This window comes from Megalops cyprinoides, chromosome 9 (assembly GCF_013368585.1).
Source record: "Megalops cyprinoides isolate fMegCyp1 chromosome 9, fMegCyp1.pri, whole genome shotgun sequence".
NCBI classification, from domain to species: domain Eukaryota; kingdom Metazoa; phylum Chordata; class Actinopteri; order Elopiformes; family Megalopidae; genus Megalops; species Megalops cyprinoides.
In genome coordinates, this window is record NC_050591.1 from 16,502,222 (window position 1) to 16,573,543 (window position 71,322).

At 44.7% G+C, this 71,322-nt stretch overlaps 3 protein-coding genes and 1 non-coding gene across 4 annotated transcripts; 3 read left to right on the forward strand and 1 right to left on the reverse strand.

Annotated features, from left to right (window-relative positions):
- Window positions 1-3,670: 3,670 nt before the first annotated feature.
- LOC118783367 (retinol-binding protein 2-like) lies at window positions 3,671-5,326 on the forward strand. Its single transcript, XM_036537200.1, has 4 exons — window positions 3,671-3,768; window positions 4,493-4,671; window positions 4,923-5,024; window positions 5,273-5,326. Exons 1-4 carry the CDS (start codon window positions 3,696-3,698, stop codon window positions 5,324-5,326), a joined length of 408 nt encoding a protein of 135 aa, XP_036393093.1. The 5' UTR covers window positions 3,671-3,695.
- Window positions 5,327-8,949: 3,623 nt separating this feature from the next.
- LOC118782995 (coatomer subunit beta'-like) lies at window positions 8,950-24,784 on the forward strand. The gene is made up of 22 exons (XM_036536636.1): window positions 8,950-9,041; window positions 9,830-9,967; window positions 10,167-10,253; window positions 10,613-10,739; window positions 11,116-11,264; window positions 12,002-12,148; window positions 12,618-12,717; window positions 14,797-14,939; window positions 15,569-15,768; window positions 16,723-16,833; window positions 16,972-17,060; window positions 17,153-17,259; window positions 17,367-17,510; window positions 17,771-17,901; window positions 18,009-18,216; window positions 18,631-18,741; window positions 19,124-19,338; window positions 19,606-19,698; window positions 19,975-20,152; window positions 20,966-21,037; window positions 22,830-24,140; window positions 24,417-24,784. The coding sequence occupies exons 1-22, from the start codon at window positions 9,039-9,041 to the stop codon at window positions 24,510-24,512; spliced, it is 3,960 nt and encodes a 1,319-aa protein (XP_036392529.1). The 5' UTR covers window positions 8,950-9,038; the 3' UTR covers window positions 24,513-24,784.
- A 105-nt stretch (window positions 24,785-24,889) lies between these two features.
- mrps22 (mitochondrial ribosomal protein S22) lies at window positions 24,890-28,896 on the reverse strand. Its single transcript, XM_036537229.1, has 8 exons — window positions 28,761-28,896; window positions 28,399-28,556; window positions 27,781-27,945; window positions 27,019-27,162; window positions 26,765-26,848; window positions 26,337-26,482; window positions 25,547-25,655; window positions 24,890-25,331 (listed from the first exon to the last, which is right to left on the reverse strand). Exons 1-8 carry the CDS (start codon window positions 28,885-28,887, stop codon window positions 25,242-25,244), a joined length of 1,023 nt encoding a protein of 340 aa, XP_036393122.1. The 5' UTR covers window positions 28,888-28,896; the 3' UTR covers window positions 24,890-25,241.
- Window positions 28,897-52,238: 23,342 nt separating this feature from the next.
- trnae-uuc lies at window positions 52,239-52,310 on the forward strand. Its single transcript has one exon. It is a non-coding gene; the product is annotated as a tRNA-Glu (tRNA).
- Window positions 52,311-71,322: the final 19,012 nt, after the last annotated feature.

The following is a 71,322-nucleotide window of genomic DNA, read 5'->3' on the forward strand; positions in this document are numbered from 1 at the left end:
AGTGTCTTTTCGTCACAGTGACTTTCTCCTCCCTTCAGCTGGATGGTTTTTTTACAGACGGCACAATGGGGTACCGCTGAACACGCACTTCCAATGCACCATCCACCTCAGATGTGTCTGGACCATTTTCACTCATCTTGTTTCTAATTGACACATGGGTGTTTTCTTAATAATAACATACCATATGCTATGTAAAGTGAATAGTGGTAAAATAAAAAAAAAACATTCGGCAACATATTCAGGTGTGAATTAGGAAGGATCATAGCAGCAACAGATGTTGAACATCGGTTAAAAAGTGACCCCCCCGGGGTCATGTGAAACATAACAGAACTACAGTGCCCCCTTGTGGTAAACTCACTGACTGCAGTCATTCCTTACATTTGTAATCGCAACCGAACCTTATCGTCTCACAGCAATTCCGTCGGGGTTGCAAGAATCCCATGAATAAAGTTATGGGGCATACCCCATACCTAGAGTTATGCCTTTTTTGGGGGGGGGGCTCTCTTTTCAAACATTTGATTTGATACAATGCATATAATCTCTTTTGAATACACCGAATTGAGAGACAACTTCTTATGGCTGAAAAAAAAAGACTGAATTTAGTTAATTTTGTATTCTCTTCATTATCTTGTTCATCTGCTTTTTACAGTCTCTCATTCTGGGGTCAAGGTGTGTAGGAAATTATCATCTTGATCTCTGATAAGGCTATCGTGCCACACTCCAAGGGAAGAAACAGCATGTGTCCAACACAGCATATTTTATTTGAGGTGAAGTGGACAGGAAAAATACTTCAATCTTTTTGGTGTGCTCTTCCTCATATGGACACCTCAAGGACACACTGTCTATAATTCTGTGTCTCCCACTGTCTCCCAAAGGGTGCAAGAATATATTTTGATGGTTATTGTTTTTCAGCAATAGGAAGAGAGCGTTCTCCTGAGCCAAAAATAAGATTAGTATATAATCCTATGCACAAGAGGAAACTTTGTAACAGGATGAGATTAGAAGGCAAAGACAAGGGACAAGCAGGTTGTCAAGCCATTAGATCGTGTACACAGCATCGATGACGCTGTGCATGATAACTGATCACCCTCTGAAGAAGCAGCATCCCCATTTACCTCATCTTCACAGACATCAGGAAAGGTCTTGACAGGCTGGACACAATGGGAAGATGCTGCAACACTATCATGTTCAAAATGAGTTTACTGTGGTGATCCAAAGTCATTGCAAACAGATGTCCCGCCATGTCATTCACAACATGGACCACTGTCAGCACCACTGTCAGCACCACTGTCAGACATTAGTACATAAGGTCCTCCCAAGAAGCCTTCTCAATGATTAATTGTTGGTGACGCAGTAGACTCAAGTTAGAGGACCACACCAATGACATTAGACTGCTGATTCACACCCTTCAAAATATGCCTGCAAAAATGAGGAGCCTCCAAACCATAGCCCGGTACATCAGTTTGGAAACCAATGCCAGCAAAATCAAAGAGCCAGCGCAAACCAAGAGGAAGCTATTGTACATTCTTGGAGGAATGTCCTATTGAGCATGTTGCCATATTTGTGTATCCTAATCCTAATCAAAATAGGAGGCACTGACAAGAACTGGCAAGGGAACCGCACACCTTTGCCATCCTTAAGTCAGTTTGGAGAGATGGAAACATCCTTTTAAAAATCCACCAGGGAGTTTTTAACTGTTAATAAAATGGTGTTGTATAGGGTAGGGATATGGAAAAACATAAAAAACCCGGAGGTATAAGATACATGTTTTCATCAACACCTGTTTGCATGAAATACTACACTTCAGATGTTACCACCCATAAAAACAGCAAACATGCACAATTAAAACTATCCAATCTGATAATGGAATAGATCTGGATAAGATGGTAAGTGGAAGTTGAAGATCCTAAAAGAAAATATTCCACATTCATTACTACACTTATGTTATTGTGCAAATAAAGTAATTTTACTGATACCATCAACACATTTTTAAGGTTGCAATATTAGCATTAGGTTACAATGTCCCTGATATGAGAAGGCTCATCCAAGCTATGGACTTGTACTGCCAAGCAGATTTGTCTACACTTTTAAATTCATTCAAACATTCATATAAATGTCCTCATTTGTGGCAAAACTCTTACAGTTGGCAAGATCCTACTTGTCTGTGAATTCTGCACTTCCACAGTCCATCCCGGAGCCAAGCCCTTGTCATGTGAAAGCTAGAGGCAAGGCAGTGTGGAAGGATGCAACCCTTCTGAATCACACCCAACCCTCCAAGCTCAGATAAGTATGCTGCAGTGCGAACAGCCTTCAGGGCCCAGTTTCAGGCCCTGAAGAGCTGTAATCATGTGGAGATGGTTATCCACTCCCTGATAGAGCCTGGCACACATCCTGTGACCTTCAGCCTTGCTCACATCACCAGGAAAACTGCCTCCACGGCACTTTCTGTGGGCAATTATAAACTGATTTCTCCGATGTTACGCAAGCTATGGAGACGACAGGCTGCATGCAGCAGGCCCTGGCTCGCTCCTGTGGAACCGAGGACAGAAATGACCCTTTCAGTGGTGCATCATTGTGGACAAATAAGCCTGTCTCATATTTGCTTCCAAACTGGCCAGGTTTTAGCTCCCAGGACTGTGGATTTGAGGCTGTACACAGAAAGTGATGTACTGGCTACTGGAAGACGCAAGGAGACTACTGTGGACAAGTCAGTGCTTCTCTTCATGCCTGTACAAAAAACACTGAAGGATCACTGAAGGATGAATTGTTATTAAATAGCCACAGATTATCAATAAAATGCATTTAACCGGCTACATATAATGTAATGAGCTTTCATGACTGAAGGTCAAGCGTGTGCATAAACTGTGCTCATTGTAAATGATCTTGACTTGCATAGTCTATTGCTGAGTGTCAGTCTGTTTCAGCAAATCTGCCCCGCTTATCTCTTTATCTGTCTGACTCCTTCCCTATTGTCTTGAAGGACCTTTTGAATGTGAATGCACAATGGGGTCAATACAGACTTCCCAACTGATCAATGGGATGGCACTGGAGTGCAGCCTGAGCATTCAATAATAAACCGGGCAAAAAAAAAGGCGAACTCAGGTGATTTCCCCTGATGAATGAAGCACAGGAGGGACCAGGCAAGACCTTTCTGTGTTCATATGTGCATACAAGTTTCAATAACACATCAACATTCCTATTCAGCTGCAGGGGAAAAGTACCGAGGTATCGATTGGTGTAAGTGGAGCACTGTCTACAAAAGGCCACCGTATTACTGCAAATCTTTAAATCTGTCATGCTGCTTAGACTCTTAAATCTGGGAGCCATTTTAATGGTCAGCCTCAGAATATCAGAGCCCTTTCTCAAAAGAGAAATTGATTTTTACATGCTGGATTGTTTTCAGATTGTTTTCTTGTATGAGCATGCATCCATTTTAACATTACCCATTGCAAATGAATGAATAATTGATCCGGTCGTCTTGCTAACCCTTACCACAGAAGTTAAAAGCTTGAAAGCAGAGCTGCCACTAAGCACTCAAATGCAATAAATACTCTTATCAAGTGAACTCTACCCCCAGTCTCCTCTGATGGATTCTGCTCTGGTATAAAAAGAGCAGGAACATGCTGCACTCTCCCCGTTCCTAAGCGTTCCTGTGTGCTCTGAGTCTAAATCCACTTGACCCTCACAGTCCCACCATGCCTGCCGATTACAATGGAAGATGGGAGATGGAGAGCAATGGGAATTTTGAGGATTACATGAAAGCCCTCGGTAAGTGTACGCTTATAGTGAGCGCGCACAAAAAACCCCCCGCAAAAAAAATAAATTCAGGGAGAGTGAGAGCAAGCAAAAAAGGGAAAGTGAGAAGTGTCAGTGTTGCTTCATTTACGTATTGAGCGTCTGTCAGAGCAGCTTAACCTTCAGCATGCGAACGGCTGGTACTAGTTACGTGGCGGAATAAATATTGATTCACTTTTTTCTCAGCATTTTCTTCCCTCTGAGGAAAATTAGGTCTGGCTTTGCATGTCATGCTAATGGAAAGTCCAGCTGATTCCCAGCTCCAAGCTGCATTGATTATAATCCAGTCTTTCATTATTTAGCTGTTTATCCGCAATTCTTACAGTCCTGTTCGCCAGCAAAATTCAAAAAGTTTCATTTCAGCACATTCATTTCCATGAGGTGATGGTAAATTAGACTGAGATGGTAATGGAAAAAAAAGTAATTCAAAAGGGCTGTAAAATTTAGGATATAAATTGAATTTTCACTTCTGGAAAATACAATATGAATATCAACATGTTTTTTTCAGGACCACTATTAAACGTATAAATGAGAAGGCTATATGTACTGTTAAACGTATATATAATATTTTTCTTCTATACAGTTTAAGAGTATATGTCAATGTTAATGCAGGACTGCACAAATGTTGCACCATATAAGGATCTGTTCCATTGAAGTCATTTCTTAACGCTGTGCTTCTTTTGCTTGTTTACTGCAGACATTGATTTTGCCACCCGTAAAATTGCTCTCCATCTGACTCAAACTAAGGTGTTTGTTCAGAACGGGGACAAGTTTGAGACTAAGACGCTGAGCACATTCAGGAACTACGACCTGAACTTCACAGTGGGGGAAGAGTTTGAGGAGCACACCAAGGGGCTGGACAACAGGATGGTTAAGGTGAGGCAAATCACTTTGCAGACATCTGACTGAAATCTTCCCTCTGTTTCCCTCATCAATCTGTTTATCTCTTTCCCTTGCCTCCAAATTATCCTCTCTAGTTTCTGACTCTTTCTTCCACTTCAATCTGGTTTCCTTTCAGTTCTTCAAAGCCTTTCTTCCCCGCTTCTCTAATGCATTATCTGTCCTGATTCTCTGCAAATGATCCTCTATAATAGCAAATAAAACGCTTCTGGAATGTATGCTTGCAGACACTGGTGGTCTGGGATGGTGACAAGCTGGTGTGTACCCAGAAGGGCGAGAAACCCAACCGTGGGTGGAAGCACTGGATCGAAGGAGACAAACTGCACTTGGTAAGAAACTGTCATTTCATTTGTGCAGTGTACAAGTGAGGAACATAGCTGAATCAAGTCTGTAGGAACTTAAGGCTTAAAACATCCTCATAGATAGGAGATGTAGTCATCTGCCAGAGATGGGCGGAGGTAAAGTTAAACTGCTTAACTGGAGAGAAAACATAGCACCAGTCACCTCTTTATGACAGTGTACGCTGTTCTGTTTCCTGTTCCTACAAAATCTCACATTTCTGTCTTCGGATTTTCAGGAGCTGACCTGCGGAGACATAGTATGCCATCAGGTGTTCAAGAAAAAACAATAAATGAATTCTGATCTTGTTTTCAAAACCTTGTGCTGTTTCATATTTTCATGTACACATTTCTCTGAAATCATCATTTTAATCAACGTGCAAATTAAGCCAAGCATAATTTTCAATTGAATGTTTAAAAAACCCCAGCTGTTGCACGGACACTGGATTATTATGAGGTATGGAAATGTGAGCCGAGAACTTGTCTATAGAGTTCTGTAGACCACATCTGCAAACCGTATTTAGCGCTGCTTTCTGAAACTTAGCAGGCAGCTAAACTTTTGTTAGTGCAACATAATACCTGGCTTCAGACATCCAGCAAACTGAAAGAATTTAACTCTGGAAGTTAGGTAAGCGCAATTCTGATATAATAAGTACTATGAAAATACATGATTTAGGTCTCAGGCCAGAAAGATTATCTATTGCAATTCACATACAAGAAGTGACTTTCAAAATTCAAAATTCAAAAAGCAGAATTTATTGCTCTCCTCCATTGTTTGGTTATGTAATTGGTAGTTCTCTTCTTCCATATTTTTCCATAGTCATTCATTTATGGCTAAATAGTAAAGGTGTTGAAGAGACCCGAGTGGGAAAAACAAGAAAAACAAAAGATCTCCCACTTTCTCTGTGAACGAGAAGCCTTTACTGGTGTGGATTTTTTTACCTACCCCTGAAATTCACCACTTTGTTTGTAGTAACATATGTTTTATATTGTGAATCATGTTCATATGAAATGTACGCATGATCACGTATCAGCCGTTTACCACATTGCCAATATTTGATCCAGTTCCATCAACTTCATTTAAAACTGGTTAATTATTTGGCTGTTGAGAATATGTGTCTGTTGGGCCAGCCATTGGCTAACAAGTCTCCCCTTCCTGATGGGAAGCATATTAATTGTAATTATGTGGCTGGGGCACTGTTGTGTTTGGCTGTAGTGCTGACTAAGGCTGGTTTCTGTACTTTCTGTTTGATTTATAAGCTGCATCATTTGTTTTGTGCATTTTTTGTTTTCCCTGCTGTTCTGTGTGCTGCTTCCTCACATTCTCCCACACAGCAATGAATATCTCCATCAGGCTGGACATGTTCAGCATCACCTTAATTGCAGGAAGTAACATGACATTTACTTGACATTTTGCCAGTCTATGTTCTCTTATATCACTTAAATAACAATACATGCCATACATATCACAACCATGCCCTGGTCACATAAAACACTGGGTAGGTTAATGTACCTGGATCTACCCACTTTCTTACCTTTTCTCTCACCTCACCTACATCTGGCTTTAAGTATAAACAACATTTATTGTTACAGTTATGTTTAAGTTCGCCTGGACACACGTGAGCAGAATGGAGGCATTAGAAAACCTATTAGTCATCCTGGATGTAGTTATAGTTTTGCATTCAGTAAAACTGTGCTTTCGAGGCAGCACAAAACAGTAAAAAGAGAGCAGCCATCAGATAGAAAGCGATCAGCACATTCCTGCTGTTTCACGTCGTAACAGAATTATGCATTCAGTCAACCAAGTCAACATAATTGCTTAAAACTATGACATCGCTTGCAGTGTTATGCTCAGATTTCATCAGAAGGCATGTTCTAATGTGACAGTGGAGGAACACAGATTTAAGTACGCCTTTTAACTGTTTCAGTGCTATACCTGCACTTAGAACAAAGCCATTTGGAAGTAAACCACTTCATACATTTAAAATACAGAAAGATATTTGCCACATGTCAATGTTCGTCAATGTAAATAGTGTACCTAATATCTGGTAATTGTAAAGGCACAGCAATCATTGCTATTTATATTAGCTATGCACAATATGTAACAATTTTTACAATGTGCACCTTTTTGATTCCGTTTTGAAATGCACAAAACAGATAGTGAAATACATGGACACATACCCCGGATACACGTTCTTATAAGAAGTTTAAAGTTCATAAGCATATCTACAGGCCTGGCCATGTTATCAAAGTCTCTCAGAGTGTAATTGACCTTTATTCCGAAAGCTATCAGCAGTTCATCTCTGTGAATGCTCAGAACTTGTGCAGGTTTGGCTTCTCAGTTTTTCCTGTCTGAGTAAATCCAGAATACTACGTAGACATTGAGTAACTCAATGTGTTACTCAATGTCAACTCACTGTGATTACAGTGCTGAACAAACTATTGGTCAAATCATTCATATCCTGGAACATAAAGTATTTTAAAATATCATCTGGAAAATCTACCTATAGTATATGCTGCATGTTACCTTTTATACAATCCTTTCATGCATTTGGTGACTGGATATGATTACGTGCACACTGTTATTTTATGACACAGAATCCAGCTGTGGGGTGGGAAAGAGGGCAAGCAAAAGAGCAGCAGTAAATTATAAGGTTGTTTCACTTGTTGTGTTGTCTAATTTTAGTTTGTTGCTTAAGCTCAGTGAAATTGCGAGGCAGAGTTGAAGTAAAAACCTGATGACAGAGATTTGTGTCCCACTGCTCTCCAGGTTCTATCATTCCCCAACCATCACAAACAGTGCGTGCTACAATATGCAGTGCATTGGGATGAGTGTATTTCATTGCATAGCTATTTATATAGCATTCTGTTTTTCGAATATTTGATGTGCCCCGATGTTTATCTAGCCTTTTGGTGAAAATATTTACAGCCCTGAGTGAAATAAGATTCATTTCTCAGTGATTCGGTTTATGATGGGTTTTCCTGGAGTGTAATGTGGCATCAAAGTGGAGACCACCTTTAGTATCAACAAACTGTTGAATTATCATTTAAATTGCATACCGGGGAATCACTTCATGAAGTTCCTCTGTGTGTCACAAAACCATACACTTGTGATTGTCTTGAATTCCATGCATTAATTTGTGTTAACATTTTGTGTAAATAATTATATAAGATGGAGAGAGAAATTATCAAGTGTCGTGGGTGGTGAGCTTGAAAAAGAAATTAAGACATTATGCTATCAACACTTGGTATTAACACTTCTCATTAAAGTAATAAATATTTTAATATGTAAATCTCTATATCACTAAGTGTCTGAATGTGTTTTTCACGGATTGGTTGAGGACTTGCACTGACTTAGGTGCAAGTCAGGCTTTGGAAAGGAAGACAATTTGTACAATGAACCCCAGCATCATTTGAATGGTTAACAGGAAAAAACCATATGAACAATGCTCAGACAATTCTACAAATCATGTCAGAAATCAATGTGAGATGAATGAAGAACTTTCCAAATAGTCTTCTTTACTGACAGGTAACCTATTTTCTAGTAAATATCCGATCAGCTATACATTATTATATATTATATTATTGGGTGTTTTGCAATAAATGATAAATGATAAATGTTTTACAACAGCTAAAACAAAATAAGGTCAGATAAAGCAGATCAAAGGTGTGCAAATACACCACATTGTCATTACAGAAGTGCCTCATTCAACACAATACACACGATCTGCCTTTTCGCAGTAAAGTCGTGCTAAATTCGTCTAAATGGAAGCGTGGTCGCTTGCATTCTATCATAAGCCCTTCAGATCATTACCATCAACCTGTCACAAAAGCTTGAGGTGGGCTAAATTGTGGGTTGAGATCTCGCCATGTTACGCAATCACGCCCCTGATCTCGTGAGAAGCAGCCACGGGAAGCTCCACGTCGTCAGAGAGGTCCACTTTTGCTGATTATTGTCTGTGGACGCGGTTACATTAAAGGGAACCTACTGGCATCGAAAAAAACATGGTAAAGATATCTAAACGCACGAAGCAATATACTGACATGCAGGCTTCTCCGGTTATTTTTGCAGGGTTGGTTAACGCGGCTGCCATGTCTTCATGTGGGCGAGGTCTGGTGTACAGTCAGTTTGTAATACATTGAGGCCCTGCAGTAAATAATAACAACTGTAATCTCATCGAAACTTTTCGCGCATGTGTTTAGTCTGTTAATGGCAGGTACGCTTTATTGGAAGCGCAAATTTGTGTACTGATAATTTGAATCAGGAGCACAGAATTTGTCATCTGTTACCTTACTAGTTCGCTAGCTAGCTCCACAACTCGTCGCGTGGCAATTTTGATGCAGGAAAAAAAATCAAACTTATGTAACTTACCATTAGTTAGCAAATGGTAACCATGGGTAACTTGCAAGCACTCTAACTCTAACGAATTTAGAAAAGTGTGCACGATAGTTCGGTAGATGTTTGTGGATATTTTCATTTCTTTTTTGTGTTTCATTTACCTAACTTAACCATATGTATACGGAGATGAGATTAATTAATCACAGTTTGCGAGTGATTGTTCTTTGAGTTACATGAAGTTGTCTTTTTTAATGTTTATTGATTTGCACTGTTTGCTATTGGCTAAATTACTATCATTTGGGATCCAAGTGAATCTGATCTCGCCTTTGAATAATACGTTTTCACCGAAATTAGTAAACTTCACTCGCTGTTTGGCGAAGAGACATGCAAAATACTCTAGTAAGAATGAACGGCGTTGTTCGATGTTTACCGATCCGATGTCGTTACACATGCACAGCCTCTCAGACTGGATATCAAGCGAAAGCTGACGGCTCGCTCGGACCGTGTAAAAAGCGTGGACCTGCATCCAACTGAGCCATGGATGCTTGCCAGCCTGTACAATGGCAGCGTCTGCGTGTGGAACCACGAGACACAGGTGAGGACAGACATAGTGCAAGCGCTACCTGAGATACAGGTATAATACTGGGTAACCGTGCACACTGTGTACATCTTGCATCTTTATGTATGACCTGCAGCTTGAGTACCTTGGATACATGGGTAATAGTCTGAATTGCATGTATATACTTTGTTTAATGTTTCTAACAAGCATGATCTATAATAATATTTTTTCACAGACCCTTGTTAAGACCTTTGAGGTGTGTGACCTTCCAGTGAGAACCTCTAAGTTTGTCGCCAGGAAGAACTGGGTCCTCGCTGGAGCAGTGAGTCTTCCGTCTCACGTCCTCTTAAGAAGCTCAGGGTTCTTGCTTGGTTTGACTGCTTCCTCATGCAGTCACTCTCTCTCATCCTCGTTCAATACCACCCTGCTTTGTGCAATCCGCTTTTCTCTCATACATAGTAATGCAAGTTCAGTTACAATTTTACGGAATTTCTGGGGTGTCATGTCTCGGGTAGACATTGAACAGTACACTGCGACAAAATTGAATGAATGAATTTGCTTTGACTGATTGGTTGATTTACTAATGAAGGCACCCTAAATTAACCTGTTCAGATCAGGTGCCTCTCGTGCTATGCCATGCATACACTATCATTTCCCCCTTTGTCCTTTTGTGTGAAATAGGATGACATGCAGATTCGCGTGTTCAACTACAACACCCTGGAGCGTGTGCACATGTTCGAAGCACACTCAGACTACATCCGCTGCATCGCTGTGCATCCCACGCAGCCATACATCCTCACCAGCAGTGGTACGACCCGCAGTCTGTAGCCAGATCCCATAGGATAGGTGGCTTCTGTTTGAAGGGCATTGAGGTTTACAGTTTCAAACTGTCCATATGTTTCTATTTCTATTGTTTATTTTGCGCCAACAATCACTTTGCAATCCTTGGGACTTCAGAGTGATGACAGTCAGTGGGTTTTCCCTCATATCCTTCTGCTTGCTGCTTTTCTAAAGGAGTGGGGATGTTGATACTAGTGTGTGGTGGAGGATGTGTTACTTTTCGTAATGGAGAGCCAGAAACCTAGAATTGAAAGACTAAACTGCATAAAGTAGTGTAAATGCACCATGTCAGAACTGTATTTGTGCTGTTCTGTATTCACTTGCGCATATTTGTGTGTGTTCAGATGACATGCTGATCAAGCTCTGGGACTGGGAGAAGAAGTGGTCCTGCAGCCAGGTCTTTGAGGGACACACACACTACGTCATGCAGATCGTCATCAACCCCAAAGACAATAACCAGTTTGCCAGCGCTTCCCTTGATAGGACTATCAAGGTAAGCTACCTACGCAAATGGAGTCTTTTAATGTTCCACAGTGCTCCACAGGCATCCACAGTGGGTTTGTAATTGTCTGTGTGTAATTGTGTAATTATTTTAAAACGAACTGCATTTTTTGAGCAAGCATTACGGGGCAACAGTGGCTCAGGAGTTAGAGCAGTCGACTGGGGATTGGAAGGTCCCTGGTTCGAATCTGGCTCCTCTTGGCAGAATGTCCAGTGTCCTTGAGCAAGACACTGAACCCCAAACTGCTCGCAGTTGGCTTGTTGGTACCTTGTATGGCAGCCTCTGCCACTGGTAGGTAGATATGAGGCATACAACTGTAAAGTGCTTTGAGTACTCATTTTGGGTAGAAAAGCGCTATACAAATGAAGTCCATTTACCATTATATTATTGTCATTTAGCAGACACTGTTATCCAGAGTGACTTACATAGGTTACAGTTTTTTTACAGCTGGTTATTTACTGAGGCAATTGTGGGTTAACTACCTTGCCATAGTGTACAACAGCAGTGCCTTTGTAGGGAATCAAACCAGTGACCTTTTGGTTACAAGCCCTGCTCCTCACCCGCTATGCTACCCTGCTGCATTGCCTGCAAACAAACATTGCATTAGAACTCTCCGGATACGACTGCACTGTCAGGTGTGGTGTTAGTTGCTTTATCTGAGTGAACACAGTGGAAGAGGGATCGTGTTTGATATGATATTGCTCTGATGCATCTGGGTGCCTTTGCAGGTGTGGCAGCTGGGTTCCTCCTCCCCAAACTTCACGCTGGAGGGCCATGAGAAAGGAGTCAACTGCATTGACTACTACAGTGGGGGGGACAAACCCTACCTCATCTCCGGGGCCGACGACCGGCTGGTGAAGATCTGGGACTACCAGGTACAGGCATCAGTGGAGAACAGTGGGTGGAGCATGTGTGATAATATCCCTCATAGCCAAATTATAATGATAGTGTTAAAGTTGATCCAGTTCAAATGTAACTTGAGTTGCAGTAAATCATTTTGGCTGGTGAAAAATCAGACTGGCTGATGAATTTTTTCATCTACTGGAAAATCTGGGTGTTGGACCAAAATGCTCATTTTGGATCCTGAGTGATTACTGGATTTTGAAAGTATAATACAAATTAAAAAAGGATTTATTTTCATAGGGAGACATGTGTCACAATGCCAAATTTTGGGTGACAAAATGACAGATGATTATTTTCCTTGCTATTTCTATCAGATATTGGATAGTGGCTTTTAATTCCACAGTCCTGAGAATAATTCATAATTCATGTTTAAGTGCAAATCTGTGCACCTTATAATGCTGCATTGTGGGATGACAGAAAGTCTTTGTGTGTCCCCTGCAGAATAAGACATGTGTGCAGACGCTGGAGGGCCACGCCCAGAACGTCTCGTGTGTCAGCTTCCACCCGGAGCTGCCCATTGTCATCACTGGCTCAGAGGATGGTGTGTACCATATAGATCTTCAATGAAAACTTATTTTTGTGTTCCTGTTTCTGATGCTGCTGCAAACTTCTGTTCACTTTGATTTTGAGTCTGACTCAGAAAAGGAGCTAATGATGCATACATTTGTGGCAAACCAAAAGTGTAAAAGGAATACAGTTAGCTAATGGTTCCATCCAGGCTGTATGTGTACACACCAGAATTGATTTTAAAACTAATTTGAGATTTCTCAGGACTGCAGCTGAAATAATTGTGCTCCACCATTGCTAGTTTCGTACAATAGTTGACACTATTCAAGCAGTCTGTGAATTGGTGTGGTTAATAAGAATGTCTAATCCGTGGTTAGTAAGTGTTCGATTTTGGCAGTAACAATAATAATATACTGTAATTCTGTATTATATAAGGAAACATAAGGCTTTCTGACCTGACATATTTTGAATTTTGATGGTAATATAACGAAGGCATTTACATACAACTAATGCTGAGCTTACATTATATGAAGGGCCATTTTTGGGTTGTGGAACCTGTCACATTTGAGAAGGTCTATAAACTGAGTGGCATAGTCTTGCTTTCTTAATGATTCCAGCTAGATTCAGAGTGGCAATGAAATGAAAGGATTTGAAAAGGATTTTTAGGCTTGTGGATACAGTTCCACCCTGTGTGCATTTCGGACAGGCATCCTGTGTTGATAAAAACAAGTTGTCAACAGTTATAAAGGGAGAGCCATTGAACTCAATTCTTGTTTGTGAACAAGTATTTCTAAAATTGTGTTATTTGATTGCACACCTGCACATGTTCATACGTGCAGGTGAAAATCCTCATCCACCATAAAAAAACACTCATTTGACACAATAACAGAACGAGGGCCCAGACCTAATTTTTAATGTATTTGTAATATTGCCTTTCACAAAAGGTAAACAGCTCCCTTTTGTATGCTTATGATGCACATGCACCTGATACCATGTGCTCACACTCTCTTTCTCACATGGACGGCAGAACTGGCAGCGTGTGACTGACAGATGCTTTGCGTTTTGTCCTGTACAAAGCAAACACAAGTGTAAATTGGGGAAATACAAAAACCTTAACACGTCACACTGAGCCATCACGTGCTCTACATGTAGTATTAACTGTGCTAATTGCTGTTAGCGCAGCCTGTTAGTGCCTGTTGTTCACTAAACAGGCAGCAGAGGTTCATGAGCAATTCCTCTCCAGCTCCGTTCTTCCTTTGTACAGTCAGGATGTGGCTCAACAGCATTGATGTCGCACAGGTAATGGCACCCCTGCCATGACTCAGCAAGGTTCCCTGTATCGACCATTATTGTCTGTGTCGCTTATGCCGCCATGTGTCTTGAGTTTTTATTGGCTATTTGAAGTGCTAGCCAGGCGGTCACCTCACAGGGCCTTCATGTTCATGCAGCGGACGGGGGAGTTTTGTACTTGCGATAATTTCATCGGATCAACCTAGACTGGTCAGAAGCTTGCGGTGGCAGTGACTGTGACGTCCTCGACCATCTCACACTGACCGTTCCGAGACATCCCGACGTCCTGAGCTGCAGCCTCAACATTTCATCCAGATCTTGAAAAACAGTCGGCAGGTGATACGGTGAGGTAAAATCGCGGCAAAGCATACAGTGGGAGCTTGGCATGAGTTTATTTGCAGCCCTCCACGTGGCTGTTCAGCCATGACGGTATTCATCATCTCAGCCAATTCCTTAAAGTAGCGCTCAGGTTTTAGTAAGCGCCACCCGAGATGTGTTTTCTAAGTGTTGAGCTCTGTGTTGAGCGTCCAAAGAAAAATACACCCAGTGCTTATGACTCTCGCTTTTTGCCCGCATTGGCATGGTGCATAATGTATGACCAGTGGGAGGTAATTTTTTTCTTCTGCACTCTGAAAGTTGATACCCAGAGCAGAAACTGGATGCAATATGTTTTCTCTTAATCACTGGTCTCTTCCTGAGGTGCGCTGCCTTAAGAGTAGCAGTCTGGAGTAAACACTGCAATGTGACCCCCTGTCTTACTCCGTATTGTAGACTTGGTTTCGGCTGCTCTGCCTCACCCCCCTCCTGTGCTCCCTGTCCTCAGGTACTGTGCGTATCTGGCACGCGAGCACGTATCGGCTGGAGAGCACGCTGAACTACGGCATGGAAAGGGTGTGGTGCGTGTGCAGCATGCGGGGCTCCAACAGTGTGGCGCTGGGCTACGACGAGGGGAGCATCATCATAAAGGTACTGTTTCCGGAGCACTGCTCTGGACTTCATTTCCCAGCATCCTTTGAGCACCCCTCTCCACTGTCTGCCTACCTCATCCGCTACAGATACTTCAGAGCCAAGCTGCATGGCATGCATGGAAGTAGTGGGCTTGGTAGTGGTAGTCTGTTCATTTATCCCTGGGCTACAATGATTCTTCCACCTCAAGTCTGCAATGTCTTTTGGTGTCACAGGAAAATTACATGCAGTTCACAGGTGCTTTCAAGAAACGCTGAGACCAGAACAATTCCAGCTTTCATGGGTGGAGATTTATACCCAAAATAGTTGGACCGCTGAGACAGGTGGCTTGTATGTTAAAGGTAGTTGGGGACACTGTATGTAGTGCTCCCTGAAAAACCCTGATTTTTGTCACATTCAGTTAAGCACCTCAAGTCTCCCTTACATTTTTGTAATTACTTCGCCCTGCCTCATATCGCTGCTGCACCTGATGCTTTTTGTGTGGTCTTTTTTTGTTACTTGAACCGCATATAATGTTACATCTGATGATACATTTTCCAGAATAACCGATTTTATACTGTGTGAAAAAGAGTTGTGTGGTGTGAACTCAGCGGAGGTGAAGAGCTCTCCTCGCTCTCCCTCCCTCTCAGCTTGGACGGGAGGAGCCAGCCATGTCCATGGACAGCAATGGGAAGATCATCTGGGCCAAGCACTCTGAGGTCCAGCAGGCCAACCTGAAGGCCATGGGCGACGCCGAGATCAAGGACGGGGAGCGGCTGCCCCTGGCAGTTAAAGACATGGGCAGCTGCGAGATCTATCCGCAGACCATCCAGCACAACCCTAATGGCAGGTGAGCCTGTCAACAAGAATCTATCCAGACTGATTCTAATACAATCCCAAAACAACCAGACTGATTCTAATACAGTCCCAACACAACCAGACTGATTCTAATACAGACCCAACACACCCACAGTGATTTTCATACAGACCGAACACAGCTAGACTTGAGTCTAGTACAAACCCCACACAGCTATACTGATTCTGTTACAGACCAGACACAGGTCCTGTTAGGGAGCAAAGTTAAATCAGCTCAAATGAACACAGTGCAATGGGATAGTGTGATATCCTCTGCTGATTGAAGAAGAACCACTGAAACAATGATATAAAGATTTATACCTATACAGCAGTCAGTAGTCCTTCTTGCTATAGCATTGGAGTAAATGATTAGCACAATTTAAAGCCAGTGAGCACCAGACAGAAGAATCCTGACATTAAAGGGAGCAAAGATTCTCAAAGAAGGAGCAGACTGCTACAGTGGGTGACTATCCGTTTAATGTATATATAATTTTTGAAAAAATTGGATCCTGCAACCCACTCTGATCCAGGACAGGCTGAAGTTAGTATCTTTAAAATTGTACTGCTCTCGATGCCTCAGAATTCAAAGACAAGAAGCGATTGAAGTTCCCTTTGAAGTAAACATGCTTATGTGAACACATCCCAACACAAACTAACAGCATTTAAGACATTTTAGGCCAGTTAAACAAGTCCACCACGGCCAGTGGGACTCATTAGAGGGATTTAGCTCATTCATCTTAAGGTTTTTTCTGGTGCACTGTGACAGTGTAGGAAATGAAGATGTTAATTATTCTCTGATGTAAGGACTGGGTTTGCGGTTGCTGTAGACCCTGCGGAGATGTAACTCTGTGTGTGTGTGTGTGTGTGTGTGTGTGTGTGTGTGTGTGTGTGTGTGTGTGTGTGTGTGTTTGTGTGTGTGTGTGTGTGTGTGTGTGTGTGTCCGGTGCAGGTTTGTGGTGGTGTGTGGAGATGGAGAGTACATCATCTACACAGCCATGGCGCTGAGGAACAAGAGCTTTGGTTCAGCGCAGGAGTTCGCCTGGGCCCATGACTCCTCCGAGTAAGACTAACTTTCTGAGGTTTTGCACATTCATATAACCATGTTATTCCAGCCACTGTCTGTGGCCTTATCAGCCTGATCTGACTGAGCAGTAAATTCGGACGTAAATTCCCTGTCCATTTTTCTGGTATGTTTCAGGTACGCCACCCGGGAAAGTAACAACGTGGTGAAAATCTTCAAGAACTTTAAGGAGAAGAAGTCTTTCAAACCAGACCTTGGAGCAGAAGGTTTGCCTTGCTCAGCTGGTATTCAGCACCTTGGCCTGAGCTTAAATTGGTTTCGAACGTCTCCCTGTATACTCTGTGTGCATTTTTTCCAGGTATATACGGCGGGTACCTGCTGGGAGTTAGGTCAGTGAGCGGGTTGGCGTTTTATGACTGGGAGAACACCCAGCTGATCCGACGCATTGAGATACAGCCCAGGCATGTGAGTTTGCTCACTGCAACTGAGTTTCAGCCGTTAGCGTTCCTGTAAAATTTTAAGTCACACTCAGGCTCCGGTGATGCAGCCTTTTGGAACGTTCCTTTCCGCAGATTTTCTGGTCAGACTCTGGTGAGCTGGTGTGCATCGCCACCGAGGAGTCTTTTTTCATCCTCAAGTACCTGTCTGACAAGGTGGCGGCCGCACAGGAATGCAGTGAGGGTGTGACAGATGACGGCATCGAGGACGCTTTTGAAGTAGGAACATTCTCTCTTTGGGAGATTGTTTCATTGTGCTCAATGAAGTCTGAAGTACAGTGCATCAAACCAAAAAAAGAACCCAGCAAAGTTGATGAGTTTCTGACTAAAGGGACTGCAGTGTTTGAGCACCACACTTGTTTCTTGCATGCTTTTGTAATGTTGCCTCATGATGCTTCAATGATGCAGCAACTTTCTCAGAAACTTTAGCTCCTTGTCTCACAAGTATTATGTGGGTTCTGTGTCTGTCTTTGCTGTAGGTCCTTGGTGAGATTCAGGAAGTAGTGAAGACAGGACTCTGGGTGGGAGACTGTTTCATCTACACGAGCTCAGTCAACAGACTCAACTACTTTGTGGGTGGAGAAATCGTTACCATTGCTCACCTGGACAGGTACTGCCTCCCCTGATGATTTTTTTTTATGCAGCAGATCTGATGATTGACATCCATTTCTCTTGATTAATTGATAATATTGGTGATATAATTTATTTCTGTCACAGGACCATGTATCTGCTGGGCTACATCCCCAAGGATGACCGCCTCTACCTTGGAGACAAGGAACTAAACATTGTGAGTTACTCGCTGCTGGTGTCTGTGTTGGAGTACCAGACAGCGGTCATGCGCAGGGACTTTGCTATGGCCGACAAGGTACTGCCCACCATCCCCAAGGAACAAAGGACCCGGGTGGCCCATTTCCTGGAGAAACAGGTGAGTCCACCTGGGCTTTGGTCTGCTACTCAGGACAAACGGGAAGATTGTCTGAGCTCCGCTCTCATTGGCACAGCATATATGGTTGTTCTTGTTACGAGTAGTCCTGCTCTTTTTCTGGGTGCTTTGCTTCTCTTTTATGGACAGGCAATGTGAGTCACTGGATCAATGTAGTTATCCAGGGTGAATTTCTGATTCAAGTCAACACTTTATGCACTTATAAAAGAATGGAGAGTTCTGTTATTTGGTATTTACCAAAGTGGCAGTAAAAATGCTTTAGGGGGAAAAATCTGACATTGTATTTTGCCTGATCCAGTATAGTTAGAATGTTATATATAAATAAACATGGCGAAGCACTGAGAAAAATTCTAGAGGTGCTGTTGTACAGCTTGTCTTCATGTTTCTTTGCCACAGGGCTTCAAACAGCAGGCGCTGGCAGTGTCTATGGACCCAGAGCACCGCTTTGAGTTAGCACTGCAGCTGGGGGAGCTCAAGATCGCCTACCAGCTCGCTGTGGAAGCAGAGGTGAGCGCTTCATCTACAATAACGTGCACATCACAGTGAGAAGGTTTTACCGACAGATGGCCCAGATTTACCAGGACAGCAAGGTTATTAAGCGTTATTAAGCACTAAAGATGTCACAATGCAAAGATTCTAGATTTCCTTTAAAAATGTCAGTTTTGTGCCAGTATGGGTTCGTTGCATTTCTGTTTGGGCCTTTATGTAGGTTCATTTCCATTCCGTCAGTTTTATTCTAGTCAGTGTACAACAAAAGGGTTGGTACTACTGTATATTGAAAGCAGTTACATTTCCAGGAATTGTATGTACTGTATAGTAATATGCCTCATTTTCTATACAACATTTCTGTGTAAACCTGCTTAGACCCATTTCTCTCTCTGGTACAAAGTCTGAACAGAAGTGGAAGCAGCTGGCTGAGCTGGCCATCGGCAAGAGCCAGTTTGGGCTGGCGCAGGAGTGCCTCCACCAAGCCCAGGACTACGGCGGACTGCTGCTGCTGGCCACAGCCTCTGGCAATGCCACCATGGTGGCCAAGCTGGCACAGGGCGCAGAGCGTGACGGCAAGAACAACGTGGCCTTTTTGACCTACTTCCTGCAGGGGAAGTGAGTACCTGGATGGGATGTGGTGAAGAGGTTTAGGGTGTTGCAAGGTGAATGGGGGAGAGGTGGTGGGTTTAAAGCAAAGAGGCCTGGAAGGTTCAGCCTGTGATGAGTGTATGGGAAGTTCTTTTTGTGTGCTCCTATTATGTATGTTTGGATTAGTTTGTGAACGCCTCTATGCCATCTACTAGAGTGTATAAATACCACCACAAGTGGTAACAGTGTTACAGGTTACTGACTGTTAAAGTGAGTTCTGATCCATCTCTTTAGACTGACCAACTGTCTGGAGATCCTGATCCGGACAAACCGCCTGCCAGAGGCCGCTTTCCTGGCTCGCACGTACCTGCCCAGCCAGGTTTCCAGGTACTGTATACAAATTGCCCTTGTATGACACTTTCTGGATTGCGACACTCGTTGCAATCTGCTTGAGCTTGCTTTTTAGTGCTGTTAAATTGGAAAAATTGGGTAATTGCATGACATCACTGCAGTAGTCTGACAAATGAACATGCAAATGTGGCATTTGAAAAGTTAGTGGGATTCAAAGTTTTATTTAGACTGGTATTTATATTACTATCCATTACTTGGTCTGTGTGACCATGTTTCAAAGGCCCCCCTGTGTGTCTCTCTCTTCTCTGACAGAGTGGTGAAGCTGTGGCGAGAGAGCCTGTCCAAGGTGAACCAGAAGGCAGCCGAGTCATTGGCTGACCCCTCCAACTACGAGAATCTGTTCCCTGGGCTGAGGGAGGCCTACGTGGCTGAGCAGTTCCTGAAAGAGACTGCAAAGGCGCGGCCAGCAGCAGACTACCCCCTCGTCACAGTGAGTGATGGTGCCCTGTCATGTGTGTCATCATTATGGGTAGCATGATGATGGATACCGCATTAACCTTGAATAAATCTGCTGTGTCAGTTGGAGCGCATCGTCTATTCAGGTATTAAATTAATGGTGCAGCTCTTTCAGACGTTATGCAGCAGAGGTATGTTCAGTTGTGCAAACATGCGTGGCACTGTGTTATCTTCAGACAGTGGTATTTGAAGAACTCAAATTAGCTGAACAAGCTAAGGAAGAGATGTGGGTGGGGGTGAGGTGAGGAGGTGGCTTTTAACAAGTTGGCTCACTAGGTGGTACATTACTGCCAGGTTGTTTTAAATGGGCCCACGCACACTAAGCTAGCTTGTACACTAGCTAGCTGTAATTGGGGAAGAGGAACATAAACAGTGATACAAACTGTATAAATAGCTGGCAGGTGGACAGCTATATCTTACCATAGCGACCATTATTCATGATAAGCAATAGCAGGTTAATGGCATGTGCTAACTGTGCTCATTTGTCCATCTCTTTGGCACTTTACTGGTCTCTGAAGCAGTTGTCATGAACACTGTGGTACGTCAACAGCAAAGATGCACCCAGGGGAGGGGGTGGGGGTGCATTGTTGACCAGCCTGGCACATTTCCATGGAATGCAGTTGAATAGACAGAGCAGCAAAGTTAGATGGTAACAAGAGTACTGCTCCTAAAGGCCCTCCACCTCCCCTGACCAAAAAAAAAGTTCTATCACTTCAATTAAGACAATGCTCTGTCTCTCTTCCCTCTCACACACACCTTTCTGGAAATGAACCATGCTCTGCTCCAGCCTAATGAGGAGAGGACTGTCCTGGAAGAGGCCAGAGGCTACGAGCCCAAAGGAGTCCCTACAGCAACAGAAGTAAGGGCTTACCAGACAGACCATAAATGTGTATTTCATACCACAGGAGTGGTTATGTTCCTTCTTGTCAATACAGGAGACCCTTGCCTTTCATGGGGCATACCCGCAAATACTGTAATGAACTATAAGACTGTTTCGCCAAGGGAGATTTGTTTCCACAGCAGAAACACATTATAATATACTAATGCCATAAAGAAGTGAATAAGATGTCCGTTAATGTAATAGTAATCATTAATAAAGTAATAAAGTCATTGCTTTAAGTGGTGGAGTGCGGCTTTAGCTCAGGCATTTACATTTGAATTGAGAAAAATCATAAACTGGTTTGCAGGGTGGAACTGCTAGAGTTGGAATGTATGTGATGTGTTCTGTCAAAATTAATCAGATGTTGCACAGGCAAATTATCAGATAATGGCAATTTTCATCAAGAAATTGCACTTTATTTGGGAATTTTAAATGAGTTATGAGTTAAAAACATGTTTTCTGCCATGGTTGATTGTTGAAATTATTATCAAAGTACACTTTTAAAGCCATGATAGTATATGTAGTATTTGTAGGACATTTTGGTGTTGTTTGGAAGCTTGAAATGTAAACTCTCCATCCCCAAGTGTTTCAGATGACCTCACCACAACCAATAAGACAGCATTTTACAAGCTGCAGTCGTTCTGCAGCAGACAGAGTGTAGCCTGTCACTTCCTGGAAAGCCGTCAACGTCAGCTGGAGCAACTCTAATTTAGAGTTTATTTCCATTCATTACACATAAGTCATACACCATTGTTGATGTTTTTGATCACTGCCATCACTAGGTTATAACCGCAATTGCAATGATAATGTTGTGTTTTTGCTATGCATGGCATGCACACCATGTATATTACAGCTAATTTCCAGTTTTCCATGGTGTCGGCCTCCAAAATCTTCTACTGAAGACACCTGTAGGTGACCCTCAGTTAGGAATCAAATGTTATGTGCAGCACAATTTACGAGATCAAATTCAATTCATATGAAAATTAATGCAGGCAGATTTCAGTGTACCACAATCATTGATCACATCTGAAGTCACGAAGCAACTTTGCAGGTACAGATTCCACTTTGATGAAAAGCTGAATTTAAGAATCATTTTAAGTCTTAGAAATTCTTCAGCACATGACCAAAATGAGCATGGAAAACAACAAGGGTTTCTAAAGGCAGTCTCACGGTCTTTTGTACTTTTTCTTTATGCATTTTCTCCTTATTTAATCCCTTTTTGGAATTGCCAATTGCACATTAGACTCACCTCACCGTGACAACCTGTGCTCTTGTGCAGGAGTTAAGTGCATGACAAATGCATTCCCATGCCAGCAGTAACCATTTTCACACTAGGAATCCACAGTGTGCCACATTGAAGTAAGAATTGATTGGAGGATAAGCACATTATCCAGCATCATCTAAGCAGCTCATAGGCACCCAACAAGTGCCTTTGAATAGAGAGATGTGGAAACCCTCTCAAAAAACCCACCCCAGCCCAAACGCAGGCCGTAGAGCTCAGCCTGTGGTCAGAGTAAGCTCCCTTTCCAACCGGGCCTCTGAGGAACCTTCACATAGAATTTTTAATCTTTTATTATTTAATCATTCATTAATTACATTTTTGCAAAATAGAAATGTTTTCATTCCAGTTCAGAGGTAGTATGTAGTCAGTTTTTGACTGGCTGGGTAGGACCTCTGATGCTCTGGTTTGCATTGAATACAAGTTATGAACCTGCACCTGGATGGCAGTACTGTAGGACGTTTATGAGCTAACCGTGCTGTTTGTTTGTAGGTGGCTGAGGTCAGTGAGGAGGCCACTGTAGTAGCAGCAGCAGCAGCAGCAGCTGTTGACCTTGTAACCGCAGAAGCGGATGCCCCAGCTGTCGCAGAGGTGGAAGCTCCTGCTGCAGAAGTGGAAGCTGCTGTCGGGGAAGTGGAAGCTCCCGCTGTCACGGAGTTGGAAGCTTACGCTGTCGCAGACGTGGAAGTGGAAGCTCCTGTCATTGCGGAAGTGGAGGTGGAGGTTCCCATTGTTGCCAAACCTCCGGTCATCACAGAGCCAGAAGCTCCCATTGTCGCAGAATTGGAAGCTCCCATTGTCACAGAAGTGGAAGCACCACTTGTGGAAGTGGAAGCTCCTGTCATTGCGGAAGTTCCTGTCATTGCAGAATCGGAAGCTCCAGTTGTGGAAGTGGAAGCTCCCGTCATTGCAGAATTGGAACATGCTGTTGTCACAGAAGTAGAAGCACCTGTTGCAGAAGTGGAAGTTCCTCTTGTTGTGGAAGCTCCTGTCGCAGAAGTGGAAGTTCCTGTTGCAGAAGTGGAAGCACCTGTTGCAGAAGTGGAAGTTCCTGTTGTTGCGGAAGCTCCTGTTGCAGAAGTGGAAGTTCCTGTTGCAGAAGTGGAAGTTCCTGTTGCAGAAGTGGAAGTTCCTGTTGCAGAAGTGGAAGGTCCTGTTGTTGCGGAAGCTCCTGCCATCACTGAATCGGAAGCTGCTGTTGTGGAAGTGGAAGTTCCCGTCATTGCTGAAGAGGAAGCTCCTGTTGTCGCAGAGTTGGAGCCTCTTGCCAAGGAAGTGGAACCTCATGCCATGGAAATGGAAGCTCCTGTAACCACAGACATAGAAGCTCCTGTTGTGGAAGTGGAATCTCCTGGCATCATGGAAGTGGAAGTTCCTGTTGTGGAAGCGGATGCTCCCATTCTCACAGAAGTAGAAGCTCCCGTTGTTGCAGAAGCGGAAGCTCCCGTTGTTGCAGAAGCGGAAGCTCCCGTTGTAACAGAAGCAGAAGTTCCAGTCATTGCAGGAGTGGAAGCCCCCCTTTCTGTGGAAGTTCCTGACGTCGCAGAAGTGGATGTCCCCCCTCCTGAGGAAGTGCCTGTCGTCGCGGAAGTAGGAGCTACTAGCGTCACTGAAATAGAAGTTCCTGACCCTTTGGAGGTGATTACCCACTCTGTTGCACCTGCCACAGCACTGGCCGCACCAGAACATACCCTTGTAGTGCCAGAGATGCCAGCTGCTCTGGCACCGGAACCAGTGGAAGAAATAAGTGAAGCACACAAAGACCCATCAGTTGAGGGATCTGCGCTCCAGCCTAAAGACGAGGTAAGGTGCTTACCTGACCTGCTTCAGTCCTGCTCTTTTCATACATTTCCTTATAAAACCATCCATGTAAATGGACAATTACAAAGTCATGCTGACTGGATATAATTCCGCTACGTGCAAACAAGAGTGACCACTCCATTCAGTAATGTAGATCCATGGTTTCATTGAACGGCATATGAGACGCCCCAAAAGGTTATGTCCATGCTAACAGTCAGATGTTCCAGCTGTGAACATGCCCCACAGTGCTACTCAGATCTTCTGGTTGTGTTTCCTCAGGCCCTCTTCGACCTGGATGATGATTTGGATGACTTTGATCTGGAGGGTATCGACACATCAGATGTCAACCTGGATGACGACTTCCTGGATGTCTAAAATCCTCACAGAGCATCAACATTACGAGACCAAACTCTTTATATTTATACTTCTGTCATTTTCACTTTGAAAGGGAAGGGTACAGGGAAGGGAGAGGGGCATAGTTGGTAGATTAGTGGTACCATGAAGTGCCAATACCTCATTTTTCAATACGCTGCATTTTTGTACTTTAAATGGGAACCCTGGGACTTGCACACTATTGATGTGCATTAAGGTGCATTCTGTTCTGCGCACATGTGCAGGATACTGTAGAACACAATTACCTCTAAATAAACCGCTGTCTTTATCTTAATATTGTGATTGTGCTTATTTCTGTCATATCTAAAAGGCATTATGGACACTTGAAAGACCGAGGACAAATAATACAAAGCGTTCCAGTTTATTTATGTACAAGAAGCAAGACGACTGTATAGTGAACAGAGTAGGGTGCCCAGCAATGATTCCATGAAGCTGGCTAAGGTAAATAAAGGTTTGTAGGGTAGGCTGATGTTACAGCTTGCATTATAGGTTTTCCACAACAGTCAACAGGCTATTTTAGGAGATCCAAGATTAATATCCTGGTTATTATCTTGAAATGTTGTCATATCCTTTGTTGGTTCAGCTTGCAGTCTGTCCCTAGTTCCCCCCCTACAGCCATGAATCCGAGTGCACTCTGGGAGCCTTAACCATCTTCCCAGAGCCTTTGCCTTGGATAAAAGTATGCTGCTTTGGTGCAGATGTGCAGGGTCATCAAATGGAGCTCTCCAAGAGGGTCTGCTGATAGGCCTGCAGAGCCAGCTCGATATACCCCGCCCTATGGGACTCCCTCTGGGCATAAATCTGGGTGAGAGGAAACAGTAATAGGTAATAAAACAAGAAAAACAGAACAATATTTAGGCTTGACTACCCATGAGGTAATGTTGCCCTCTTAAAAAAAGATACAAGCTTGGCTTTGTGAACACTAAGACCATTATGTCCAGGATAGTGTCTTAACCACTTCACTCCTGTCTTGCCTGTGCTCTGTCTGGTGATGTGTGGCTGCTCAGGGGTCTCACCTTGATCAGGTCGATGCCTGCGGCTTGCTGCTCGCGTGCCTCCTTGGCCGACTCGCTCTGTGGATGGACCATGTGGAACAGGCTTACCAGGCTTACTGCGTCTTGCACCCTGAAAAATTAAATAGTTTGAATAATGCTGTGTAATTTCAGACACAAAGGTGGAGTTGCTCAGAAAGCATCCAGTCTAAAAAAATGAGATGTTCAAAGCTGTATAACACAAAACCCAGACCATTCTAAAACTCCTTATTTGAGTGTTGGAAATAAAAGATGTTAATTTTAGCTAACATTAATATTGATACAACACTACAACACAGAGGAAGTAGTATTAAAATACTAGTCAAATTACCCCCAGGAAATCCAGCATTGTGATGTAAAAACTTCACATAGATGCTAGGCAGATAGGTACCTAGTTAGCTACCCAGCTAGCAGTTTGCTTTGATCTTCTAGGTACTCCAGTCGAATAGGTAATGCGAGAAAATAAAAAATGGTGATAAATCATACAAATTCGATTTAAATGGTTTAGCCAAATTGCACATTGCAATTGAAATAATGCCACCCCTTTCTTTGAAAAACATTTGTCTACGAACAGAATTTTTGGGAAATGGTGCTGCAAGCCAGTGGCTTCATGCAGTCATGCCAGTCATTATGGAAGATGTTTTCTTAGCATGTAGCAAGTTGAGAATTCCATATCTAAACAGCTTTTAATGGATTGTCAGGATGAAGTATATCTTGAGCTGTAGCAACAGCAGCACGTCCCATCCAGGTTCGAACCCCCATCGCCTTCACTCACAGGTCTCTCTGTAGCATGTCAACCAGCAGGCCATCAATCCTCCTGGCGTTGATCAGATGCCACACCATTCCTCCAAAGTGACGCGTGGAGCGCAGAAGGTCGTACTTGCCGTGCTTCTCCATGTCTTCGTAGGTCACCAGGTGCACCTGGGTAAATTTCACAGGGGTTTTTTTTTTTTGTGAGATGAGTCCCCTTCTAACTCACAAGTCTCTGCACGCTGGTTTGTTGCACACTAAATGCATTCACAGGGATCATGCTCAGCAGGGACCAAGACCTTAACTGATCTCAGATCTGTGACTTTTAATGCATACACATTCACATTATGCGCTTTCAGTTTATTGTGTTGAGGGACTTTTTAGCAAAGTAAGCTGTAGATCGTATGGTAATATGCAGATTGTGAGGCTTGCATTAAACCAGCAGCCACTTACCCTCCGATAATCTGAGGAGTCGGGTTCAAACTGAACTAGACACATATCCAAGATGTCTTCATGTCGATCCTGCTGAAAAGCAATCTGGACAGGTGGAAACGAAAAGCTCAGATTTAAAATTCTATCCATTTTTACAGCTGAACAAGTGCCTTCCTTAAAGGCACAGCAGCACTTTGCACTGTCTACCTAGAATTTCAGTTACAATTTGAGATCTCTTCCCTCTACACCACCCTATCACCCTTAGCAAAGGTCACCTTAAGGTTCTCCTCCTTAAAGATTGGTGGTGGAGTGAGCTTCTTGCCCTCTTTAGGGAAATAGATCTGCAGGACCCTGTCCCTCTCCTCCCATGATGCTTTGCGTAGAATCCCGTTTGGCTCTCGAATCACAATAAAGCGTTCCTGGGACAGGAAAGGAAGGGTGAGAGTGACAAAGTTGTGGCAGCTTCAAAAGCACACACCCTGTGTTCTACCCCGAGGTACTCAAGAGATGGAAAACATGCCTCAGAAGAGTTTATTCTGCACTTTTGAATATTTTGAATTGCATCAATTATCAGTTACTTGGACTAATTTTCAAATGTACGTTAACAAAAAGAAGAAAGCTTTTTCAGTGTGAAACGATGAATGACTGCAAATGTCTCTGCAGTAAGTCATTATTTACACAGAGCGAATTGGGAGTTTGTTCCTTGGTAGCTTTAATTAATCAAAAATTCTATTTTGGGAGCCGCACAATGTTGGAATGTCATGAACTGAAATGTGCACTTCTACACTATAGTGTGCAATACAAAAACATCCGGTTAACTGGAACAACTGGGGTGGTATGTCTATGCCCTCCATCAAAGATGACATTATATTACAAGCATTTAGCAAAGGCTTTTATCCAGAGCGACTTCCAGCACAAGAGATAAGTCTCAAGTTCAGCCTATCATCTTCTCTGAGGGTGTGACTTATACATTTTAAATTTCTCTTAGCACACAATCTTATCCACAGCAACTTGCAGAGTGTGAGAGCAGAACTCACTCTGTGCGGTATGTCAAAGGTGATGTCTGTGAAGACATATTTTGCTGTATCCATGCCGTCAAGGATCTTGTCGTGTGCTAGGATGTCATTAATGGGCTGTCTTTCTGGCAGGATTGGGGGCATCTTCAGCCGCTGTCTGGCCTCCTCTATAGCCTTCTGTGTAGCCTGTGAAATCCACACACCATTATGTTTACAAGAAATTGTGCATGAGGTCCACATCTTACTCCTTCTCAACATCCAGCACAGTACTGCTGAATGCAGCCTCAGACATTTAATTGCTCAAATTAAAAATCAGACTCAACCCAGCGATCTGTGTAAACACTGCCGAAAAAAGCATACCTATTTTAGCCATATTGTAATGATGTTGCTGAGTTATCGCAAATGAAGTAATTCACATTGGAGGCATAATCAATACAGAATACAGATGCTTTCGGTGGACCACAAAGCAGATCCAGCTGCAAAATTCTTGAACACCGATTTTCTACTGGCGCTAAACTGTCCGTGTAAGTAACTGTCAGGTATTTTTAAAACTCCAAGAGGTCTGACTAGTGATGGACAGCTTAGCGCGATAATATCGATGTAACTAAAAGTATTTGTGACTGATTAGCTTTACGCTACCTCCTGAAGTTGTTCATCTGTCATAAGCTTGTATGCAGGTGGTTTCAATTCTTGTTTCATGGGTCGGAATATCTTCTGTAAATCCATGCCCGTGATTCTGGTAAGAATGTCCTGCACATCTTCATCATGGAACTGCGGCTTCCTGACATCCCGATTACCTGTTCCAGACACAGAAATGTAAAAGCTACTAGTCAGCTTACAAGATATGGCTAAAGACTTAGTATAATTAACGAGGAATTTATCACCAGCGGGCGAGGTGGCTTACAACTGAGTGGCTAACGCTAGGCTTCATGTACAAGGTCAGTAAGAGTTGCTCCAAAAAAAACGATGCAACGAGTGACAGAGGACACGCTCAGACTTACCGTTATCAACGGATGCACTGCATAGCATCCTTTTTGTGGATATGGCCAGCATCTTTGAGTTACGGTGGACATCGCTGGCCCGAGAGTAACATCTCAATAAGCACCGTGCTGCACTGTAGGCGGCCATGTTTACGGGTAACGATCGCTTCCTAGTGACGTAAGCTTTGTTCTTTTAACCCCCTGAAGCGGAAGAGTAGTGGATTCTGGGAGAGTTAGTTTTTAATATGGCTGACGTTATAGGATTTTCAGTATTGTTTTTTTTCCTCGGGTAATCGCATGATTGGAAAAGAATCTATTGTCTCATTAATGTACAGTATAGGAAATCAAGTGTTTCGATGTATATGAAATCAAAATCAAGATATCGATGTATATGAATGAAATGTGTATAGTCGACATCTTTAATCATTAGGCTACTTTATTGTCATTTAGCAGACGCTCTTATCCAGAGCAATTTACGTAATTACAATTTTTACATGTTACCCATTTATACAACTGGGTATTTACTGAGGCAACTGCAGGATAAGTACCTTGCCCAGGGGTGCAGCAGTGCCCCAGCGTGGAATCGAACCAGCAATCTTTCACCATGCTACACTGCCGCTTTCCACCTTACCACTGTGCGACCCTGCCAGCTTAATCGCGTTATTATTGGCTGTTTTTCCTTGATAAAAGTGGTTTGTTATAACAAATTAATGCATTTGAAAATATTTACCTGGAACATACATACGCATTATCCTCCAAATGTGAAATAATGACCTCGGTGAAAACCGCACCTTTGACTCTGCAATACTACTGGAAGTTGAACGGGGTGTTGTATGTGTTGTGTTCACTAGGTGGCGCCGCTCATCCATTTGATTTCTGATGAGACCTCTAACGTGACTGTCGAGCTCTGGCAAAAATTCATAGTGCTGAACCGCTGTTTAAATGCGTGAGGGCGTTTGTGACGGGACAATTGTGGAGAAGTTGAACGCACCTCTAGTATAGCTTGATAGTTTGTGTAAATACTTTGTCATTTCAGCATGCCAAATGTGATTATTTCATATTATTTTTCCACACCAATCATCATCCAGCCACAAATAAACAGAGGCGTCAGGCACAGTTGTTCTTACCTTGCCTTGTCCTTAACATCTATGGTAGACTTATTGTCTTGCTCGGGCATAGGAGGGAGAACTGTCTGTGTACACCTGTGTATACCTGTGTAGAGTCTGAGCCCAGATGAGGGTATTTCACTGGCTGAGGGAAGCACACATCACTGCATGGTCTCAGACCAGAGTCTCCTCTTATCATGGGACAATCTATCAGTCCTTGAGACATGACTTGAGTCATCATGGCTAGACTCATACAATGTTACACAGTGTTCCAGTATTGCCTGATAGCTGGGAATTCTATCTAGGTGAAAGTGACGGCCTTAAGAAACCTTAGCTGATGAGAAAGCCTTGATTCCACAGACACCCGAGCTGTCCTGCAAGGGAAATACACCCAAGAAGTACACTAGTGGTTCTGTATCTTTGTGACAGAATTGGGCCAGTTTTCTTTTTCAGTTTGCTTCAGCCTTCTGAGACAGAAAAAAAAACCCATTATGATGACGATATTAATCAACATTTTGCTGAGTGTGCTTGTTCAGCGTTTGCTGGAAAGTGGATGATATTAGAAACGTATGGCCCTCTTTATAAAATTCAGCAGTCTCCCTGGCAACGTGTGGGTTGCCTTCTGAGTGACTTTGCGGTCTGAACGGAGTGGGATTATGGTAGATCAGTGTGGCAGGTGGTTATCTCCCCCCTCCGACGAGCGGCTCTGATCAGCAGCGTTCCAGCCGCTGCATTTACCGCAGGGCGCAGAGCAGAGTGGGAACACAATGAGGCTCATCTCTCCCCGAGTGCTGTGAGAGGAAAACGGCAGCGTTAGTTGTGTGCAGCCTTGGGCGGAAAGAGGGCCGGTGCTCAGTAGCCCGACAGACTGTTTTCTCTGAGGATTTGTGTGTTTTTGTTACCGACAATCATGGGTGTCACCACACTCGCTGTTTGTTTTCGGCACTCTCTGTAAACAGGCAGCGCCGTACCGGAACTGTGCGCTCAGCCTAACACAAAGAGAGGGGTCATCACTGAGGACATAGAGAGATGGACAGAGACCACAGAGGGGTCATCACTGAGGACAGAGAGAGAGAGACAGAGACCATAGAGGGGTCATCACTGAGGACAGAGAGAGAGAGAGACAGAGACCACAGAGGGGTCATCACTGAGGACAGAGAGAGAGAGACAGAGACCATAGAGGGGTCATCACTGAGGACAGAGAGAGAGAGAGACAGAGACCATAGAGGGGTCATCACTGTGGACAGAGAGAGAGAGACAGAGACCATAGAGGGGTCATCACTGAGGACAGAGAGAGAGGGACAGAGACCATAGAGGGGTCATCACTGTGGACAGAGAGAGATAGACAGAGACCACAGAGGGGTCATCACTGAGGACAGAGAGAGAGAGACAGAGACCATAGAGGGGTCATCACTGAGGACAGAGAGAGAGAGACAGAGACCATAGAGAGGTCATCACTGAGGACAGAGAGAGAGAGACAGAGACCACAGAGGGGTCATCACTGAGGACAGAGAGAGAGAGACAGAGACCATAAAGAGGTCATCACTGAGGACAGAGAGAGAGAGACAGAGACCATAGAGGGGTCATCACTGAGGACAGAGAGAGAGAGACAGAGACCACAGAGGGGTCATCACTGAGGACAGAGAGAGAGAGAGACAGAGACCACAGAGGGGTCATCACTGAGGACAGAGAGAGAGACAGAGACCACAGAGGGGTCATCACTGAGGACAGAGAGAGAGAGAGAGAGACAGAGACCACAGAGGGGTCATCACTGAGGACAGAGAGAGAGAGAGACAGAGACCATAGAGGGGTCATCACTGTGGACAGAGAGAGAAAGAGAGGCTGCAGAGAGGTCATTATTGAGGATAGAAAGTTACACAGCGACAGTGAGTTGGTAACTAAGGCCCCTGTAAATACTCTTGTTATAGCTGCCATTATTATTATTTGTCTTATTATTATTACTATAGAAATTATCAATGCATTATCAGCATTGTGTGTGTTGGTTTTTGCACAACTACCAGTAACAATTGTTTTTTTTCATTATGAATGTGCTTTGGCAATGTTTGTCATGCTAACAAAGCTAACTTTAGACTGAAAATGTAAGCATACATACTTATATATGGAGAAAATACAGAGAGACAAAGACTATGGCGTTCCCAAAAAGCCCACTTCTCAGGATGATAGATAGGAAACATCACCCTAGAACATACACTGAGTTACTATTGCATCAGACTTTGGTATTTAGTGTATTTAAAACACTGCAGAGCTTTCTCTGCTGTTTTGTGCTATGTGCAAGAAAAATAATGAGATCCACTCTGTAAGCAAGGTTACGCTATATAGGAAAAACTGCTGAAATCCTGCATGTAGATTTCTGTAAAAACATAATGCAAGGCATTCAAGGGATCATCCCTGAAAAATGTCCGCTCAGTTAGCTGGTCTCCAACCGTACAACAGTAACATAAACTAGCTTCAGGTCAGCAATGCTTTCTCAACTAGCCATTAAAATTCACCAACAAATGAAAACAAATGACTATCTGGAATATTGGAACAAGGAAACCTAAGTCCGAAACCAGCATAATTGTTATTGGGCTCTACACAAAAAACACGCATAACACACCTTGGAAGAGTATCTGTTCATGGTCAGAAATACTAAGCAGAGACAGGTCCTGGCCAAGTGCAGGCTCAGTAACCACACCCTGGTAATTGAAAAAGGCAGACACCAAAAGTCAAAGTTACCAAAAGGAGATCATATCTGTAGCCACTGTGAGACAAGAGAGGTAGAGACACAATATGCAGATACAATATAGATCTGGAAAACATTCATGCATAAAGAAACTATATTTCCATCAGGTTTCTCAAATTAACAATGTCTCAAACTTAATGAAAAACAATGAAAAAAAATTGAGGACCTGGTAGGAGAAAGACCAACTACTACTTGTGACGAAATATGTCTCAGCCTGTCATAGACTGAGAGACAGTGAGTAACTACCCAGCACTGACTAATGTTCTACATCAGGTATTTTATTCTTAAATTTGATAGAATTCATGATTATAACCTTGTCTATCATTTTACAGGTACATTGTTTATTCTAAGGATTTGTTCATTGGTTTAAATGGATACTTGGTATTTTTTGAGTTGCATCTTTCTGAGTTGCCGATGTCAGAGTCATGGTTAATGCTGTAATACGTGTCATAATTCAAGGATGTTCCTCTAGCTAAAGGAAAGACCATAGTTATTATTAACCTGATCTCTATAGTCTACGTATGACTCTGCCTGTTGTCCATTGGTTACGTGGTTCCCATTCTCTATGGCTTTTGTGCCATAAGATGTGCTGTGTTTAATGAACACCTCAAAATAGTGATTCTGAAAATATTGGTGTAGGACAATAGTCTTAGAAGTATCACGAATGATGCTGATGTTTCTTGTAATGCTGTAGGCATCATATGTGAAAAATTTCTCTGTATCAAATAACATTACTGACTCTGGAGGCAATTACAGCAGTTGAATATTTGTAGTGTAGTTTTAGAAACTTTTTATTTATTTTATCTTTATCCTGAAGTTACTATGTGTGAGACAGTTAGATTTCAAAGACACGGGTGCAAATGTTTGAACAGTCGCCTACTCACCGTCTCCCTCCCCCTCTCCTGATCTGTCTCATTATCTCTCATTATCTCCTTACCTCCTGCTCTTTCCCTTTGTCTCTCTCTCTCCTGCCTTCCTTTTTCTTCCTCTCATTCTCTCTTTTTCTCTCTCTCCCTCCCTCTACTCCTCTGCCCGTTCCTTAAAGAAAATGCTCCTTTAGCAGCCAGTGGCCGGATTAAGACTTTCAGCAGGCGACAGCTGCGTGCATCTGGGCCCAGATTCCCCCCCACCGCTGCTCTTTCTTCACATCATTACTCTGCTTTCTCCTGCGCTGGGCTTCATCTAATGGCTGCTGCCCAGACTCTTAAAATTCCACACCTTATCCGTCTGATTCCACCCCCTGTTGTGTGCCGACATGTGAAAGGGGGGATGGGGGTTTAGGGGTGAGGGGTTTGGGGGTGCAAGGTTTGGGGAGGGTGTGTGGGGGGGGGGGGGGGGGGGGGGGCACCTCATTGCATGTCATACAGCAGCACAGCTGATGAGATCACTGGGTTAAGTGACTGGACACCAGTCTGGGTCCCTCTGTGTAATGTACTGCACCATGTTTTCACGAACACACACATCAGAGTCACAGTGACACCAAAACATTTTACACACACACACAGTTATGCATGCACATGCACATACACAGGCACACACACTCACAGATAATTATGCATACACATTTCATACACAGATCGTTATGGACACCCAAACACACGCACATGTAGATACGGATGCATGCACATACAAACATATATACACACACTTAGCCATGCATTTACTCATTTACAGACCTAAAATACATAATGAAGAACATTAAAGGTTCTTCTCTTCCTTCTATGGATTACTTTTTAATGCTCATTTTGGCACCTTTGTTATGTTCTTTTTTCGACCAGAAAACGTCAATTATTTTGTTCATAGACTTTTTGATTGCATATTCCCTTGAGTTGTACAAGTACACTTGTAAATGTGTAGGATGTCATCTTGACTGCTGCTGTGTCATTTACCTGCATTACACATGCTTTTGTTTCTTCAATGATGTACTTGCAGTTGGCAGTAAGCAGTAGCAGAATAAAAACAACCCATTTGAGTTTGGGGGGGACCCTTTAGACACTAAGAGCAAGGAGAGGCGTGGCACCCTCATTGGGGAACATCTCTTAATCAAAGTGTTATTTCTGGCATTCACGGTCTGAGCACCAGGATGCCATTGCATCTCCTAATAGGGAAGGGGAAGTAGGGAGGAGGAAGGTCCATGCAAACCACATGGAAAAAGGGGTATACATGTCTGTCTGTACAACCATTTCCTGGGCACTGTTAATGAGAGGCAACAAACCAGACTGATGAAACGGTGCACTGCCATGGGAGTTGGCAGATGCAGTCCCATGGTGCAAAGCAGGTGTGCAATACAGCAGTTTTTTCAAGGAAGGGGGTTGTTTGAGTGGTAAAACTGAACTCCATTTTGGAGTGAGAGGAACCTGGCCGTAGGGGGAAGGTGGCGAGTGACGGACGGCGCGGACTGTGTGACACCTCAGCCGCATGCAGCGGGCTCGCCGAAACCCGAGTTACATGTACACATGCGTAGGAGGCAGCGGCGCGTGTTTGTCCATGTGAGAGCGGGTTCAGGGGAGGGTTAGCGAAAAGGTGGCAGCGCTAGAGCTCGGAGACGGGGGCAGCGCGGCGGCCTCAGGCCCCAAGGACTGGAATTCCTTTCCCCCTCTTTTTTTTTTGGTTTCTCGTTCTCGTTCTCGGAGCGGTTTGGTGGGAGAGAGAGGGAGCAGAAGGGCACGGTGACATATCAGCAATTTTCCTTCCCAGCTGAAATCTGGCCGCTTTAAAGTCTTTTCATAATGATCTGGGAGGGGGGCGGGGAAAAAAAAAGAGCCGCAGCCTTGTCTCCCACCATGAGCTGCAATCTTTGAGATTAAAGTGGAGAGCGGGAGAGAGGGAGAGAGGCGTGGAGCAGGTTGGCAATAGAGCTCAGCGCACAGCGAGAGGGGGAGAGAGAGGGAGTTTGGGGTGCTCTCTCCAGGTCAAGGCGCCCACAACTGCTCCCTGACTCACTCTTTCCCCCTGCAACCTGAGAGGCCTGCCGCTGGCCTCGTTCACCTTTCCGCTCTCGCCCGGCTCCGTCACATCTGCTCGTGTTCACGGGCTCCTCAACCCCCCCTGCATTCGCCCCCCCCCCCCCCCCCCCCCAATCCAACCTCACCTCCAATCACTTCACCAGCACCAAAGTTACATGCTCTGAAGTGTCCATTTGTTTTCAACTAAGTCAGAATTGGCTTACATGCAATACGAGTAGGGGATTCTCAGTTTGCTCACCTTGTTATTTCATACTGTTTTCATAATTTAGCCAGATGGAGGGAGACTGTCACTGAAGTGGAGGGCAATAACGTGACTCAGACTCCGGGGCCATGGAGTCACGCTGGACTCACAGGTTACCATGGAGGTGGGGGTGGGAGTGAAGGGGGGGGGGGGGGTTGACCGGGGGAGTTGACAGACCTGCAGGGTTTGCGTGCTTCTTGCGCCCAGAATCTGGGGGGGAAGACGAAAAAAATCAGAGCGAGATGTCAGATCGCTCCTCGTCAGTGACAGTAATTAGAAGTGAGTCTCCCACAGGAACGGCTCAGGCAGGAAATCCCGAGGGCTCGGCCTCTGATATCCATGCACTCGCCCACCTCCGTTTTTTGCCCAGCAAATTGGCCTGTTGATTGAACGCTCTCCTAATTTTAGTCCTGGACGCTCTCTGAACGGTCCCCCACATTCCCAGCTGTGAATTGTAATCAGCGAAAAGGTGATTAATCGCTCTCATCCCGGCGCGCCACAGACGGGAGAAGCTGAGAGGGATGAGAATGTTCGCCACAGAACAACAAGCAACATCTTGTGATTTTGTTGTCAGGATATTGTTGTGCGAGTGTATGGCTACTCATTCCTAGAGCTGAACTGTGTAAGTACTGATACAGATGGTCAAAAGGAGCAATGGATTCAGTATGTGTGTGCATGTGTGTGTGTGTTCTTTCTTATTTATGATCTGTTAATGTGACTCCATCAATAGTCCCTCAGAGGTCTCCTCTTTTGTGGCTCCTGATTTTCTGAAGATCAGACACATTAAAAACCCAGCCCAAAAAGGGGAAGTGGTCTACGTGCAGTGAAAAAATATTTGCTCGTTGACAAGTTGAACAGGTGTGACAGTATTTGTCATTCATTTGTGGGACATTCTGGGTGAGTAATCGCCTCCGCAGGCTTATTATCTTTGGAAATAGTTCATCAGATGGCATTGCCATCAACGCCATCCGCTGGTGTGAAAGGCACCAGAGATTGCATGAGCCTCGCACAACTTGTGTTTGTATGATAAGTGGGAACGCAACGTCCACAGCAGAACTCTCGGGTTATCACCACTGTCTGAGCACAATACCCATGGTTTGGGGGGGGGGGGGGGAGGTGGGGTTGGGGGGCGGTGGAAGGTCTACCCAGACTCAAACTACACCTCCGGCTGCTCCCGGGAAAGAAAGTCAGAAACACGTTTTGTATACAAGGGATTTTTTTCCATTGAGAAAGGGCTTGAGGAGACGGGTGATCCGTGGTGGCGGGGCGATAACCACTGTCTGCTGGGACGGAGGTGACCTCTGCCCAAAGAGCACTGCATGTTCCCTCTGTGGATCACTCCCTGGCAGATCGGCAGTACAACGTCTACCAGGCCACAGATAAGCACCCACAGCTGGGGAAGGTCAGGTGCTCACGGTATCTCTCCTCTATTGATCCGGAGACCGAAATGCACCGCAACATTCAGCCTCAGGCTCCAGCCAGCTAACCAAAATGTACAAACTCACCATGGATCACAGTGGGCTTTTTTTGTCACAGTAAATTTGTTCTGTTTTCTCCTCTTTCACAAACTCCTCTTTCTCGTCTTTACAAACAGTACTGGGTGTAACGTGAGTCATAGACGGGTCAGTGTTGATTGGATCCTACTCATGCCCTGGCGCATTTTCTGTAAATGTGAAGACAGCAGTGGAGAGCAGTGGCTCTATAACCAGAGGGTTGTGTGTTTGTGTCCCACTGTCAGCTCTCCTAGTCACCTTCTTAACCTTCCCTCTTAGTGTGCTTGCCGTCCGATGGCCCTTTCTCATTGCCATTGTTTGGCAGCATTTTGTGGTGCTGTTAGAATGCGTTCATGAGCAAAGGGGGTAATTGGTGCAAATCTACATTTGACTGATTTAGTCACAGGACCCAGCTGTGTAAATGAACAACGTCACTGAACCTCAGTCAGGGTGATAAATTCGGCTAATCCTTATGAGGTCTAAACGTCTGTCTGCTGAAGATCAGACACAGAGCAGTAACAGTCCCATGGTTTTCAGCTGGACGCACTCATTGGCAACATTTGTATTATAATCGTTGTATAGGAGTGACATCAATGTGAGCTGAACAAAAACTCCCTCAGTTGTCTTTGTGAGCCTCCAGCCCCCAGTCCCCCTTGCAAAAGGTTGGTCAGGGTCACAGGTACACAACTCTGGTAAAGCAAAGTCACTGAAGTCTTGTTTCTGCATTGCAATTAAATGACCTTGTCTGTAAAGCAAATTCATTTCTCTGTGTCCGGTAGATATTAATGCTATTGATGCATTAATTCTTCTATCTGAATCTACCTTAACTACCACTTGAGAACTTGAGCCATTCTCAGAATGCTTTTTTCTTTTGTTGTTACATGGTAAGGGCACTAGGGGGAGCTTGGTGTGCTCAGGCACTCTGAGGCAGGCTGCTGTTCTTTGGTTTCAGGATGGAGTGGGAGCACACACAGCTGCATACCTACCTGAATAACAAGCCACTCAGCCCTGTCCTCTACAGTAATCCTCTATCACAACACCTGGAAAACTTAATTTTTTAAAAAACATACTGTTATTTTGTAAAATTTTGGTTAAAACCTAAAACAAATATTGTTTTTTTCCTATCTGCCTTCAATCTCTAGAACAGACTGTGAGTGAATCCACTGATCATGTCCCTTTCACATGTTTATTTGAAATCACACACAATGAGACATGACCCACCTTGGCCTGTGGCAAGTAAACTATTTCCACTGCTGTATTTATGTCTGTATTTATGTTTTTAACAGATCATTGAGAACAGGTAGCAACAGTGAAATTCTAAAATATATTTTTATTATATATTTTGCTCAGAAAGAAGGAAGGGCAGTACAGTGGATTCTGGGCTAAAATAAAGTCAGTTAAAATGAAGGGATTTCAAATGAGTGCATCGGCTCAGATAGTAAAAGGTTTTTTCAAGCTGGACACATTAATGTGAAGGTACAAAACAACAAGTCAGCTTGGAAGTTGCTTTTACATCCTTTTAAACACTTCTTCAGATGAAGCTACATGGTACAGCCCTCTTGATTCGCTCTTGAGCTCCATGACTGGGACCAGCTGCTACCGTAAGCTGATCCAGCGCAGTATCCACCTTGTCCTTCACAAACGCCCTCACTGATGGATCGGGTTACTGCCTCTGCTCGGGGATCCCGGCCCATTTTATACATCTTATTTTCAGTCAGGCAAAGAAGTGAAAGATGCATAAATACATCTGTCATTGCTAATTACTTATGTACCTTCCCCAGTTGCAATTAATTCAATTGATGTTCCGGTGATCATTAATGAGACAGCTGTTTTTCTTGACCTGTTTACCCTAAAAAAAAATGTCACAGCATCCTTTTGTAAAATCAGAACATTTTCGTGACTGTTTTTTTATCCTTAGGAACAGGATATACTTTCCCTGCAAAACTAAACTGGTGTTACTTTAATTATCTGTGACCCATTAGAATTATATTGTTATGCGTGTTTGTTTTTAAAGGTTTTTTTAATCTATGGATTGATATCTTCATGAAGTTTCCATGGGTCAACTGACCGCAGCTCGCTGGTTGAGCTTGGTCATGTGACCTGGCCATGTGACTGTGTCAGGGCAGTCATCAGCTCCACTCTTGGCCCCTCATGTGGAGGAATAACATTCCAACAGCTGGCTGGGAACATCTGCGCCTTTTACACTGGTGAGAGAATGCTCTCCCCCAGCTTCAAAACAGGCTCTTAGAATAACACAGTTTTTCATATTAAGGAACCATGCTTTAGAATAAGACTCGTTACTCATTACTAATCATTAACACCATCACTGATGTTATCAATGGTAACTGGTTTTCAGCATCTGTTATTAAAATCAATTATTTGTTTTGCCTATCTTACAATAAAAGAGTATTCATGCCTTATAAGTAACCTAAAAATGGTCATCATACGTGAGCTATGCAGGTTGACTTGCACCTGTTCTAAGATCATTTGTAAGTGGTCGCTGAGTACTGAGTGGTGCCAGCTTTACAGCTTCATAAAGTTTAAAAAACTGAACCAACCATCCCTTCTTGTTACCAGATAGACAACTGAGATCTCCCTACTAATCCCTTCCCAATCCAGAAGTTTTGTCGTCTTTGTTTGTTCACGCCGGTCGTGCTGTGTTGTGATTCATCCAGGCCCGGCTGATCTGTCTGAAATTACCCGCCTTCAAGGAGCGCCTCTATCTATCATTCCTCCCATCTCTCTCTCAATTTTGCTCTTTCTCATTGTCTCCCTCCCACCCACCCTGTCTGTCTGTGTCCCTCTATCTCCCCATCTGGGCGGTTTACTGCATGCATAAACATTCCCCAACAGCCAGCGACTCTACCGAGTTCAGCGATCAAACCTCGGCGGCGCTTGACAGACAGCCTGTCAATGAACCATGCGGAGACGCCCCACTGTCCTGTGCTCCTCTCAGGTACTGCGCTGGTCATCTGAGATGTGTACCTTTGGCATATACACACACACAAACACACACACGCACACACACGCACACGCACACACACACACACACACACACACACACACACACACACACCAGACATTAGAGTAGCTCTCTCTTAGCTCTTCTACCTCTCGCTGTTCAATCACATGACCTTGGGAACCCTTTCCAATTCTCTGTAAGGCCACAGTTGGAGGTTCAGAACGCAGTGCCTGTTGTTTTGCAAGCTTTGAACAATTTATTCCTGCTCTTTCTCTCTCACTTTCTCTCCCTCTCTCTCACTCTGCGGTCTCTCTCTCTCTCCCTTGCGTTCTCTCTCTGTGGTCTCTCTCTCTCTCTCTCTCTCTCTCATTTCCTTTTATTCCCAAACCCTTGTCCCCAGCCCTTCTTCCCTTTTTTTTTCTTTTTTTCTCAGACAGTAGATTCATCTGTCAGAATGCCAGATTTAGTTCTTTATCTAAAAGCAAGGCTCCCTCTGTAGGCTGCCCCTTGACATATTGTTAATTTGAAGAATGTTTGAAGTATGATGCAATATCAGCTGCATTTACTTAGCTTGTCGCTGCTTTCCTCTGAAACTTCTCCTTTGTTCTCAGATTACCATTGTGGGATGGACAGCTCTATTTCTGCCGCACAGGGCTCATCTTTGTCTGTCTGTGTCAGTCTGTCTGTCTGTGTGTAGAATCAGCTCCCTTGCCATATATTCTTCCACCAATGTTTTCCTTCTCCACATTTAAAAGAATTTGTAAAACGACAGAGATAAGAAACAAGAGGATCTGGCTTTGTTTTCAGATTTGTTTTCAATTAAAACCAAAGGGAGGATCTGAAATGAAACTGACCATATTGGGTCACCAGCAGCTGCATACGTCCAAATAAACCCTTGATGTGTGGATGGTCATGTTTTCATATGCACACATTTTAACTGTCTCCAATATACCTCCTGATGGACTGCTATGTAAAAGCATCAACATGCTTCACACCTTTGCTTATAGGTATTCCGCTGTCCATATAAATGATGCATTGTAATGAAACTGACTTACTGAATGGGAGAGCAGAGGAGGAATGGAGTTTCACCATTGGTGGATTGTAATATTTTTGTGTTCTTTGTGTTTGTGCTTCAGTGATTATTATTGTGCATTGATTTATTCCATTCCGCTCTTGGTTTATATATGTCATAATTAACGTATTCATATTTTGACCACATTGATGGGGGAGGGCCGGCCAAACTGAACATGTGTGCTCAATATCACTGGGAATCAACCTGATAAGTCCATCACCTCATGACGGTTGAGTTTCAAAAAAGAGGCAAAAAAGTAAGAGATTTGGCATTAGTCTAAATCTAAATGTGAATCTTTGAGCTTGTCTTTCAGCAGCGATTTTTCTAGCCATTCAACTAAGAGACCCTGTTTTTGCCACGTGGGTCAGTGCATTTCTGTGGTATTGTTCAGAATCAAAATGAATGGGAAAACTCAGTAGAAGAGCACTGATCCCTGAATGCCTGCACTGCGCCTTGCTGGAAATGCTGCTTCACTTCTCCAGCAGCACTGAAGTGCTGGAGGTTACCTTCACAGACAATCAGAGAGGGAGCACACACACACGCACACACACACGCATGTGAATGATCACGTCTGCCTCTCAGTGGCAGGATGGCACCCATGTGGGGGGCCGGCGCAGCCCAGAGAGAGAGAGCAGGCGCACACATCGGCACACAATGGAAGGATGCGAACTGTTATTCTTCAAAAACGCGCCCGTCTCTGCTCAGCCTGACGCGTCTGATGTGCCCGATGATTGATGGCAACATTACATTACATTACATTACATGCATTTAGCAGAGCCCCTTATCCAGAGCAACTTCCAGTACAATAGAACATAAGCAAATGGTTTTAAAGTCCACCCTGTTTCTGTGATGCTCACGTCATCAACAAGGATGCAGGCATGTAACTTGCGCTGTTAAATGGCTGTTTGGAAGTGCTCGGGACCTCAGAGTGTGTACTTAAAATCCATGTTTTAATGTGTACATCTGTCCTCTGCACACATCTCAACAAGACTGTCATTTTCCATGCAAGCCCGCAGGATAAATGACTGAAACCATATGTCAGGTACATATTGCAGCAAGACAAGGCCCCTTCGGTAGATTCCTGTGGTAGGACAGGGTCACAGTGGGGACTGCTGAGTTAATGGGTTGCTGTTAGATGATCAGGCGGCGCTGGACGCAAGCACGACCGGGTATGTGGACTGACAGGAGACGGACACAGCCAATCATACTGCAGCAGAGCGTTTCCCCCGGAGACGGTGGAACCAAAGAGGTCTCTGAAATGAATCCAGCCTTGTTACTCCATCATGAACTTTTCACTTTGGGGAGGCCTTTTTTTCTCTCATTTTTAAAGAGTATGTCTCCTAGTAGTAATTTTATTTTTGCCCCGTGCCAAAGATACGTTTCCTCAGTGAGGCAATGTTTCACGCTCCTGAATGATGGGAAAAATTGTACAGGAATTTTTGTGTCTTTTAGTCATGTTTGGTTTGATAGAATCATATGTCATGGTTACGACATTTCACATGTGCTCCAGCGCCAAGACTCTGACGGGTATTTACACAAAAGACTCGTGTGAACTCGGCAGTCGGCTGGTGCCATTCCCAGGTTACATTAAGTGTAATAGAATCACCCTAACCCTAAGCCGCTCGCCTTTTGCGAAGGACCCACATTTTTTTGAAAATACGGATGTTAGTAATGTGTCACTCATCAAACAGAGTCAGCTTTATTGCTCTTTGACACAAGTAAAATGATTCCAAAACATTGAAGAATACCTCACCGTCACCTCCATCCTTCCTAAAGACTCTTCACCAACTCACCTCTTCCTATAGATCATCCCAACTGCCACCACCATCTCAGCTTTTGCTGAATACCCTTCTCCCCAGCTCCACCTTCTCCTAAAGGCCCCACTCTACACTTTCGCCACTCCTAAATACCTCCAACTACCACCACCATTTCACCTTTCCCAAATACCCCTTTGACCACCTCTACATGTCCTTGTAAAATGGTCGTGCAGACAATTCTGTTTGTGTTTGATCACAGCAATGCAAGCAAAACGCTGTGGTGAGAGGATTTTACCGTGTGGGCCATAATTAGGAAAAACAGATACACACACAAGCCGCAAATACACACACACACACACACATACACACACACACACACACACACACACACACACACACACACATACACACACACACACACATGCTGCAACCAACGACTACCCTGCTTTCCAACCTCTGCAGTCTTTGAGGCCCAAATGATTGCTTTGATTTCTACATGCACAGAGTGAACTAAAGATTCCCATGAGAACATTCCATATTACCAAAATCCTGACACATAGCAAATATATGTATATACTTGTGTTTTGTGTTATGTATAAGTAATTAGTGTGTTTCCTTTAGGAGCATGGGTGCTGTGTATGTTGTTCACCTTCTGGAAGTTCTTCAATGAAATGGGTGCCTTAGATAAACACTTACATCTGTGTGTTGCATCCTCATACTGTAATAGGCTACAGTATACATTGAGAGTAGCATCTCCTGAATTATACTATAGCTTACCATGGCAGTTTCTCTACTTATCAATACATTCATTCTTCTGTCCATTCATGCACCATTTTGACATTTTAATGCGTATTTTATTTTTTTCTGGCATATTTTTTAATTTACAAAATCAGTCAGTGTCCATAAGCAGAGAGCACAGCATTCCCATTTGCTGAAAATAATTATTTCAATAAATAACCACTTGGCCTCAGCTGCTGATAAATGTGATTTAAGTTGGGCCAAAGCTTACACACACATTGAGTTACCATGACTAATCCTGCACCGCTGAACGGCAAAGGTTGGGTTTTAAAGGTTTTCCTTGTGTAAATAAACACTCGCGGAGCGATCGGGTCCTCGGAGGGACCTTTTGAACCGCGTGCATTACTGCAGAGCTGTAGCTTGTCCGGTGTTTATCCAAGCTTTGATTGCTCCAGCTGAACCAAAGATTGCTAGTGCCACATAAATGCACAGATGATCCGGGCTAACACCTCTCCAGCGCCGCTGAAGCTTTGCTACAACGTCAGCACAACGCAGTGAAAACGTTGTGTTAGCATGGAGTACGTATAGCGAAGGATATGTTTTTACAAGTTTACATACGTTTTTATAAGTTCACAATACTTTTTTGGGAGGAGTGCATGGGGGGCGCGTTGGGGTGTGGTGAAACACCGTACGAGGCTTTTTTTTCCCCTCAGGTCTACCTCTCATTCACTCAAAAGGCAGGTATAATGTTTCTTTCAGGGCATTACACTGCGGATGACCCCGGCACATATAAAACATGTTAGCTAATGGGGGGAACAGCGGGGCCAAGCTGGGCTGTTTGATCAGGAAATCCTGCATGCGCCGTACTGGATGGAAATTTGATTAGTAACCTTGGTGACAAAGAGATGAGATCCACACGGGCCGCTCGGTCGGATATGACGGCGTGTGTTTTGCGCGTCTCTCCCGCGCTGCGGGATCTTTGGAGCCTGACACACGGCATTAGATAATGCGCGCGTAATTAAATGCATCAGCAGTGAAAGCGGAGCTGCTGCCGATCGCGCCACCGATAAGAGACCATTACTTGATTTAAGTGTTAACAAAGCCTGCCCTTCAAGTGCGCCCTTCATTCACAGAAGCAAAAAAATAAAACACCGCCCGCGCCTTTGTCCCTTCATCCGAAGCGCTCGTGGTCATTGTCGGGCGCGATGTTGTTTTTGAACGAGGCTTCGTAGAGAGAGCGGATTTGATTGAGGTCAACAGGGTCTACTTTGTTAAACCGGGCGTCGCATGGAGAGAAGTCGACAACCTTGAGGGTGAAAGTAGATTCCAGTAGTCAAGAATGTAGAACCAAAATAAACATGTCATATGCATTTAGTGCATAAAATTGAGGGTAACGCTCAAGAATCGAGGAGGTGTGTATTATTTCTGATTAAGATTTGTGCTTATGTTTTTTTTTTTTTTTTTTTTTACAGCTTTCTGTGTCCTTTGTTATGGTTTTATTTGAGTTTATTGAAATTTTATTTCCAATTTTATGGTCCAAGAACATGAATGAAATGACTGATGTATAAGAAAAACAGTGGGATTTTCTAAAACAGCTTTAAGATTATGTAATTTAAATTTGTTAGCTGAATGTTAGCAAAACAGGGTGGGTTCCAAAAGGACCAGGAATATTCTCGCTTTAGCTGTTGTGAAATTCCCATCATGTTTATGAATACAATAATGCCCTATTGCCTCTCCGTGACATTCTAATTCATGAAAATCCAAATCGCCCTCTATTTAGAGCATTTTAACACTCGCCCAAGTTTGGAGGGGGGAGCCACTTCCACTGAAATAAGACTATTAAAGAAATGCCATAAAAGAGAAAGCTGATAATTGTCCAGACATCTGTGAAAAATGTAACCTTTCCGTCGATCTCATGATGTCACCAATCTGATGTTTTCTGGGAGGATTGTGTTAAAATGCTTGTGACAGAGCCAAGGTAAACCATCCCAAATCTAACACAGAGCGAGAAGGGACACGACCAGCAGAGGGGCCTGATATGGATCATTGGGTCTGCACAGCCTGCATCTTGGGCCAATTATTGGTGTCATCTTGATCCAATTTAATCAATCCGAGGGGGATTCGAGGGGGGGCGGGTGCAAACTTTGGTCAAATATCCTGGCTAAAGAACCTCAAAAAGCAACCCCCCTGCCCCCAACTGGAAGTCTGAACACTGATAGGGGGGTCAGCGGAGACCGCTCGATCAGTTTAAACAGGCTTTGCTGAACTTCTCATCTCCATCAAATGTGAATTTGTTTGCTAGTTATTCTGAGCAGGATTAAGCACCATTACAGTAATGGACAGAGTATGGGCTGATAAACTGTTTCTCAGTGAGAAAACACATTCAGTTCACCCTTTAAATAGCAGCATCTTTATTTTTAGTCACCCAAGTTTCCAGAAGAGTCCGTCTCTTGCTTCCTCTCCCTCGCCAATCTCTTTGTCTTTTGTTCTGACTCGATTTGTCTCTCATCGGTAACTATTTACAAAGACACAGCGTTAATGGGAACCTTTTTTGTACTGTACCAGTGCCTTGTTTCACCTCACAACTTAACCCGAGACATGACTGTAGTCATTATGTGGAACCCAGCGCTCTTTTCACATGAAATTCCCAATATTGCAGGTGTTTTGCTTTTGCTCTGATACTACTGACTTATGTGCGCATGCCCATTGTCTCAACACAAATAAAGCTAACCCTCTGTTTATTTGTTCCAGAACTTTGTCAGTGCCTTTTCCCTCATGATTCGTAACGTTAGTGTTTCTGGGCTCAGTCCGCAGTCACATGATCGCCACCGCATCCCCCCCCCACCCGTAGCGGCTCAGACCGGACCAGTCAGCGAGGGACCGCTCCACCTGACGGCCTCTGAGCAGCTCGGCGCTGTCGGGCCGCAGCTGCAGCTGCGTCCGCGCGGGGCCACGTGTGATCTGGCCCCCCGGCTCCCTCTCGCTCCGCCACCGGGAAGATTATTCAGCTTCCTGCTTTCTGGAAGGGACCCCATCTCGCTCCGCTTTGTTCCTCAGGCCCGGGCCGACTTCCTTCCAAGGCGAGAGCGCTTGTTTGTGAAACAGGGGTGTATGGATGGGGACGAGTTCAAACGCTCAGCTCCAACTAGAGCGCGGCCGTGCCAAGTCTGAGGTGGATGGAAGCAAGTGATCTGAGATCTGTGTTCTGTATCTGTTCACCTACAGATCTTATAGTATAAGACATATAGCTTCACACTGTTGTTTATTTCATCCTTTATTTTTATTTTTGATTCATGGGGTTTGAATTTTATCTCTCTACACAGCTGTGTTTGCATTTATTTCAAAGACTGTTGTTCTGAAAATAGTATTTGAGATACTCTATTTTTAACATTTTGTTTCCTGGAGGACAACCTTGATAAAGCTTTTACTTCATGTCTCTCTGAATAAAGATCCGCACAAACGAGTAGTACTTTCACATACCATCCTTCAGATGAAGGGCAAGCGCTTAGCAGGTATGCATAATCACAAAAACAAATGTACCAAACCCTGTGTTCACACCCAGCTTCCATGACTGCTCAAAAGAGTAATGGTTTCAGAATGGCCTCATAATTATTTAAACAGCAACACAAAAACGTTGCTCTATATTTCACAGAGGTAGGCTCTCAGTTATTTAAAAAATAGTCTAATAACAATAACATAAGCTCTGGCATCTGTTGCAATACACTTTGGAACGAGGAGATGGAAGCTCAGGGTTTAATGCAGCCAAATTACGCTTAGTGTACTGACGAAAGCACAGAATGTGACAACATGCTCAGGGAGGTTTTTGGAATAAGAGCGCTGTATCAAAGGGTGGATTGTCTTGGTTTTGTCCTGTACTGAGTGAAGGCAGTGTGTAACTAGAGCCTTCACCAGTGACGAAACAGCGTGACATTCTGCCTGAATCACCATCGCGGGTTGGCTTACCTTTTGTTTGGCCAAAGTGGTTTCTCCTTGGGGTTTGTTAATAACATGAAAAGGGAACACTAAGTGTTAGCCAAGCGGTTGCAGTCATGCCAGCAATTTGTACTTACAATCACCATCAGCCTCAGAAAAGGGACTTACCTCTGAGAGAGTTTATCTTTTAAAACAATGGGCCAAAGCTGTGTTAAGGGACAGCCTTCCTCTGTAACTCACCTGTCTTTGCCAAAAGGTGTTAAATGAGCTTCCTGTGTAATCAAATGGACCAATACCGAGGATTTGTCTGAACGTTGTGAAAGCCTCAAAACCACTGCCATGCACAGTTCGACATGATTTCTGATTCATTCATTAGCAGACATTAACAAAGTTCTCTAGGTCCTCTTAACAGTTGTCGCAGTAATTATTTATGCAGCTAATACCCCTCTGATGTCCTAATACCCCTGGAAGCCACTGTGTATCCGCAAGATGGTATTACATCTCCCAGTATCGCACGCTGCTTTTTTTTTTTCCTTGAAATTAAAAATGACGTCCATCCAGTGTTGACCTTGGCTCAGCTTTCACATTTTTTATTGTGATTAGGTTATTAACACAAACCCCGCAAGTATCTTTTTAAAGTCTAAAACAAATTTGATTAAGCCTTCTTATTTGCACTGGTTCAGACATACCTACGCTGTCTCGTGCTGTCTGCTCCTGATTACCTTCGGCGAGAGGACACTGGGCGCACTCAGAGAGCCTCAGCCTGAAAGTTTATCCCTGTCCAGATCTGATGGTTTTTGCGAAGGTCTGGGTTTGCAGCACATTACTGCTTTATTGAATTAATTATGATAAGGATCATAACTTTAAACGCGGGGTGAGGCGCTGGTTTTCAGTACGATTGCTCCGAGCAATTTCTCCCCTGAACGATCGCGCAGAGTTATTGAGTCTGTCAGCCTTGAACTTCGTGGCACAGTAACGAACTCCATAAGGTAAAGAGGTTGGGCATAGTTCGAGGCAATGATCCCTACCTTTCTACACAAGGAAATTTGTACTACATACTGAACAAATAATAAGAGGGGCAGGGCCCGTTTCTGAGGCGGGTCTGCGAAGCCTTTGAGGAGCACTGGGATTGTGGAGAGCTCCTTATTCAGTTTCACCAGATGAAATGGAGTGTATAATTATATTATGATGCCTTTTTAAATCGTAACAAGCCTCCAATTCGGTGGGTTTCTTTGCATAATGAGGGGGGAATTCGCTGAAGGCTTTCAGAGAAGGTTGTCTGCATACGCATGCGTGTGTGCGTGTGTGTATGTGTGTGCGTGCCTGTGTGTGTCTGTCTGTGTGTTTGTGCATTTTTTTCAGATGTGGAAGCCTCCTCTTCTGTTGAATGCTGTTTATATTTTTATGATCAAATTTTTGATAATGAATAAATAAGCTCAATGCTGATACATTGGCGAACAGTTTCCTCAGGACAAAATAAACTCAGAGGACAGTGTTGTCAGGCCCAAGGCTGAGGGAGAGCACTCCCAACAAATACACACGATGCATAGAGCTGCAGGTATATAAAATGGTGACTTGGTGTGAGGTTTTTTTTCTCCATTTAGCCAGCAGTCTAAAACTATTGGAAGCACACACTTTCTTTTTTTTTTACTTCTTTGTGTTTTTCTACGGCACATGAAGAGTGTGGTGGGTGGCTGGTCTAAATGTGTGCAGATGTATCTCAGTATTTTCACTGTAAGAGAGACTCTCTCAGGACAATAACCTGCAGCAGAATCTGCTCTCTGCCCAATGGCCACTCCAGTGTCTTTTATTAGAGTGTCAGATATTCAGAGCATGCCTGTGGGTGAGATGCTTCTCCCTTGCTGCCTCTCCTTGATTTCCTCCCTGTATTGAAATTGGGGAGAGGGTGAGAGAGGAGTGAAAGAGAATCATTTGGGCACTTGGGAGAAAAGGTTTTTTTTGTCCAAATCAATCGCTTGTACAGCTGGGCCTTGTTCAGAGAGTTTGAAATTCTCACAGGGGATGCAAACTAATTCTCATTCACAATATATTAGCGTCAAAGTTGAAGAGACACAGAGGCAGGAGTAGAAGTGAATGATGACTGCTGCCCACGTTTCTGCAAGAGGGACTCGGGGCCTGTGTGCGTGTGAGACGCCTTTCGCATAACTATAGCAGGTATGACACCCGGCCTTGGTGATAGAGGCCTTCCACGTAACTATGACAACTCTGCACTAGTCACCCTGCCAGATTTTTGTTGTTGTTGACTGTGAAATACTTCTTTTTCTCAGTGTTTCCTCCTTGTCTGCCTGTTGAGTCATGTGAGACAGCATGCTGTATCTGTGGCTCGGTGGAATAGATACGCAGATTAAAGTGTGTGTTGTTGACGTTGGAGATCATCATAATCATTCTCAGCCCCGGTGCCCAGAGAGGGGCGTGTTGTTTTTGGGGACCCCTGGAGATGGAGCAGGCGCTAGGTCAGAGTGGGTGGGGGAGGGAGGCGGGAGGTGAGGGGTGTGGGGGGCAGTAATTGTGTTACAGTAATGCTGTTAGCTGTGAATCAACACCAGAAGGCAATTACAGGGCACTTGAGCAGCACCCAGTGAAGGTATGTCATTTAGAGCGACTGGATCTTGGCCCCCTCTGTATCCTCCGAGCTGTCTCGCCTCTCACTTTTATTTTATTTCCTGAGTAAATACGTGAGCGGGGCTGAGCGTCGTCCGCGCGCTGCGGCCAGCGGTGAAACCTGGACTGGATCCCAGCGCTCCACAATGGGAGCCTGTGAGTGTGTCCGCCAGGCGCACGCCGGCTCCACACCGCCTGCCCTCACACTATTTACACTCGGCTCGCTCGCAGCCCCAGTATTTGTTGTGGAATGGTTCAGCAGATCTCTCAGATAAAGATAGGGCAAATCAGAAATGTATTTTTCTTCGTGTTTTTATATTTGTTTTGTTTTTTTTTTTCTTCCCCCTCTTTCTCTCTCTCTCTCTCTCCCTCTATCTCTCTCCTCAGTGCCGGGACCCGGTATGACTTGAAGAACTCACTGACTCTACCTCCTTTATCTGGTAGCCAAGTTTACACATCCAACAGAAGGCTTCAAACAAACAATCGCAACACTTAACGTAAACAGCAGTGTTAACTGCTCTAAATATTTACCTTTCCCCTTTCATTTATCTGCCTCCGCGCGCGCTCTGGCGCACCGCTCCCGGCCCGCGAGCTCCGCGCCACTCGCGAGATGGCTATCAGCTCGCCGGTGTATCAATAATTGGGCAGTGTGCCGCAATACATATGGGCCCCTGAGCCCTGGGGAGGCTGGGGGGGGAGGGGTGGAGTGTGGAGTGCCTGTGGCTGCTTTTAACTTTTAAACGAGACATGTTGACAGGGAAAGTAAACTCCTGTGGTACACAAGAGCGGGAGACGAGCGTGAAGCCGGATAAGTGTGTTTTCATAACAGTTTCCATAATGAAAATACAATAGCTATCATCAGCTCCAGCGCCCCTCTGGGCGAGAGCTCACCTCCAGCTGAGCGCGCCTTCGGTTACACCGAGACGAGGAAGGAAGGAAGGCCTGAATCGCGAGACGCTTTGTGCTTACCCTCAGCACCATATTAAAGGAGGGTATGTCACTCCTCTGCCCCGGCCTCCCTTTTGTGTGCAATTCTGTTTTCGCGTCAGATTTAGGCTGGGTGTTACGTCGCCTTTAGGAAGCCATTACGGACGCTTACGTTGTTGCCGGCCGAGCACCGTCATCCTGGTCTGTGGCGTATTTATTTGTGTTGCGGGGCTGCGCACAGGCTCATTGTAAGAGTTCCTTCCCCTACATTGTGTGCTCTGTCCGGTACTCGCACCTAGTGTCCCGTGCTCTAGGCTCCTTCTGACGCTTTATTCTGCAGAGTCCTGTGGTGGAAGGGGTGGCCGCACTGAATGCCAGTTTAATTCTATGGATAGTATAACTCCATATCTCCGTATGTATAACTCCATACCTCTATATGTAATTGCCTTCTAGTGTTGATTCACAGCTAACAGCATTACTCCATACCTCTGTATGAAAATGCTGCCATGTTTCTAGAATGTCAGGTTAGGTGGTGTGTCTTTGGTTTCATTTTCACAGGCATGGTAATTTGGATAGAGAGGCACCTCACATCCTACATTAGCATGATTGAGATCTAATGGATCCCTGTCTGGTTGTGTTTTGCTGGTGCTGCCTGAGTCTTCTCTTTATGGGTCAGTGTACTTACAGGCTCTTTGTAGGGTGCTCCCAGTATTATGTGTTCTAAGCCCACTGAGTCTTCAGTGGTCAAATCGTCACCCCCCCTGTTTGGGTCTCAGTGGGACCGTGTATGCTGACAGCTGAAAGCCGAGAGCCAGTTCACAGCTCGCTCCTGTGGGGGCCTGCTACTCCCGCATTCCGTCCTGTCACTGAGGACACCAGGTGCCAACTAGGGCGTCACCCTGGGCCTGATTTGCTGTACTGTACCCAAGCCAGTGGACTTCCCATATGGTCTAGCGGTTAGGATTCCTGGTTTTCACCCAGGCGGCCCGGGTTCGACTCCCGGTATGGGAATTAAGTTTTTTTTTCTTTCAGCAGTCTCATAATTATGGCTGGATCTTCTGAGAAATAATTGATTTTCCCTGTCACGGCCCGCTGTCTGTCTTAGCCCTTAAGTGGTGGAATGAGCTTGATGTTTGGGTCAGAACAGCTGAAACACTGGCTATCCTTTATGGCAGACTGAAGACCAACCTCTTCAGGCTACACATCAACCCCCTAACGCCAGTGTGATCTTTTGTCCCTCTCATATGCAATTATATATGGGGAAGTGTACTTCAGAGTTTTACATAATTGGGTGTGTGGAGGTTTATTTGCATGTGTGTGGTATGTGTTAGTGTTACATTTGGAATGGTTTGGTTATACATATTGCTTTGCACTTACATGTTAAATTAGGTGCACATTTGTGATCTCAGCAATATGTATGGCACTGACAGTCATTCATGTGTGGTTAGTGGTGTTCTGTTTGTGCAACTTTTCAAGCCACTTTATTAAATGGGCTGTGTAAATCTCTCTGGATTAGCTGTTCTGTCCTAATGAACTACAGCTGCAGTGAGGAGCTGTGCTATTCTGTCCTAATGCACTATATGCATACAATGCAAACTATAATGAGGAGCTGTGCTGTACTCATTGTGCAGTTGGAAGCTTTGCTTTACTGCAGATTGTAGTAGAGAATATAGTTATAAGAAATGGGTAACAGGCATTTTCAGGTGCAGTGCAGTAACATAGAGCCGTGTAAATGGTTGTAAATGAAATAAAAATGACACTACGGATTCAAACCAAATGGTTAAATGGCATGATGCAATATGTAAAGGGATACAGTAACTCACTGCAGTGCAGAGACAATTATTGCTCTTTGCTGGTAGCCTGTTTAGCGTACTGTTGTATTTGGCTGTGCAGTAACATAAAACTGTGATGTACCACTGCACACTGCCCCTGTGCAAGCAGCTGATCTCTCCTTTGCCTGACTTCCCTCAAAGGCCCGCCCCACCTCCCCCGCCCTGGTATTTGGGAAACTCTCACGAATACCAGCATGAGCGATACTGTCCTGTCACTGAACCCCGTCCCAGCCTCCCCCCACTGCCCCCCCCCGGATCCCGGCCCTTATCGCCGGCATCACACCGCATGCAGCTTCCTGCTCTCTTTACCGCTCTCCGCCACCACAGTCCTGTCACACATTTTTTTGTGAGTCAAACCCTGTGCTTTTATCTTCAGTGCTGGAGGTAGAGGACTTTTTCTGCCCTTTAGCTGCGCATGTCGGTGTTGGCTCTTCTGCAGGTGGGTCCCCAACCACCACACATAAGAGTGGGGCACGTGCACCCCAAAATTAGCAAGTTCATCAAGCACCATCAATTGACTGATCATACTGTTTTGCTACTGAGAGCAAAGACTTTTGATTGGTTCAGTCAGAGGTAGTGATTCACACTGCATGGTCAACTCCACCCATTATGGGGTTCATGAAACCTCACCGCCCCATCAGTAGTAGCTAACAGGATGGAACTGGGCATCAGTGGTCATTGAGACACCAGTCTTTGGGGCAATGGGGCAGTGTATCTCCTGCTCAGCCTGTGAAGGCCTAAAATATCTTCATCTTTCCTTCACTGGTCAAAAACAAACCACTCCTCCGGGACTGCATCTGAAATCCATATATCAGATTAAGGACCACACAAACATGTTTACATAAATAACAATAGAGTTCTAATGCTGGCCATATTCATTGGTTCCAACCATGAGCCGCAAATGTTACCAAATGCGCAACTGTTTGATCAGTCTCAAAAAAAGTTTTATTCCATTTTAGTGACCTTTATTTAAATGCGTAACCGTAGTAAGATTTGTGGAAATCCCCACTGGCAGACTCCTGGGCTGAGTAGAGTGCCGCACTCCATAAGCCTGTGTTCAGTCATGTTCCAGGGTCTGCGCAGATGCCTATCTCTCCTCCGCTGGCCGACTGCGCAGGCAGACTGCTACGTGGAGCTGAGAAACGGCGGAGAGCACACACTGGCTCAACACAGCAGACACGCAAAGGTGTTTATCTGCTCCTCACCTCTTCGCCTGCTTATCAGTCTCTCTCAGTCCACTTCACTCTCTCTCTCTCTCTCCACCTCTCTCCTGAGGCCCAGGGGCAAACAGGGTTGTGTCTGATACGAGGTGGAGGAACAGCCTGGATTATTCATTCAAAAAAAATTCAAAAGCAGACAGTGCACACCTTACAGCAAAAGCCTCTTTGCTTGCGGGCAATTCCTTCCACTCACCCACCAACCAAAAGTCTGGATGTCCTAATCGGATATAATATATAATAATAATTGGAAACTCAAATTGGAATTAGGAAAACATTGTTAAGAAGAATGGAGGGCGCCCACGCCACAACCCAACCTTGGTGGCACTGCCGGCTGGTTTTGAATTTGCTCTTGTGAGGCTCGGTAATAAAATCCGTTTACTCTGCCCTTGCGTAGTTACTATCAGCAGACTGCCATCTCTCCTCTCAGACACCCACCAGATCCTGGTAATGCTATCTGCCCTGCAATCACCGGGAGAGAGGGAGGGATCATGGTGAGCAGGGGCAGGTAGGGAGGGGGCTAGAGACCCACCGGGTGCGGTAATGCTATCTCTCTCACCATCATTTAGAGAGAAGAAATGAGGTGCGGGGAGAAAGACAGGGAGTCACAGCACAGGGGAACAGAGGGATGGTACGAGAGAGTCAAAACACAACGGAACAGAGAGAGAGAAACAGGGAGTCATAGTATTAGGATTCATTGTTTTTCAACTAATGAAAAAAAAATCAATAGATTGTGTGTGCACATATGAAGTTAGATATGAGTGTGTGTATGTGTGTGTATGCGTGTATGTATGCATATACGTATCTAAATTTGGGTGTATGAATATGAGTATATACATGGTTATAAATCACAATACAGTGCATAATTATTGGCAGTGCCATTGTTATTTATGTGGGTATAACGTGTTTTTTATGCTTTGGCAACACCATTTTATTTGTCATGACTCCATCTGGATTTTGAGTAACAGTATAGAGGAGCAGAGAGAGAGAAAGAAGCAATCACAATAGAGAGGCACACAGGTAATATAAAGGCAGAGAGAAATAGGTGCACAGATCATATGAGATCATATGTCTTCATCATTCTACAGAGGCAGGTGCAAACTGGATATCAATCGGAATTGAATCTCATTTTACAGAGATTAGGCCTAATTGTTATTCGATACAAGTTACAAATTCAATTCATATTTAATTCATATTGAGCCCATCTAGATCCATTAATGTGCAAATTATGTAATAGTGGATGTTTTTATAAGTAGGTGCAAAGTAAGATATTAATTTATTATGGGCCCAGTACCCAATCGTGGAAATGCATGTTTTGCACTGAAGGTCTGCTCCTTTTATGCTCCGATTAGTTATTAATTGTGATTTTTTTTATATGTTTCATGTCCTTATGATGGAATTCTAAGGTGTAAATTCTACTTGTGCTTTATTGTACTGGGGGCCTTTCCCAGTTTAGATGTTATCAGATTATCTGTTTAACTGACAATGCAGTTTCATTTTTAAAACAATGGTATGTGCCTAAGCATCCGCCTGTGTTTTACTTTGGCTGATGAAATTCCTCTTTTGGAGAATGAATGGTGAAGGTGCTGCCTGTGATTGTTCTGATACAGCATACAGAGTGTCTGCTAAATGCTAAATGCATGTAATGTAAAGTGTTTACTTCACAAGGAAACTTACTACAGCGAGGCGTCTCGGGCTGTAGTAGCCTTAATGAAGCAGTTTGTTTGAAGTGTATGTGAGAAAGGTGTGGACATGTAAGCTCTCCAGATGTCCCTGTGCGTCCATGTATGTAACTGCATGTGATACGTGTGTGTTTCAGTGTGTGCAAGCATACATTATACGAGTACTGCATGTGTTTGTTTGTGTGTGTGTGTGTGTGTGTGTGTGTGTGTGTGTGTGTGTGTGTGTGTGAGACTGCACAGGACCATATGTGATTACATTTGTGTGTGTGTGTGTGTGTGTGTGTGTGTGTGTGTGCACGCACCTTGATGCACTCAACCATATGTTACAAAATATTCAACCAGCGTTACCAAACTTCTGCTGATAAAATCGTTCAGTGCTGCAGATGTTGCCCTCAGTTTTGAATTTACCTTGAATTGGACATACAGCACAACATGAAACTGTTGTGGACATGCAGGGGTAAGCCGTGGAATTGAGAACTACGAGGGTAAAGGGGGAACCCTCTTTCTGCATCAGCACCTTTGGTTAGGGGGCTGGTCAGAGTCCTTTCTGAAGAGAGAGAGAATGGAAAAGAGAGAGACATAGACAGCTCTGTGACAAACAGCTCTCCTCTCTGAAAGGTTCATGAGGTGGAGGAGATAAAGGTTCCTGCTTCCTCCCTTTCTGCTTCCTCTTCCCTGTATCTCTCTCTCTCTCTCCCTCTCTCTCTCTCTCTCTCTCTATCTCTCTCTATGTCTCTCTCCCTCTATCTCTCTCTATGTCTCTCTCCCTCTCTCTCTCTCTCTCTCTCTCTCTATGTCTCTCTCTCTCTCTTTCTCTCTCTCTCTCTCTGCTTCTTCTCTGCTTCTCCTCTCTTCACTTCTGCTTTCTCTCTCCACAGCTCTCTCTGTCCCTCCATTTCTCCATCTCCCTCATTCATGCCCACAGTGTTCACACAGCATTCCTGAGAGACACGCTTCTTTCCCACCAGCCCTGTACCGAGTTCAGTCAAACTGCACGTTGTGTTTCTGTCCACTTTGTGCGGCCCCCTCAGCATGCGCCCCGCAGCCTGGGTCATATGGAGCCGATGAGGCAGGGCGGGGTCCTCCGGGGGCGAGGAGGGGGCTGCCTGTGTCATGGCTCCGCGTCCCTCCCCATCCCCGCCGGTCATCCACACAACCCCGGCACATATGGATGTGATCCGAACCAGAGAGCGGGGGACGTTAGATGTTTGCTGGGGGGCGCGTTTGCAGCCGGACCTCAGAGCATGAAAAGGAGCCGGGGAGGAAAAAAAAAATCACTTTAATATGTGCAAGGCAACAATGAGCCTGCGATAAGCGAGCAAGTGCTATTGTGATGGCTTATCCAAGTCAGATGTCTGTGCTCAGAATTCACAAACTCACTGCCCACAAAAAGATCTGGTCTCTAAGTGGCTTTTGGCTGTTGCTCGCTTATTGAGGTAAGCATTAAAAAGAGCTTCCTTCTCAACAGTGTCCAATTTCTATTTGTAATAAAAATGTCAGTCAAACAGTCAACTTCTAATCATATTGTCAAAGAGCACTTTACGGTGTGTTGTGTCTAGAGCAAATGAAAACAGACAGAAAACAAGTGTATTGAAAATGTGCATACATGGGTGCCCAGGTACAGTGAGAGAGCAGAAGAGAGCTTTCTTTATGTTACATCATTTTAAGCACACAGAGTGATGGCAACTCACTAGCTACTGCATCCCACCGTGTACACTCACTGTCAATCACATCTTCAGCACACACAAATACTGATACACCCAATCACACAAATTCATGGTATGGCCTTCTTACACATACAAAAATGAGTATGCACACACAAGTGTACACAAACACACATATACACACAGACACATAGACATACTCTAATACTTAAAGGATATCACTGTGTGTATGATTGTGCGATGTGTGAGCATGTGTGCGTCTAGTGTGTGAACGCACATGGGTTGGTTTTTGTGTGCATGTGTGTGTTTGGTTGTGTGTGTTGGCATGCATTCGTGTGTGCATGTGTGTGTTTTGTGTGTGAATATGTTTCTGTAGACCCATATAGTCATAGAACCATTCTCATGCAGAGGGAAATCTCTCTGTTTGTTGATTATCATCACTTGTGCCAAAGCCATTTCTACCTTTACACTCAAACTTTTGACTCAAACTGTGAGCCGCCTCAACTGGACACATTGGCTTTGCAATTAAAAAGCTTACCCAGAGGCTGTATGCCTTGGAAATAAGTGCTTGTTGATGTTTTTAAATCTCAGTAATAGGAAGAATAAACATCTTGTAACCTTTTAATTGAGCGATGACAGGACGTTGATGGAAAGATAACAGCCCAACCTAGTTAAGCATGTTTACACACTGTGCGGTAATCTTGTTTATGTTCATTAGCGAGCCCGAGATCCATGCCCGCAAATTCATTTTCAGCACAATTAGCCCCTCTCGCCCCCTTCTCACAGGCTCGAGCCTCCGTGCTGGAGCCCGTGGGCTGGGAAATTGGCAGTGGATGCAGACGTTTCGGAGGGCCAATCAAAGCTGTTTTGAAAGAGCTTTCAGACCCTGCCAGCCGTAATCTTCCCAAGACGGGGCTCGGCGATCCCGGGGGGCCCGCTGCCCGTCAGCGGCCGCAGAGCACGCTCAGACACCGCTCACCGTCGCCCACATCTGCTCCGGCGAGAGAAAGAGAGAGAGGGGCAGCGCTCCTGTTTTTATTTCGCTGTGTTTCGTTTCTCTCACTGTCTTTCTCTCTCTCTCTCTCTCTCTCTCTCTGGCGCTAACGAACACGGCCGGATGGTTTCGCAGGGCCTCATTAGCGTGGGTTCAGCTCCGGAGCATTGAGTGTCGGCGGGGTAAGGTCTGCCGTTATCCTAACGTTACCCTGACGTTGCCCTCGCGTTTGCAGACCTGTATGTGCTGCTCTGCTGAGTCTTTCTTTTTTTTTCACTTTTCCCAGAGCCCAGGAGATGTGTGGCTGCTGCTGTCTGTCTGTGTCTGGTGTAGGTCTGGGGACCCCGGGGACCCAAAAGCAGGTCTGTATCTGTAGTTAGGGGGCCTTTCACCTCCCGCCCAGCCTATTAGCAACCCAAGGTGGAATTTGTGGTGAAAAAATGAAAGAAAAGAGCTGTCAGTGGGACTGTGAAACAGAGCAGCTGTGTGAAATCGTGCATGTCTTTAGCACTTTTTTTTTTTTTTAAACTAACTCAAGTTTCTTTGTCTGTCAACACGAATACTGATCAATCAGTCCCTGATATGGGACTGACAATACATAATGCCTATCAGAGATGAACCTCTCCTTCACTGAGTGCAACCATAAGCATTTTTAAATACCCTTCCTTGATATATAAAGGTAACTACTTTCAGTTAGCCTTTTTTTTCAACTACCCATTAAAAGTGCTGTCAGTGTGTTAAAAAAAGACGATTTGTTTTGTCAGTATCAGTGTTGACCAACCCCCCCACCCACCCCCAAAATTCACACACCCCATATGTGCTGACACTGAAGGACAGGTGAATGGGCGTGACTCCCACTTTGTATTTTTCTTGGCAAGAATGTTCTAGAAAGAGATTCTCTCAGGAATGTGTCTTTTAGCCCAGCCTCGTCAATTATTTGCATTTGTGAACTGTGGCGAGACCCAAGCTGTCTTAAAAACACGGATAAAACAGTACAGTGCGCCGGCAACCTGTTTCAAAGGAATCATGCCCCACCCACTTCTATGTGTGCCTGGGGCTTTGAGGTTTGGAGATGATTTCTTCCTCTCACAGTCAGACTTGAGCACAGACACTGAGAGGCTCTGTAGGAAACGTGTTCTGCTAAATCACACGGCTGTAGTCTGCGTGGGCCTTGTTTGATTGACAGCACAGTCAGGGTGCGAGGGGGTAGACTGTAAAGAGAGGAAGCTGGACTGACAGGGCTGTCAGGTAATGTGTGTGTGTGTGTGTGTGTGTGTGTAGATGTGAGGGTGTCAGTGGGTGTGTGTGTGTGTGTAGATGTGGGGGGTGCGGGTGTGTTTGTGCATGGGCGTGGGTGTGAATGATTGACGGGGCAGCCGAACCCTTGCCGACAGAGGGAAGAGGCATTGACCTTAACCCTTTCTTTTCTGGCCCTTAGCTGTCATAGAAACAATACCATGGCCCCTTTGACAAGCACAGAAAAAAGTGCTGCTCAAGAGTGTGATTTTTTTTTTATTTTACTCCCCCTCCCCCTTTCTCTCTCTCTCTCTCACTGACTTTCCCCCACTTGAGTGTTGCGGTGGTGGCTACCGCTGAGCTCTGGATTCCATCTGGCCTTTTCTTCTCTTTTTTTTCCCCCTGCTATTTTTTTTAATTCCCGATCCCAGTGTTTCCCTGCGGCTCTTGTGGGCTGACGGAGGCCAGGTGGCCAGGTTTTTGGGAGCTGTCTGTCAGTGAGGCGGTGCTGGGGAGGGCAGCGGGTGTGGAGTGAGGGCAGTTCAGGGGGCGGCGGCAGCTGTGAGGATCTGGGTGGGAGAATTCCTCTCATTCCGACAGAGCTTCTCTGGATAAGCTCAGCCACACACCTGTGGTCGGGAGAACACCTCCAGCACACCTCCCGAACCAATCAGCACCAAATGGATATCCCCCCACATGATAAAGAACACCCCTACATGGGATATTATAACACCCCTACAGCCCTAAATTAACACATACAAATGTCCCCTACATTTCTGTTTTTTAAATAATCTTTATTCATGTTCATAAATTATGAAACCCTACAGAATTAATTTTGCATGTCTAGGGGTTTTACAGAGAAGTACAGTCAAGAACAGTCATGAATAAGGGTGTTTTGTTTTAAATTTTCGACACACTGGATACATTGAACAAATAGGGGCTGTGTGCCTCTCGTATCTGCATGCAAACACATTTCTCTCCATGCTAGATCGAAACAAAGGGGAAGGCCAGAAAAATAAGGAAGAGAAAGATTATTTTGCTGAACCAGATTTAGGTCACACTAAATTGTTTTGGCACAGAATGATATTGTACTTGTCCTGTCAGGATCGTAGGGTAATTAGCGCTGGTTTAGCAGAGGTAAATGCTGATGTATTTCCTTCTGTTTGAGCCTCTCAGCTTTTTGAGTGCTGGTTACAGCATGGTGGACAGCGCCTGTGCTCGTTCTTAAGGTTGTCTTCGGGTTGTGTCGTCCCCTGACCAAACTGTATTTGAGGGCAGTCTCACTTTTAATTCAATGTTTAATCAGGATCCATCACTGGCATAAAACCACAGGACTGGACCCCAGAGGTGTGTCAGGGATGCATTACATTATTGCCATTTAGCAGATGCTCTTTTCCCGAGTGACATTTTTTTTTTTACACATTTATACAGCTAGATATTGATTGCAGCATTTCTGGGATAAGTACCAGGCGCAAGGGTACAACAGCAGGGCCCCAGCAGGGAATTGAACCAGAAACCTTTCAGTTAGAAGCCCTGCTCCTTACCCCTACACCACACTACTGCCCCAGTGTGAGTGACAATGGCAGTAATAACACAACACACCAGAGGTGCTTCAGAGGACACGTGCAGGCCTGCGCGTGTGTGAAAGGGGCGGTGTGGGGGGAGAGGGTGTGAGGAGCGAGGGCCTGCTGCCACTCCACCTCGGGGGAAAGTGAAAACGTGGCCACGCTCTTCGGCTTCTCCTGCTCTGGTCCCCGCGCTCAGCAGCTAACCACAACTACAAGGCGGTCTGTCATCGCCGGAGTGGGCAGACGTCATTGAGCTTGAGAAAACAACCCGAACGGCGAGCAAAACAAACACCGCCTCTGTGATGGACACCCGCGAAACGGAGAGGGGAGGAGAGTGAGCGGCGCTGGCCTAACGGGGCTAATGTTTTTACTGCCCTGTGAAAAGATGGAGGAGGAGAAGAGAAAACAGAGAGAGAGGAAGCCGGACCTCTTATCTTCTCCGCCTCGTGAACCTTTCACTCAGAGAAGAAGGAGAGCTGCCTGTCACTCCTTCTCTCGCCTTCTCATTACGTCCCACTGAAGAAAAGAGTCTCACTGGCCCTATAACCAAAGGCGCTGGTGTTAAAACCTCAGGGTTCCCCCTCTACCCTCGCAGTCCTCAGTATGACAGCTCTCCCCAGCACGTACTTTCTGGACCTTTTCCATGGTGTTGGAGCATTGTGTGGGGCTGTGAGAGTGAGAGTGCTGACGGTGGCATTTCGTGCTGTGTGTCTAATCGGAAGTGAGATTCATAATGGCAGCTCTGCTTTGTGTGGTAAAATGAAGTGTGCAGCCATCCATCGTGCGAATATTGGGATTTGACTGTATTGCCAGAGCTTATACATAAATCAGAAAAAAAAACATCACATGAATGTTATGCATAGGTAGAAATGGGTACTCATGGACTGGTAACAGCATATAAAGGAAGTTACTCTTGTTGTAGTATTACACATTTCACTACAGACAGTGAATGATGTTTTTGACATTTTGTTTGTTTTGATATTTTTTGTTTTTGATGTTTGATGTTTTCGTGTTATTATGTTTTGTCATGCTTAGTTGAGTTTCACATTTTAAGAAAATCAAGGACTTAATAATGATTTTCCTCACATCACTCTATGAACTGGGCATCTGCTCTTTGTCCCAGTGTGGAGTTCGCGGAGGGAAACCCTGTTTCGTCACGTTTATTGTCCCTGGCCACGCCTGTCTGTCCGCATATTCCAGCTCTCCTCCACTCTCACCAGGGCCTATTCCCATAACCCCTGACCCTGCATACAGTATGAACTCCAAAGGCCTTTGTAATCAAAGGCACGTGTCCTCAGTGCTGAGGATGGAGCCCATCCGAGGGCAGCGTTGTCTGCCCGCCCTGTCAGTTCTGATGGCCGTTTGATGGGCTGGTGGCAATCCCCTTTGATGCAGTCCCACGCGAATGAGCTACCAATGTGGCTCTGGTTACTGCCGCATTTCAGATTGAATTCCCTTCTCCCTTTTCCAAAGGCCCAGCTGAGTCTTTGTCGCTGACGTGTCCCAGTCCCAAGATTCGACATGCTGCGTTTCAGAGTGCTGGAGGCGTTTTAATGCAGAGCAGAGAGTGAAGGAAGATGGAGAGTGAAAGAGAGAACAAGGATAGCAATCTTGGCAGTGAGATACATATCTGCTTGCCATAGCAATAGGGATAGTGGGTAGACATCTCACACAAGACCACCAACATTTCTATGTGTGTGTGCGTGTGGCGGTGTCTTCATTTTCTGTTGCTATGTTTGTGTGCTTTTTATGTAGCCTTTTGTTTATATTTATTTCTGTGTATCTTCTTCATTTCTGAAATTGTTATTATAATTATACTTATAACAGTATGTAAATGATTGGTGGGATTATTATAGTCATTGTTGATGTATTCCATCTGTGTGACACTGCATTCACTACCTTGTGAAATCCTGCCAATAAAGCACAATTTGAATTTGAATTTGAATTTGAGAAAGGCAGAAGGAGAGGAGAGAGGGTTGGACCCATGTGTTCATGCATTGGCATCACTGGATCCAGTCATGCCCGTAAAGCCAGTTTCAAGCCTAATAGCCTTGAAGTCATGACAGAGAAAGAGAGAACATGCATCACATCAGCTCCTTGAATGGAAAATCAAATATCAAATTAGGCAGAAAATGAAAGCAAACAATATACTTCAGGGGAAAGGCCTCATGTGTGACCATGTGCCTTTGGCCGAGTATGTATCCAAGGGAAATATTAGGAATTATAGTAATTAAGTACAATTACCCTAGCATGAAGGAAATGAGTTAGAGTGCAAAAAATCTCATCTCTCACACTGTATTGCTTTGAGATCCTAGTCAACACGGTGCATTGTGGATAAAGCTGGAACTTGTGCCATATGAGATGGCATCACACAGTAAATCAACCATCCATGCAGCCCTCCAGATACCACAAATACAGTGAGTTATGTATCAATATAACATAACAGCATAAGTAAAAATAGATTGTCTCCTTTCTTTTCTTGTCAGACATAAACATTGTCTTTGCTTGGTTTCATTTCTCTTGTAGTACTTCTTTGTCTGAGTTTAAACTCAGTGTACATGAACTAACAGAAACAAATGCCTGTTGGCAAATTCTGCTGCTCTCTGCTTTTGACTGCATGTATTATGTATAATACATTTTCCCAGATATATCTTCTGTTTACTTTCCCTCACTTCCTCGGTCTGGAGGAGCCAGAGCACTAGGAATGTTGAGCCACAATGGGAAGCTGTTAAAGAGCCCCCTACATCAAAGGGCCAGGTAGCTGACATGTGGGACAGGGGCGTTAAGTCCAGGGACTCATTATTGCACAATGGTGGCTTGCACCTGTGCTGTGGAAAGTCAGTGACGTGTAGAAGCCCATCTCCACTTCTCCCAAAGCAAAGCGGATTCCCCCCCGCTCAAGCTTGAAGACAGGATCGGCTTGACCCCACGACCCCTGACCCCTTGACCTGCAGGTGTTAGCCACTATTGTTTGTGGCATGTGAGCAGAACTGTTGTTGTGATGTCTCAGGTATCTGTTTCAGGTGAGGGTGAGGGGTAATGAAGGCAATGCCACTGAGAAGCAGGGGGTGGGGGCTGCGCACACACACACACACACTTACACAAGCTTACACACTCTTACATGTACACACAAACACACACATACATGCTCACATCTCCACAAAGGCTTAAACTCAAATGTTAAAAAGCACAGATTATATTATGTTATAAATAATTCAAATAATGTGCCTATAACTAAAATGATGTGCTTAATCTTTGTAATCTGTTAACATCCGAGATGGTTAGAATGGCACAGAGACTGCCTGGACCGCATGGCGGAGTCTGGACGTTTGGCTGCTAAACTGTTAGAATGTGCGTTCCCAGACCTGGGGCCGTGACGGCCACATTAAGACAGACCGCCATGCGAACGATAGGAGTAATAACAAACATCTTTGGGATGTCAAAACACCATCGCTTTTATTTAGACGTCAAAGCAGAGCATGAGGGTTCTGAGCTGATGGCAGGAGTTCTGGACGGCCGGGTCAGCGTCTCTAAAGAGGCAAACTTCTGCTTTGTGCTGGAGAGGGTTGTCTGGAGGGGACTGAAAATCTCACACAGACAGATCCTGTCCTCAGACTGATTTCAGCCTGACCGCCAGGCCGTTCAGGGTGTCATGATCATTGTACTTCCGAGGCAGGACCCTGTTTCAGTCATGTGGAGGCGCTCTGTAGAATAAAGAACCATTTGCCATGTGAGTCTGTCAGCCAGAAATTTATGGAGGCTCTTCAGACAAGCACAATGAAATGACAGGACTTGTCCACCCAATACACTGATTGACTAAGAACATAAGCAATTTCCTGTTTTACCATCACCAGAACCTTGTTGCATCAACTACAAGTCTAAGATGATGTAACCACACCCCGCAAGAACTGAAGGAACGCAGCAGTCTGTGAGTCTGTCAGTGAACATGAGTGCTGTTTGCTAATTTGATCATCTCAGAAACAGGTCGGTGGCAGCAAGCAAATAATTGAAGCACCGCATAAGCTGAGTAAGGCAGCATGCGCCTTGCAGGAGAGAGTGGGGCCACGTGGTCCTCCACTGCCAAGTTTTGTCTGATTAGGAGCCCAAGGACACACAACCCCACACTCAAAGGAGCCCATGGTGAGTGGGTGAGCTATCCGGAGGGGAGTATTTCTGGCCCTGTGTAGGGGTTAGCCGGGAGGCAGAGGGGGGGGGGGGACTTCCAGGGGTCCGCAGCGACCTGACGGCCGGATGGAGAGAACGCTTAGGAAGTTTCGGTACAAGGCACAACATCAGACCCTCGCTGGCTGCCAAAAGGGCATATTGATCCTGTAGACGCAGTCCAGCTGTGCGCGCACTGGCGCAGGCACATACACAGAGGCCAGCAGAGCCAGGCCAAATAACACACAACATTCTTTCAACATTACTGTGACAGCTGGCAGCACTGTGCAACAGTTATGTGTTAGCAGCAGAGGACTACAAAATGAGAAATATGTGGTCCATGCATCTATTTAGGATACGATTTAGGAAAATTGGAATAGATTTTTCTGTAGGGAAGAGTGCTCTGTCCCATTCAAGAACAAAAGCACTCAGGGTTATACTGTGAGATTACATTGAATGTATATGTCCAAAACAACCAAAAATGTTGGTGTGGACAAATTGTACATTTATGGCTCAACCTTGCACAACCCGTCGCTTACATGTGTACTTGGTGACCACCAGAAAAGCCTTTTGTTAAAGGTTCACTCTAAAAAAAAAAAGAAAAAAATTATTGAAAAAATGGAGCCTTTGTTCCAGAAAGTTCCAAGGTCCAAATGATTTTATTTACATTCAATTTAATGTATAATTGCAAATACGCAATGTGAAATGTAATAGCAATGTAAACAGTAGAGAGCCCACTCTATTCCTCTTTCAGTTCTGTGCCCTGAGTGATGTGAGGCCTGTGCTCGCATGCCGCCATTTCTGCTCTCCTGAGGATGGCAGCGAGTGGAGTGGCGTGCCCCGACTGTGGGGAGGGTGACTCCGCTGAAATGGGCCTTCCTGCAGGGGCTGCCGCGGCAAGGGCTTTATTATGAGAGGGCGGAGGTCAGGAATCTCTCCTTGACACATTCCTATTCACACAAATGCGTCAAATGAAAGAGAGGAAAGGGCCAGAGCGTTCAGCAACGGTCCTGCTGCTCTTATCTGTGTCCACTCTGGTCTCTGTGGCGGGGTGTAGAGGTCCCCAATCAGGACCCAGCCTCAACCCCCCTTCCTGTTATTCCTGCAGGGCCGGGACGCCCAGGGACGCCCAGGGCCCCCACCACTGCCCTGACACACACGCACACATTACAGTCTCCCTTCAAAGGACAGGATAGGAAATTAAATTAATGCTAAGAAAGAAAATTTTTACATTTCCTAATGGACACTTATTAAAATGCTGGCCAGCATCCAGCTGTAAAGCTCTGTAATACGCACACTCCCTCTCTCCCTCTCTCTCTCCCCCTCCCTCCCTCTTACTCTCCCTCAATTTGAAAAGATATCAAAGAGCCTGTGCTATGCACTGCTGAAAAAACAACCGAGAGAGAGAGAGAGAGAGAGAGTCAGGGCTGCTAGAAGGGAGGAAGTTTACCACTCAACAAGCAGAAGAGAAGAAAGCGGAAATCTGAGTTTCAGCAGACCTGTTCCCTCTCTGTAAATTGTTATGAACCTTTGAATAATGGATATTGGGTGATGCAAAACTTTTTACTTGCTGCTGTCCAAATGTCAATATTTCATGCAACTGTCAAGAAAGATGTATATATTGCCTAATGCAGGAATATGATGTCAAACTTCTGGTTTTTGTCCTAAATCCATAAGAGTGTGACAGCTTTTGGTATATTTGTTGGGGGGGGGGGGGCTTTGGGACACAGTCTAACTACAGAGACGTGTGCTGACACACTCCTACCCCCTACCGCTGGTCTCCCCAAGGCCCATTCATTCAAAAATGACCTAATTACATCTGTCATCGCACCTGGCAGGTTTATTATTAGTGGCGTACGTGTAAACCTGCCGGCTCTTCCTGTGCAAGGTAAAAATAATCAGGCGATGCTAAAGACACAAGCGTCTCGGGTCCCGAGGTCCCCCGAGTGGGCCACTCTTTGGCCTCTGATTGTTTTCACTCTCATCCTGAGGAAGAAGGAGACGGCCGTCCCCCGGTCACCTCTGAGAGAAAGGGTCCATTGAGTCCGTTTTTTACCATTCTACCCCCTTGCCCCGGCGCTCCCCTCTGTTTCCCTCCCCCTCGCTCCGTCTTTATTCCGTGCCGGTGCGAAGCAACGCCCGGGGAGTGAGAGCAGGCCACATTCTGCACCTGTCAGCGGATCCCTCCTCAATCTGCGAACATTCGCACAGAAGCTGTTTACACCGCAGCGGTGTAAATAGGATCAGAGTGAGACAGCAAATGTCAGTGTCGAAGAATGAAAATATTTTCGTTGCGAGTGTATCCATGTGTCAACATGCGATAGCGAGGGCAATGGAAGCCTTGTTCCCACAAGGACTCAGGCCACGGCGCGGCGGCGGGCCCGGCGAGGCCTGAATCACGCGGGCCGGTCCGCTTGTTGTTCCCAGATAGGCAGAACATGCTGAGCATCAACAGTTCTCGTCGGGAGATAGAGGAGCAGGCCGATGCGCTGGTGTGGCTCCCCTTAGACATAATTACGCTGGCTGGGTCGCGACGCGGAGCACTGCCGGGCCTACAAGGCGAGGAGCACTGTGACATTGCTCTTTCCAGCAGGGTCTCCTGGTGTTTTCATAACAACCGCTCTGACAAGAAGCCAACTGTGCACCGCTCAGATAGGAGCGCTTCAGGAAGAATTCCTGCCACCGTGACTGACGCATTTTTCTGTTTTCCTTCCCCCTCTTCTCTCCCTCTCTCCGTCTGTCCCTGTCTGACATGGCTCAAGTTGTGACCGCTGGGACTAAATAATGAGTGAGAGCCCAGTACCAGCTTTGCAGGCATGAAGTACCTATACTGTTCATCTGCAGTTTGGAAAAAGGTTGGTGAAGTATGTTGCCACTTCCTGGGACAGATAAAATTTGCAGGCTGAAATATGCAGACAGTAAATTATTTAAATAGTCCATATCTTGCAAAAAAAGGTTCATGAGGAGTTTTATTTAATTTTCTTCTTCAGTACTTCTTAGAATATTTATGTGATTGCTTGGAAGTACAAGACCAACCCACGCTTGTATCTGAATAGAATTTCTAGTTGTTCTATTCTATGATAATAGACCAAGGTTTCAGCCTTGAATTGAACAAGCACATAGAGAAACACAAAGCTCTGAGGTCTGATGTTCAAGGCAAATGCCACATATAGACAATGACTTGAAATGTAATTTGCAGAGTGAAGGTCTTGTTGTAATATCTCCTTTTCATGTTTAGGGGAATTTAAATTTAAAAACTTGGCAAAATATATGAAAGAGGCATTAGATATGATATAACTCAGAACATAATTAATTTCTTACCTTACTTGCTGGCTTCAAGTTTTCTAAAATAAATGCCACATCACAGAAGCCAAGTGCATATAATTCAAGCTCTTTCTATTTATGCAGTGCAATTTCTGACGCATACTTCACACTGTACAAAAAATAGATCGCCCCCCTCTGATCCTTGAATGCTGTGCTGTCTTTTCAGAGGAAATGTCAGACCAAGTGTGAGAGATGATCTCATAATGTTTGGCAAATCTCAGACATTGTTTGCAAGGTTTTAGGGCCGAGGAAAGTAATAAAATACTCTCTTCATCTTATTCAAAAAATACTTCAGTTTATTAGACGATTTTTATAAAACCTGAAGACATGCATGGCAAATTCTCTAATATTGTTTTCTGCATTTGCTGCATTTGACTTTACAGCAGTCTGATATAATATGATATAATCTGCTGATTATAATATGCAGCTATATCATATGATTTTGTAAAAGTGAATCTGCAACAAAAGTCCAGAATATTCAATGATTTATTTTTGTATGGGTGTATTCAAAGAGTGGGACGACTTCTCTTGGATCCCCTGCACCCCCACCCTCCTCCAAAAAATACATGCTGTCCCCCAAGTACCAGCGAGGGCAGAGCTGGCTCTGAGCTGGAGGGGGAGATAGAGGCATTGCTCAGTTCCCCGCAGCTGAGAGGGAGCCTTGCTGATGCAGGGATTATAGTATTATTTGATGCCATGCATATGTGCTGTTACTGATGCTGCTCTGGTCCGTGAAATTGTGTCCAAATGCCCATGTGTTGTTCCAGCGCTCATGGCCAAGGCACTGATGAGATGTAGGCGTCAAGTTAGCCGCGGTTTCCGTGGGCGTCGCTTAGCGTTACCGTTTGCGTATGTGTCGTGTTCCTTTTGACGCTGGTTGCCTCGGGGCATTGATGTGCTGTTCGTGATCAGCTGGTGAAGTGCAGGCTGTGTGAAGTCAGGGACAGGAAGGTGTGTTTAGGGGGGCGGTGATGAAGGGGACCAGGAGATTGGGCAGTGTGGAGGGGGGGGTCTGTCCCGGAGTTTTTAATCAAGAGCCCTTTCGTGCCACCGCTGCCGCCTCTGCTCCCAGCGCTACTGAGAGATGCTTCCTGGCCCCAGCGCCCGGCGAGTGATGCACTCCGGCTCACTCAGGAACACCCGGCCCTTTTAAAAGGCACCGCTTCCACTTGCCTTTAATAGAGGCCGGATCCTAAATATAATCCCGCCGCCTGATGGCCGCTAAATCAGAGGCTTTCATTCATTAATCACAGCTGAGTCGGCCTCGGAAGGCAGAACAAAAGCCAGTGTTTGTTTTTGCGGGCCCTTTTATTCCAATATATTTATCTGAATGCGTGTGTGCGCTTTGATGTACATACATAAACACACGCTTCCAGTTCGTGTTATGAAATGATTTGCGGCATGATGACTAAGAGGGGCAAAAAAATGTTTTTCCTCACTCTGTCTATGACAGCTACCTACTGTATGTCTGGCCTCCTTTGCCTGTCTTTGTGGACCCTGCAGTCTGATAGAGTCTCTTATGAATAAAAAAACTGAAGGGGGTTGAGGGCAGCGAGACATTTTTTTTAAATGTCCTTTATTCAAAAAAGAAAAACAATGCAGTAATTTGTTTTGCACCCATTCGCGGACAGGTTGTGTGAAAGGATTGGTGAAAAGATGAACAGGAATGTCAAACAAAATAGTTATGGCTGGTGTAAAACATATCTGTGGGAGATGAAGTGATTATGTGATACAACGACACGGGAGGTGGGCTTTGAATTGTGTGTGAGTGTGTGTGTGAGTAGGGGGGAGGTGTCAGCCCACATAGTGTACACCCTAGCAGTGTAAGCACACCAGACAGATGTTCTGATTAAGTCTGTGTGATTCAGAACGACAGCTTTGCGCTCAATAAATTAAAATACATTACGAGTTTATCATTAATTCATGAAAGTATTTAATTTAATTTAACACTGAATTTCATACAGATATTCAAACAAGCAGCTTCACTGGAATATATAGAGATTATATAGCAACATCAAGGGAGCTTCAACAATACTAGCAGTGAGAGCAGATGCAGTTTTACAAAAGCAAACACAAAATGGACTCCAAGTTCAGAATGTCAGAAACGGGTGGTATTGAGCAATTTTGAAATGATTGTTCAGATAATGAGTGCTTGGAAAAATGAAATTAAATCAGTGATCCTGACTGTGCCGTACCTTTAAGTGGAAGCGGCCCTTGTGATGATGAGGTGTAAGTGTGTGCTAGGTGGAGCGCACGCGTGAGTGCGCGTCCGCGTGAGCGCGCGCCCGCGTGGAAGCCGCGGCAGGGGCGGCAGCGTAACCTTAATTGCGTTCCCTCTCTTATCG

Excerpts from the sequence above, each read along its gene's own strand:
- LOC118783367 (XM_036537200.1), top strand. The coding sequence starts at position 3,696 with ATGCCTGCCGATTACAATGGAAGATGGGAGATGGAGAGCAATGGGAAT. Across the intron at positions 3,769-4,492 it reads GGATTACATGAAAGCCCTCG|ACATTGATTTTGCCACCCGT; the intron begins GTAAGTGTACGC and ends TGTTTACTGCAG. Across the intron at positions 4,672-4,922 it reads TGGACAACAGGATGGTTAAG|ACACTGGTGGTCTGGGATGG; the intron begins GTGAGGCAAATC and ends GTATGCTTGCAG.
- LOC118782995 (XM_036536636.1), top strand. Across the intron at positions 9,968-10,166 it reads TGTGGAACCACGAGACACAG|ACCCTTGTTAAGACCTTTGA; the intron begins GTGAGGACAGAC and ends ATTTTTTCACAG. Across the intron at positions 12,149-12,617 it reads TGAAGATCTGGGACTACCAG|AATAAGACATGTGTGCAGAC; the intron begins GTACAGGCATCA and ends TGTCCCCTGCAG.
- mrps22 (XM_036537229.1), bottom strand. The coding sequence starts at position 28,887 with ATGGCCGCCTACAGTGCAGCACGGTGCTTATTGAGATGTTACTCTCGG. Across the intron at positions 27,946-28,398 it reads CAGATGAACAACTTCAGGAG|GCTACACAGAAGGCTATAGA; the intron begins GTAGCGTAAAGC and ends TGGATTTCACAG. Across the intron at positions 26,483-26,764 it reads ACTCCTCAGATTATCGGAGG|GTGCACCTGGTGACCTACGA; the intron begins GTAAGTGGCTGC and ends AAATTTACCCAG.